We start from the raw sequence: 72,089 nt of genomic DNA on the forward strand, positions 1-72,089 counted from the left end.
TTTCCTATGGGAAACAGTGCTCTGTCATGAAAGTCATAAAAACCTGATTATTTTTACAATTAATCACTTTCATTAATTAATTTTGTGCTAATTATGGCAGAGAAGTGGTGACAATTTCTAACGAAAAAACAAAGAAAAAACAAAAGTTGAAAAACAAAGAAGTACATAAGAAATTCTGAAAACAATAAAATACATAAGAATTGAAATGAGTTTTGGAAGTTTTTGTGATATACAATTGTTGAATATGCTAAAACAGATTTACAGATCAAATATTAGACTCTCAATGCTTTTAATTAGGCTAAAATATGACCTTGAGCTTAATATGCATAATTAACGAATTACAATTAGAAATTGATTGTTTCAAAAAATCTTATAACTCAGTCTTGTAGATTGTGACGTGGGTATCACGCATGCAAAATATCATCGCGATCACACCACCGATGGCCGAGATCTCAGGGGGGGCGGAATCCATCCCCGCGGTCTGAGCATAGCCAAAAAAGCCCAGCCTTTTTAGGGTTAAGACAATTGAGTCAAGATGCCACTTCATCCACATGTACACACTAATTTAAAGTAAAATGAACACACTACTTTGGAACATTTTTGCATTCAGTAGATTTAGCTATGTCTGTCAAAACTCAGGCAAGATTTCTGGTCGTAAGGTACCTTTGTTAATAAGGTAACTATCATGCATTCAATTTGAAATATGTTAGTAAACCAGTTTATCAAAGGCATACAGGTATCAATACATTCCTAACCACACTTTGCTAACAAATTTTATACCCCTTTCATGCTCAGCATTTTTTCACAAATTTTACCAAGATGCACTACAGTGAGCCTGGGACATTATGTCACATCAAAGTCTCGCAGGGAAAATCCTGGGTAATATGCAGGTAAACGTTTTGTAAATTTGACCCCCCGTACCATTCCTGGTATTAAAACTCCCAGGGGTTTCTAGGGGCTCCTGGGTAAAGCTGCAGTGTGAAAGGCATTGTGGTTACAGTCAAGGGTGAAGTCCTGATTTAATGTCAGTTTATCATTTTATTTTTATTCAAGAACTGGCATGGTGTCCATGAATATTGCAGAAGAGCTGACAAGAGGGATTCAACTTAGAATTCATTCTGCAGTTTGAAAGAAATTCTTTCCCTAGCGCTTACTATACCACTCTTGTAATTTAGCCACCCTTCTAGGAACCCATTCTGTACCATATGTAATGTAAGTTATTACTTTTTGTGTATCATGGTTTGAATGGACATGCCCCTCGGCATATTTCTCTCTTTCAGTATTACACTCCCTAAAGAACAAACTTCCTTCACACATTCATACTTTCTTCTCAGCTATTTCATAAAGTATATGATTAATCACTGATTTAATTCCTTCTTTCTTTCTTTCTCTCTTTTATGTGGTGTGAGAGGTTTTCCATGCCCTTTGAGCACCTAGACTGAGGGGTAAAGGGCATTGTAAATACCTTATTATTATTATTATTATTATCATTATTATCATTATTATTATCATAATTATTATAATTATTATCATCATCATCACCATCATCATCATCATCATCATCATCATCATCATCATTATACTACCTGGTCATCCCATGAGTGCCAGGCATGAAAGGGGTGTAAGTCACTCATACTCAGTGAAGTCATCTTTCACTGCCTTCTTGGCCATACGACACACGACAAAACTCCAAACAATTTGTTAACGAGCAAAACATTACTTCTGAATAGCATGAATGCACATGTAACAAGAGACCCAAATGAATTCAAAATGTATCAAAACATTGCATTAAAATAATATTGACATGAAAATAAAACAACATGCAAAACATGATTCTATGGAATGTATTTACATCATAATTTGATGATCTTGAAGAAGCCTTTCAGTTTTTCATGGTTCTCCACAATGAGAGTTTGTAAACATAATAGATGTGTAATACTGCATGTGTGACATTGCCAACTTTTTCAAAACAAATTTTTGTTGCTTTCTTTCATGATACAATGTTATAAAGAAACTAACACTTTAGATACGAAGCATATAATTACTCTCAACAAGTTCCTCTGAAGGCTGTAGCCGTGCTGGGTAGGAAAAAAAAACAGAAAAATAAAACATGAAACAATAATAATAATAAAGACAAAAAAAAAAACCACCTAGCACTAGACCGATGAAAATCTGCTTGGGGCATGGCAGGCGGTAATCCACACCTCACTAACCACCTGACACATGCTCTCCTGTAGTCTTGATTCCAGACTGTTACTTCCGACGGGTGATTTTGAGGAAGATGCCGTCCCTGGGTCTCATGATGAGCTCCCCCAGAGGGTTGGTCTCCTCCATCGTCTGGATGGAGTGGACTGAGAACCTCCGCAGCAGGTTGGCCAGAATCACCTTGTCCTCCATCTGGGCAAACCTCTGACCTAATAAGTTCAGAGAAAAATGACAACAAAAATAAGGGATTGATATACTTGTTGCAGCCAATTTAAGGGACTTCGTATGAGCGCCTTTCATATAAAAACATGACAGCACATAAAAGTTTGCGATATCCTCAAATAAATGTTGGGTTGCTGATGGCAGAGTAGAGAAGAAGAGAATTTCAGGAAAACTTCTGGAAAATCCATGAGGATGAGGATCCATGTGGATTCAATGATGGAACACTTTCCTTGACTGGAATACTTGCCCATAGTACAATAAGCACTGGAGTGGAATTAATGCAGATGTGGACTGGAGTACCGTGTCCTATAAGTTCTTGCTTAACCCGTTGAGGGGGGCTGATTTTGCTACACCACGCATTTCCCATAGACACCTGCATTTCCCATAGACACCTGCATGAGTATACTCGAGACTCGTCTTCAACTGGTTAAGGATCTCACATGTCCATCAATCAGAGCGTACACTACTTATCATTCAGCCAGTTGTCAAATGTCTTCACAAATAGTTTCACTATGCACTCAGCTGCAATGATTCCAGTGGTAGTATGTGTGATACAAAGTGGAGAGATAATACAAATAAAACAACTTAAAACTGCAATTAGATATGTTCATACTGAAAGCATGTGTAAAGCAAAGAAATGCTACACAACAATATGTAACTTGGGATAACTTCATTTCCGACCCTTTACATACTAAATAAGGCACTGCATATTTCTATGTTCAATTTATTTGCAGACCTTCATTTAAAAAGCATTTCAAAAATGCAACTAGGCAAACAGAAAAAAAAACCCAAAGGTACAGCAAATGAACTTACCGATGCAATTCCTTGGACCAGCAGAGAAGGGCACGTAGGCATAGGGGTGCCGCTTGGCGCAATTCTCTGGCAGGAACCGATCTGGATCAAACTTATCCGGCTCAGGGAACTGTTCAGGATCACGGTGCAGTGCGTAGATGCCCACCACCACAATGGTGCCCTTGGGTACTTTCTTCCCATCTTCAACAGATTTAATATTGGAAACAATTCATGGCATGATCAAGTAGAAACGAAGAGCCACCTCAAAAGTACTCATGGGTACTTTCTCCCCTGCTTCAAGACATCATTTACTGTAAAACGAGGAATATTTGCTTACATTTTAATTTATGTTCAATTTGTTTTGAAAACATTTTAATTTTGCGAATTTCACGAGAGCTAAGATTCGCGAAATTAAAATGCACGCAAAATTTCTTGTCTACCCGATATGCATTGAATGCCAGTGGCAATTCGTGAAAATTTCATGTCACAAAGGAGGCCATCGGCTTCAATTCGCAAAAATTTCATGCTGTGAATATATCATGTTTTACAGAAGTGAAAATACTTCATGATATGACGCAGTGAAAACAAGGAGCAGAAGGAATGCACGAACTTGGTTCAAGCCCTGATATTAAATCACAAAGTATCAATTCCAGCAAAATTCTGTGTATTATTTTCTTTCCAGAGATGATGCCCTCAGTTTGCCAATTGTATAAAATTCATCAAAAATAAGTTATATCAGTACCAAATAAATACACAACTGCTTAAAAGACATAGAAAATTTATCAACTAACATTTGCAGCCAGTTTACATCCCCACTGATAAATAACATTAAATTGGTCAGTGTCTTAAAACATATAATAGAGCAAACTGATATGTGTAAAGTAAAACAACTTAGAATTGCTGACTAGGGTAAAAAAAAAAACAAGAGTTACCTTTTCATGATACACAGTTTTATCACAATATTGTTACATGTACTTATTGTTGGTAAGTGGGGCCAACCAAGTTTTCCTCATCTTCTTCATTTTTATTCACTTCATTATATACAAAAATGTTTACACTGCTGTGTTGTTTTGAATGAAGCAAAGTGAAATTAAACTGAATTGAATTGTGCTAGATATTCACATGGAAGAAGAAATGGCATGAATATGAGTGTTTTGATCTATTTGTAACAAGTTTCTGATAAACTACCCAAAGCTCTCAATGCTGCCATCTCCTTTGCTGCACCTTAGAAATTTGCATTGGATACACACGATGGAACCCCAAACTTCAATTGCAATTTTCATTTCAAACAAAAATCTGAAACCCAAAAAGTATCTTAAGGGACAGTTCAGACAATACACATGATTTCATATATTGTAGTACATCTAATCGGTAGTGCCATATAGAGTTGTGGAATTTATTGTGGTCCTTAAGCAGATAAGCCAATACTCTGAAAAACAAAATACATGGAACAAGAACAATGACATACAATTTTGTTGTGGCTTACAATAACACTTGCATAATAAGTTCACTTGTGTAGAATTTATGCACACTTTCTTCTTTTCTTCTGCTTCCTTGAGCACTCAATCATGCATTATGTTGTCTGTTGAGAATGAGAAGGGCGTTAAGTTGTCTCGAACACTATGGGTTTTGTGACAACTTAACGCCCTTATCATTCTCAACCGACGATGAAGCTGCAATGTCATCATCCTTGTTCACTGTGAATTGTTATGAATTTTGAAAACATTCTTTTTTCCTCACCCCAATCATTATAAATTCTGAAACACTGTACCCAGAGAAACCAATTCATAGCTGTTCATATGCAATCAAGTCTAAAATCATGCCCTGGTATCCTTTAAAACTTCTATAGTATCAATTATTCTACAAAGGTAGCAACAATAATCATAACAATTCTTTGAGCTCATTCAGTTCCTGCATGGTAGTTGTGATCGCGGCAAGTTTCTTTTTGGGTGAGAGCCATGTGCAGCATACAAGGATTAAGGCAAATATTAGTTTTAGTTTCAGCTTGTTTGTTTTAATTCTCCTCTTGAACAAATTAGATCATTATGACTAACAATACCAACACTCTCATCAAAATATGAATGAGAGAACTTAAAGGGTACTTGAAGAAAATAGTTATAATGACATTTACACACAAACACACATTATATTGTATCTTTAAACAAGAGAAAACTAGATATATCGCTACGGCTACTGATATGCCTCCGCCATAATGCATGGTTCTCCTAATAGGTCTATAGTACAATGTCTTGACAATGTGTGATGACAGTTTCACACAATTGGCAAAATATCAAAATGACAGGTTTGACACAAATAAGCTGAATGTTCACTTTCCTAGAACTAGGTTCAATTGGATGAATGATTAAAATGTCAGAGTGCAGGTATTTGGGGAACTGATGATTTTTACTTGACTTTTGACCCTTTTATAAGTTTATGCATTGAGTAATTTTCAAGGTATTGAGAAAAAGTATAATTTCAGTATTGAATGCGAAAATAGCATTATCTAAACCTGGCCTTTGACCTTTGACCTCACAGTTCCAAAGAGAATCACTGTTAGGTTGAACATGCATAAATATGTAAGTTTCATGATGATACCTTGAGTTACTTTCGAGATATGGAGGAAAAAGTGCAATTTAGCACTTTCACTTGACCTTTACCTTTTGACCTTTGACCTTTTGGCAAGAAACTTCCCCAAAAATATATATTGGGTAATACATGCCATACATCAAGTTAAAAAAAAAAAAAACTTCAGGCATATTGCATTTTAAGGAAAGTAGTGATATTTTGAGGAGCTGATCTTGACCTTTGACCCCCCTGACCTTTGACCCATGACCCCCAACTTCCCTAGATAATCACTGCCCATCGGTACAAGCATATATACTAAGTTCCATGAAGATACCTTGAACCATTTGCGAGATATGGAGAAAAACATGAAATTTCATTTTTTTTCCACAAAATAACCTGTGACCTTTGACCTTTGACCCTGTGACCCTAAAATCCACACAAAGTATTATCCCCCAAGGATATACCCTCATACCAAGTTTGATGTAAAACCACCACACGGTTCTTGAGATATCGACAAAAACAAAACGGGACGTACGGACGTACGGACCCGAAAACATAATGCCTCCGGCCACTTCGTTGCGGAGGCATAAAAAGAAAAAGAAATTGGGACATAGGCTCAATACAATTACTTTCTAGCAAATGCTCCCTGCTTTACCTGCAGGAACACTTGCATTAACATTGCCAGAAATTGGATGCAATCCAACTGGACCTACATAGCAGCAGGAAATGGAGGTAGATCACAGGAAATAACATCTCATAGAACCCCCAAAGGCTTCCTGCTGACATCAAATATGAAGCATTTTGACTGACAAGCCACAGCAACCAAAATGAAAGAAAACAACACAATGGTACACAAATCCTCGTCTCTTTAAATAATAACGTCTATCCCCACACCCATACAGTGTGTAAATTGAGTGGAGAAATTACAGGTTGGTTATTATGTGTAAGTCTGGAAAGAAATGAGGATAAATAGGAGCAGCAGAGGAGCGTATCAGGGCAATAACCCCAAGAGGGCAATTACCCCCCCCCCCCCCCCCCCCCCCCCCCCCCCGGCCAAATACTGGTTAGTTATACGATTAGAGTAAAGATTAGGATTAAGGAAAGGTTTGGGGTTAGAGTTTGGGTTAGACAGGGCTCGACACTAACTTTTTTGTTTGGTGGCCCGATGGGGCCACCAAAATCCTCAATTTCAAATTTTTGGTGGCCAGAGAGAAAAATTTGGTGGCCCTGAAAAAAAAACAATAAAAAAACATTAAAAGTCCTGTTTTTTTTAATGAGTCAAATATCTAAGTTTTATCCAGTCATAGTAAGAATTGGAAGTTGGACATACATCTACTCATGAATAAACCTCAACAAACTCGCAACACTCACTCTCAGGCACTCATTCAGTCCTTTTCATCCATCCTTTAAACAAACATAACTGCTAATTTCCGGCACAAAAAGTTACGAATTAATTGATGTACTTTTCAAAAAAATTTGGTGGCCCGAGGCGGGCCATCAAATTTGCCCTTTTTTTAAATTTGGTGGCCCGACTTTCAATTTTGGTGGCCCCGGACCACCGGGCCACCGTTAGTGTCGAGCCCTGGGTTAGGGTTAGGATCATGTTCAGGATTAGGATTAGGGTCAGGAGAGGGTCTGGGGTAATTGGCCTAGACCCGTAGAAGATGTTTCTATCTTTATTATCTTACCAAGGATGCAGTCTTCTCGTAGGTCTCTGGCAATCATAGGTACAGAGGGGCATATTCGCAGGGTCTCTTTCAGAACGCAGGACAGGTACTGCAGCTTCTGCAGATCATCCGCTGTGATGGGTCGATCACTGTCACCTACGGCGTGGCCAAACGACAAATATGCTTGCATCAGTTGCATAGTGTGTTCACCTCCCTAAAACTGCCTCTGAACTCATACCACCACTCTTTTTTTTCTGTCTCTCATTTAGGGGAGACCCAGGAGACTTGAGCCACAAGGAGAGTTGATCCACCCCCTAAATCTCATACTTGCACTTTAGATAAAAAGTTTAAACTCCCTCTGCTGGTAGTGTATAATATAACTTTCTTTCCAGTTAAGTCAGCAAGATCCATGGTACCTCATGGGAGATTTTGTGAAAGGAAAACCAAATATCGCACTGAAAAGTGGATTTGAGAGTTAGAGGTAAGACCCTTCTTATTATTCATATACTAGCAGTTACTTTGGTCGCAATATGGGCAATGCGTAGCCTCTGCATTGTTGATTATTTCTGATGTTTTTGGTTAAATATGATGCAACTGCTCTAGTGGTAGTTAAGTCACATGCAAAAATGGCCGACCTTTTGGAGAGTTGAGCCACTCATCATGAGGAGACATGATCCATGGCTCAACTCTCCTTTTACCATTATCTTATTTATACAAATTTTTACTTTTCTTTCAGACAATGCCACAAATAATTATACAAAAGGACATCAGACCGTGGGAGTGATCCAGGATTGCTCCAGCGAGGAGCAAAAGCAGTCGAAGAGTTGAACAGTGTTCGAGCTGCCGCTCGAGCATTTGGTGTAGATCGAATGACACTCAAGAGATACATGGATAAACAGAAAAATGACCGCTTTTGTATAGGTTCTTTATACATTGTAGAACCCTATACAAAAAGGGTCTATAAAGAATCTTAAATACGGGACAAGAAGAGGTTCTAATCAGCACATTTTTTCTAAGAGTGAAGGACACCATCATTTGTTGTGTCATTATTGTTAAAGTTGTGTGGTTGACACTGCCATCATGGTATTCTGCATTTCGTTGAATCTAACAAATCATTTGTCGAGGTCATTTTGTTATTTTGTATTGTTTTGCCAGGTAGATGGAAGAGTCAATGGTTGGCATTATGTTGTTCATGGGACTACATTTTTTGAGCAGATATTGTTAACAATATGATATCATCGTCTGAAATTTGAAAGGATGTGACTGGAAAAGATGTGACTGTATTGAGGCAATTCTGGAAAGTTTTGTGGCCCCTTGTTGTCTTTAGACGTTGAATGAAACCCCATGGAAATTGAAATTCACAACAAAGGGGATGATACATAAATATCAATAGCATAGCCTGAATCTGACGTGAGCTAAATGAAACAAAATGTCATGTTAATTTCCACGCACTACAATCTTTATCTCCTGTTCAAGGTTGCATATCTGTTTGAGCGAGCTCTGAAAAGCATTGTAAGATCTAAGTAAGGGTTATATCAGTTGTGTTTTAATGTTGTTTTAAAGTTTATTAAGCTGCCAATGGTTTTTCGCTTACTCAGTTATTGTCTTCATGAGTAATGATTTCTCAAAGAAGTTATTGTGTTTTAAAGGATGACACGACATATGCTCCACCGACAATTATTGCTCTGACATTAATATCTCTCCGAAGAGAGAGTGAGCCTCGTGGGTATGATTGAGTTTTTGGGTCAGAGCAGGGTAAGGATTTGGATTAGGGTTAGGGTTAGGGTAGGGGTAAGGGTTTGTGTAAGCTTCAACATGAGCAATTCGTGCCGGAGCATTTGTCGCCGGAGCATATGTCATGGAAGTGTTTTAAAGTTATTGATTGTCGGCCCCAGGTAGCCAACTCTAAGTCAGAACATTTCGATGACATCATCAATTTGTCTACAACTTGGAAAGCCTATCTTGAAGTTCTTTCTATCTGAAAAAAAAAATCAATAGTTCTCTGTTAGAGTCATTGTATTTCAATTTACAAAATAGTGATATTCGATAAGAACAGCACATTAAATGTGTTTATGCGGGCCCATTCTAACGAGATATACGACTTTCCCACTCCCTAGTACAGTGTGGCACAACTCTCCCATGGGTGGCTCAACTCTCATTGCGGGTATGCTCAACTCTCCTCGTCCTACAGGAGACTTGTGCCATTTGACATCTTTTTTTGAACGGGCTCTTATTCTGAAATGCAATCACCTTCCGTGTAATTAACAAAACTGGATTATAACATATGACCTTAACTTCCAATCATAAGAAAGTCTTCAGCCCAAAATACAATTAGGGGGAAATATGACAAATTATGTAAAAAGTGGCTCAACTCTCCTGGGTCTCCCCTATTAGTAAATTTCGACAATGGCTTTGAACACTGTTGACACATAATTACTCGCTGAACAATTCAGCATCTGACAAATGCGCTTACTTTTTTTTCAGTATAATAATAACAATGATGATGATGATGATGATGATGATGATGATGATAATGATAATAATAACAATAATAATAATAATAATGACTTCACACATGCTAAGCCTGTCAATACCAAGTCCTGATAACTCTGTGAAAACCCAGAAGTAATGTTCAATGATTGACCACTGTACTTGTAGATTTCCTTTATTTGGCAAATGCCATCACTTTGCAAGAGAGAGTCTGACCAATCTCTCATTCAAGGAGTAAAGAGGCACATGTAAATCGTTTGACTGATCTGAAAGTTCACAATTCCCAAGCTATCCTCAGTTATATTACATATGTCTAAGGCTTCAGTAACATGCCAAGACTGTACCTGTACATAACAAGTCAGCTTGGATGCTTACCCATCCCATTAGCATATGGCACTGTGACATTACACTTACATTTAAGGTTGGGGGGGGGGGGGCACTCGGGGAGCTGGTTACTGTTGAGGAATGTAAATCCTGCTGTCACTTATTTTGTTTGCTTTTTCTTTCACACAGACATGGAAGTAAACAGAAGTTGAACTCGACAAAAGTGCACTGAAGTGAAACAAATGCAGGTGGCTGAGATTACTTCACAAAGCATCTAGCCAAACTCCACAAGATATACATGTGAGTGAATCATGATTACACACATGGGTGAGGTGGCAGCATGCCCTTCGTCTCTACTTTGCTGAATCCTGTCTAATCACAAGCAACAATGAACTGCATGTTTCCCTCACCAAACACTTCATCAAGCTCTTCATGGAGGCGGGCCTGTACTTCAGGGTGCTGACCAATCAGCAGCATGGCCCAAGACGCAGCTGCAGCAGTGGTGTCATGACCCTACCATAAAGTCCAATGTAAAAAGATACACACAAAGATAAATATGTTTGTTGTATCTGCATCTGAAGGAGTGGAAAACACCACAGAAAACAGTTCCAATGATCATGCAGATATAATAATAGCCATGCACTTTTCACTGCTTACTGAACCCTCCTCAAACCCCTCTCAAACTCAAACTCAAACTCCAGAATCTATATGTACCAGGGGTAGGTTTGTTATATTCGCATCTGAAGGAATGGAAAACACCATATAATGCAGTATGCTCATGCGGATATAACATAATATGTGTGACGTGCAACTGATTGACAAATTGCCCTACATCGACATATTCAAATTTCATGAATTTGAATATATGTAAGATGGCCATGCGCTTTTCACTGCTTACTGAAGCATCCTCAAATCTCCCCCCCCCCCACCCCCACGCCCAAAAAAGGAAGTAAGACCTGCTTTGGCGAAACAGTCTGAAGCAGACATCTATGCTTTTCACTGCTCACATATATGCGAACTAGGCAAGAAACACAGGATGTATTAAAATAAGAGTTGCACAGTTTTAGCCTTTCATAGGCACACAGCATGCTGTGAAATATTGAGCAGGAAGAAAGAATTCTACTTTTCCCCCATTTCAAAAAAGGCATGATAAGGAAGAGAGGAGTATCAAACTTGGCAGCACCTGAGAGTCCTCTACTGAGTACAGGAAATAAATGAAACCCAACACTGGCACTACAGATAGGTAGAATAAAATGTTTTCCAAACAATGGCCCAATAAATCAACAATTTCTTAGTATGAAAATAGATAAAAAGCTCTACTCATCTTTGACTCCACAGAGCTTACCAATCTCACAAATATAAATCAACCTATATTTTGACTTAGAGAAAAACAGTGAGGGAAAAGAAGAAAAAAGGCACTGCTAGCATTAACTTCTCTTTGACTTAGTTTTCTTCCTTTGTTTGTTTCAACACGAATTGCGGCTCTGAACTGCATAGGTTGCTCTATCAGCACACTTGATTCTGACTTGACCTTTGACCTCACCTCAAACATGAAGGTATCCACCTCCTCCCTGATGTCATCCAGGGTGAAGCTGGGGTCCTCCCGGTGCATCTGGACCAAGAGGTCCAGGAAGGCGATCCTCTTCCTCTTACCCACCACAGAATCATCCTCCTTGCCTTCAAGGATCCTGGGCGGCTCAGTAAGTCTCTCTCTTATGATCTGAATGAGGAGGGAGGGGACGGTGGAGGGAGGGGTGGGAGGGGTTAGAGAATGGGAGGGAAGCAGGATTTTTCAGCTTGCTCTCATATACATAAAGCAGTCCAATTACTTAATGGAGAAACTCTCAGCTTAATCAGATCAGACTGACTGTATCCTCACAATTCCAGGTTGAATTGTTCAGGGAAATGGATATCAGGTTTGAGTTATCAGTTTGAGGCTTGGGTAAAGTTTGGGGACATTCCACGATAATATTCTTGGGACAGCTTTGCTTTCTGTTCCTTTTTATACTTAAGGAAGAATAGAACAAAAAATTAAATACATGAAGGGTCTTGACACAAAAACCCTTTGAAAATCCCACAGCTGTTGAGAAGGATGCTCTGCAAAACCAATCAAAGCAGCAAATGGCAGAACAAGATTTGGCGTCTTGGTTTAGAACAACACCTAAAAAGTTATTGATAGCAAAGTAAAACATTAAAAAAAAACAGACTGGCAGACAGAGTTTTGAGAAGATAAGGAAGCAAAGAGACATACAGCTGTATCAAGGAAACAGAGGGAGGGAGAGAGAGAGAGAGTAGATCTGTTCACCAGGCCATATAACAGTCAGCAAAACAAACAAAAGAGAGAATGGCAATAGATGGACAGGAAGGCAAAACATGGACAGCCAAACAGATTTAAAATGAGTACTGTCAAATGGGCCTTATTTTGGCAGTTGGACATACTGCCACACAAACAAATTCATAAAATACAGACAAAGATATTTTTGTTTTTCTTCTTCTGGTCTCCACTGGGAAATGAATAATCTTGTGGTACACAAAGAAATTCAAATCACATTTATTTCTAAATCTTATTTTTGAAAACAAAGAGACATTTGTTTCCACTATTGCTCTTCACATCCCCCTTGATATACTACATTATATATATGATTGTATGGCATGAATGAAATTGTAAATTATGGCGTTTTAACGGATAATACATAGAAACATTTAATGTAATCTTGTGCAGCATGATGTTGCAATAGGGCACAATCAAATTTTGAGGAAAATAAGAAAAGAAAAAAAAAGATAAAGAGACTTTTCAAGTTATCTCACCTTGTTTGTCATGTCATGGAGAACCTTGAGGTGATGGGCATGTTGCTTGCCACGCTCTATGTTGTCATACAGAAGGTCTGGCCAGTACCAAGGTTTCCTCATCCTCTCCAGGAGCAGATCACTCATGCTGTGTTTGGCCAGGTAGGATGGGAGAAATTATGGACAATAGTGTTAGGATCTACAAACTCTTGGCACATTCTAAGTACAGACATACACAAGCACACATTACAAAGCGTAACAAGGTAACCCTTGATACACTGGCTGCAACTCTGTGTACCAGCTATACAGTGCACTCCCGTTATAACGAAATGCTCGGGACCGGCAGTTTTCTTTCGTTATAACGAAATTTCATTATAACCGAACAAATACAATATATAACAAAAACAAGGAAACCACGCATACATTGTATATCATATTCTGTTTGTTGAATACTCATCTTACACTGTGCAGCTATGTGAAATGGGATGGTACACTATACCTTTTAAATTTCGATTGGATATTACAATAAAGAGAGCAAAAAATTGACGGAAACTGTGCATGACACACGGAGCGAACACGCCGTGATGTGAAGCATTCGCCTATGCTTGTTCCGCTACGTATTTTCGAAAGCGATCCGCATTTCGTTATAGCGGAGCACATTTCTTTTGTTTTTCTTTGTCCGTGGGGCTCGGAAAAGAGTTTGTTATAACGAAATGGTGATAATTTTGGGACCAGAAGTTTTACTTCCTTACAACGAAATTTCGTTATAACCATGTTCGTTGTAACAGGAGTGCACTGTACTACTCTCTCAGAAAGTGTCTACAGCTGGAATTGTTTAATGTTGTCCTTTTTTTATTCCCTTGAATATTTTGTTTCTCATGAACTTTTTTTTAAACTTTTCTTTTCTTTCTACTCCTGCTCTTTATTCACTTGATTTTACTCTTGACCCCACCTATATAAAGACTAAATGCATTTTCAAATATACTGATTAACATTAGACAAGATTTTTTTTTTCATATATCATTTAGTACATCCTACTTTATCTCCCAGATGTTCAACCAATTTTTCATATCAATACTTCACCAAAAATTAAGCACACTTTTTACTCCTCTAATAACTACAATTGATTTGAAAATCCATAAAAAGAACAATACTCATTGGAGGTTTTAAACACAATTATTAATGTAATCCAAAACAATGGGTTTTTTTAAAATAATATCTGACATCTATATGGACATTTTGCGCAAAAATGTTGAATGAATGAAAAGGTCTTGTTGCTCTCCTGAAAATTCATAAATTTTTAGATAAATATATGAAGTCGTCACCCAAGGGATGATACGTGCCATCGAAACAAGCAAAAAGAAAAAAAAAATTGTCAAAAAAAAATAAAGCTACACCAATGCACTAACTTTGATGATGTCACATGAAATACTCGGTTGAATGCATACCATACAGTGAATATTTCGACAAAAATATAACAAACTAGAGAGGGGCCGTCAAAGGCGGCAGACCCACGCCTAAGTACAAAGTCGGGGTAAACATAATGTGCATTCGGTCATCTACCAGAATTCGGCCACTTAATTGCCAGTGTGCTTTATCACCAGCCAGTGAGTTCTACCAAAGATCGTACACTGAAGTGTACGATCTTTGGTTCTACAGTCACATCACACGCAAATCACATCATTACACATACGGTATTAACACTCATTCACGTACAGGAAAGTCCTTAAGTCTCCTCCAAAAATCCATCGAAAATCCCAAATTCCACCATCAAAAGTGCAGAATCGGAACTTTTCCAAGCGCGCGCGAATTAAGTCAAGTTTTAAGAGTATTGTCTACGCGACGGGTCGCGGAAAAAGCGCTAAAAATCGAGAAATACGCCGTTTTCTTGCGGGATATTTTGATTATAGCAAGCCGAGAGTGTGATGATATCAAAGGTCGTATGAGTGTACGATCTTTGATGGTATCCACAAAAGCAAAAAAGAAAAACAAAATTTACGTACCCCCTAGGCAATTACCCCTATGATTAGTGTCTACGGGAATTATTCAATGCAAGGGTTGAATGCAAATGTCTACTGCACCAGTATTCGGCCACCAACGAGCGCCGCAACGTCCCCGGTGCAATTTTGCACCAACAGTGTAGAGCGCGATGCATTTTCAGCGGCCTTGCACACGCATTGACATTGAGCACGCATATCGTGCAGTGTGACTGCGACCGAGCAAAATGCTCCTCCAACGAAAAAAACAATCAATGTTAATTTGAAAAATCATCAAAATACGGGCCAGTTTGTGATGACGGAGAACGAACTTTCATAAATCTAGAAGGACATAGTCCCTCAAATAGGCCTAAACGTAAATTTCGGAATTCTTACGAACATTTGAGCAGCAAAGTCGGATCGTTGGGGAGTTTATGTTTTCGTATGGTAGTGGAAAATCGCAAAGTGAGAAACGGGAAATTTTCGGAATGGTCACTATACCATGGGGTCAAAACTTCAAGGTCACACAGAATTTGCAAGGGTCAACCGATTATCACCAAAATCTAATCGATTCTTTTCTGTCATTATCCAAACATTCCCTGAACATTTCGTGCAAATCCGTTTACCCGTTCTCTTGTTATCTTGTACACAAACAAACAAACAAACAAACAAACAAACAAACAAACATACAAACAAACAAACAAACAAACAAACAAAAAACAAAAAACAAACAAACAAACAAACAAACAAACAAACAAACATACGGAACCCTTTACATAACCCCCTGCCGATTTTCATCGGCGTGGGTAATAATGAACGAGGGCCCTGGGCTCAATCAAAACCTAGTCATAATTCTCAACCCATGATGCAATTAATTGTGTGCAGAGTTCATAGTGTATAGAGTTCATCTCCACACTGATATTCTTAACAAAGACACACAAAGGTTACACACCTCCTTTTTTTATTTTCTGCTGGACTATGTGTGCCATGCCAAACATTTCTGCAAGCAAACATCTTAATCAAGTTAGATCTTTACTACCTTCCATGCTCCCCCCCCCCCCCACACTAACAACATTTGTAAGTATTGCAACTGAGACAAGAATCAAACTTGACACTTACTTGATCACAGCATGAACATATTCATTGTCACTGTTTCCCTGAGCGTTGATGTGCTTGCCCATTGCTGTGTCTGTTGAAGTAATCAAGATCGGAAGGTTAATTTTTGTCTATGTTTGTTTTTTAATACTCTGCAAGATGGTGAGCCGGAAGGAAAAAAAAACAAACTTATCCCCTACACAAACTTGCACTGAACAAACCTGATGAATTATAACTAACAGAGCAGCAAGACTAAGAACAATCGAAAGAAAAAAAAGAAGCCCAGATTTTTCTTGCAACAGCAGCTGAGTACTATATCTCACAATTTTGCATGGTTTGAACAAATAATTTAGTATACATGTATGGTACATAGAAATTAACTGTCAAAATAAGTGGATATTCTGCATGATATAATTCATTTTGCTGTTAACAACCTACTCTTCAGTCCCTGTACAACCTACCACCATCATTCCCATACCATATGGTATAATGATTTAAATCATATCATACAATACAGGGATGATATGAGCAATGCAGAAAAAAAAAGCACTTTGCACAAACAATTTCACAAACAAACATAAGTGAACACAATGGAATGTGCAAGATTCAGTGATGTCAAACAGAGAGGGCATATGGATGAGGAGCTATTAAAAGAGTATGTCACCGACAGACAGCGACATGAAGCATTTGAGAGCATTACACAAATGCTGTTTGGCAAAAATCATAGAATAATATCAATAGTGAGAAACTCACTTTTCTTCTAATCATCTTTCTGAGCAAATTAGTTGAAATTTTTCTTTTTATAGCAGCTACATATTCATCACATGGGCTAGAAATGTCAATATGGCTCTTGGCGCAAAGCCTGATGAGAACATTTTTACAAGGCCAATTCATATTTCATATCTCTTCAACATTTCACAATATCAAAGAGTGAAAAACTCTACTCCAGAGAGATATGTCTCAATGATAACCTTCACACATCTAGCTAAATGGCAGATAGTTTGTCGGTATCAGAGAGACTGTAACCCCATCATGTTCCCTTATCCAAACAAACTCCCATTGAGGCAAAACAACAACTTGATAGCCCTTGAGCAATAAGATACACTCTCGGATACAAGTGGAAACGCGATAAAACAAGCACAAGAGAGTTTGTTGAGATACCCTGATGAACAGATATGACAGTAGTGAGGATTGTCTACTGCCAAGGCGTGCAAAGCTTTGGCTCCGCGCCTTATCATTCTGTCTTAATATTTGAACTCAAAGTTTACCGCAGATAATGTCCAGGACGCAGTACGTGATCTGGGGGAAGATGTTGATGGGCTCGGGGATGTCGGCGAACTTTTCCAGCTTCTTCACCAGGACAGCGCTCTGCTCGTTGAAGACCTCCAGGAAGTTTTGGAGGATGGAGAAGTGGAAGGTTGGCGTCAGCATCTTGCGACGGTGGAACCACTTCTTGCCCCAACTTCATGAAGACATCCGTACCCAAAGGGAAAATAAATTGATAAATGAAAACAATGAACATTTGCAATATAAGCTAACCATGTACACTGTCTGTGTTCTCTGCACAGATTCTCCAGGTTTATTCAAAATAGACTAACCAAGGTCAACTTGGGGATAATTCATAAATGTGTCACATCTGTTGAATTCATAGCATCATAATTATTGTACAATATCAATCTGACATAAGAGTAAAGCAAATACTGATGAAAACAAAATGGGCATACCTGTAAATAACTGAGTTTGTATCAAATGAACTACTATGTCAAGTTGACTGGGATTAGAATACCAACTAATGCTCACATCTCAAACTAATTGCAAATAATCACATGGGAAATACAGAGAATAACATGGTGCAATCCACACAAGATTTATAAGCTCTGCTAGGTGACTTTTCAATATGAAAATATATACAATTGTATGTATACATTTTTTTGCTTGGTTTTCTCTGCAGAAACTGTACATATGGAAAGGTTGTGTCTTTTAATACACCCAGACCAAGTGTGCGCGCACCCTGTATTATAACCTACGGAGACGCACAAGCAAAACCTGACATACTGTCATTAAAGGACAAGTTCACCTTCATAAACATAAGGATTGAGAAAATGCAACAATGTTAGTAGAACACATCAGTGAAAGTTTGAGGAAAATTGGACAATCGATGCAAAAGTTATGAATTTTTAAAATTTTTGTGTTGGAACCGCTGGATGAGGAGACTACTACTAATGATGTGTTCTACTAATATTGCTACATTCTCTCAATCCTTATGTCTATGAAGGTGAACTTGTCCTTTAATGCAGAAATATCATGAAGTAAGTAATATCCATGGACTTGTGGCTAGCAGCCTTCTCGTCTTTGGACATTTTTCTATAGAATACTAAGATTAGACGATAAATGGACTTCTAATAACGTCGGACTGGCTGCTCAAAAACAGCTTTGTGAGTTTACTTCAGAATAACTGCCCCATAGGATTGTACACACTTCATCAGTATTTTGCCGTGTGATGCAGTGATACCCCCCTATTTGAAAGGCTGTATCTCTGCAACAGAATGGCACATAAAGCTGTGGCTTCTACCACATTACGTGCCAAAAAATTCTCTATCATATATGTCAAGCTCATTGTGATTGGCTTGTAGGTCTTGTCGGAATTGGCAAAAAACTGAGAAGGTCCCGTCCTCAATCCAATCAGAATCAGCGACACAGAAAAGCTCATTATCATATGAAACATGACATCACTGTTTATTCGTGGCTGCATTTGGACGAGTTATGATTCGATATACCACGAGTTTAAACGTAAATTAGATATATATTTCTCATTTCTAAGTTTCCTAACGTCAGCGGTGAACCCTTGTATTAGCTGACCACCTACTGTACCAGTCATGACTTTATATGTTGCTGAGAAGATATAGAAAACGGGAATTTTCTTCTTCGATGATGTTCGACAATCATATCTTTCTAGGCAAGCACATATACGGAGAGTGCACCATTGTGTAATGGGGGTGAACGTGCCTAGGTAACTGTGAGTGGAGCATGAAGTGCAATGCAGTGCAATACTGGTGGAACTTCCAGTGGTCAACATTGCAACATGATTATGAACCTACACTACATCAGCTTTCAGTTTTGTTTTGTTTTTCATGAAAAACATGAAATTCATGTTGTCAATGTAGGTTTAACCCATAATGCTATGTTTATGACTGCCTCTATGTTCTTTCTGCAGCATTTTACCCATATTCGACAATGGACCAGTCCGTATCACTGCTGTGTGCACAACGTGTGCGGCAGACCGTGTAGGTCATGAATAAGTCAAAGCGTGCGCCTTCGCGTTCTGTGTGTGCGGGCAGCGTGTACTCTCAGCAGTAGAATGATTTTAGTAGACTTTTGACCAAAAACCTTTCCACATGAGTACTGGTTGAGGTGGGGATTCATGTTTTGAACACTCGTAAGTGAGATAATGAGAAACCTCTTATGAAATATGAAAGAGAATGTAATTTTAAGGAGGATTCAATGTTTATTTGATGAAAATTGGTTTTCAAATGGCTGAGATATCCAAAAAAGTGATAATAATAAAAGGCGACAGGCCACACTTTTTATAAGGATCTCTTTGTTTCACCTTATTTTTGGATATCTCATTCATTTCAAAACCGATTTTCATCAAATAAACTTTTGATACCCCTTAGAATTGCATGCTTTTTGACAAATCATAGCATGGTTTCTGAATATCTCGCAAAACGTTAAAAGCTAAATCCTCACCTCAACCAGAACTGTACTGTACACGCCCTTTAAAACAAGAAACTTTAATTTCACCTACATATCTCACACAAAAATATTCTTAACATCTACGAGTACCAACCGATTGTTTTTCATGGAAAAGCGAGAATAATACCATATCCCTCAAAACACATGCCTGGAAGTGATATTCTCTCAAAGATCTGTACTTTTGCTTGATATCTTATTTTTTTAGGATGATGGGGATTTTTTTTTTCCATCACAAAGACTGGAGACACTGTAACACACTTGCTTGTGGCTTTAAAAGTGGACCTTTGTAACAGAGACAGAAATCTTCAGCCAAGGCAAGGTCAGCCACAAGAGCTCTTCAAAGGTCAACATCATAATCCAAACAAGAGGTGGAGCCCTGGCACAGATTGGTACTTTAATGATGAAATTGATATGGTGGATCGTGAAGGGATATTACCCCAAGTTTAATACATGCCGATTTATTGAATGCAGAAATATTAGAAGCTTTTTTATTTTTCTAGCATAATGAAAGAACATTTTACTTACCTCTTTTACAAGGCAAGGGGAATAATGTCACTCTTAACATGTAAAACATGTATATCAGTATAAAGTCCAACAAATGTGTACTTTTTATTCAAAAAAATGACACACTGTAGAAATGTCTTCAATTTTTTTTCCATATCCTTGTTCTACCATGACATCACAAATTTTTGCAGTATCCATTATTTAGCCATGGATCTAACCAACATGTAAAAATTCATAACTTTAGCAACAGATTGCCGGATTTTCCTCAAAACTTCATGGATGTGTACTACTACTATTTTTGCACTCTCTGAATCTATATATTGTTATGAGGTAAATTCCTCTTGGAGGGCAGTATCAAGCCCTTGCACAGTACTATGGCATAGGTACAGTCCAAAGGATGCAATCCTTCTCAACCTATCATGAATGGGAGATCATTTAATTAAATATTTACTGATGAACTTCTTTGCCATTAATTCCAGGCCATGGGTAGAGGGTGACTTGCTACTTGATTTCGTTTCTCACCCCAAGTGTAGACACTAGGCGGTTTTCGCATCCTCAGCACGGACGTTCAATTTGCGGTCCGTGCGCAAAAATCGGCACGTTACTATAGTAACAGCGGGCAGCCTGCCGTAGCGTAGAAATCTGGAACGGGTCTTGCCCAGATTTATGTCGGTCGCAACGAAGCCGGACACAGAATCAACAACCAATCAGTGCACTTGTACTCAGTGTAGACACCACGTGTACGCATTATTGAATCACACGTGCATTGCAAGCCTCGTACGGCCGTGTTCAGCGAATCAGCGAAACCACTTCATAGGGAGTGTTCTCTGAGCACGCGGCCATAGCAGGAGATCGCTCCCACATCGTTGAAACCCCCGTACGTCGCTGAATGAAAACACAATATTAGGAAACAAGCCAGGGTGGGAGAAGTGCACGCAAAAAACAGGATAATCATCAAATTTCCAAGGGAATTCAACTCACCTCGTGAGAAGCCCCAAACCAAGCCAGGGATGCAAGAAGTCATAAATGTATCCCTTCTTTATGTGTCGGCTACTGCTCAGTATCACCTGAAAATACAAGACAGTGTGCGCAAATAGTACACATCAGCATGCTGAGTACTCATTATCAAATTCTTATATGACATGCATTAAAAATGAGACTCAGAACAGACCAAAGTATCACCCCATCAAGTCATTGGGGATATTTCCTTCCACATTCACCACCTACATAATTGTCTATTATGTATTTGCTCATCTTCTTCACAATTTAGTGTCCTGTAGTGGATAAAGAGCTGTTGTTCACATAAACCCCCCCCCCCCGAAAAAAAAAAAAAAAGAGAGAGAGAAATAATAATGATAATGATACTACTAAATAGATAAAATAAATGAATTAAAATAATAATAAAAATAATACTTAATAAATAAATAAATAAAAATGATGTTAATAATAATGATAATGTTTCACAGGATAGTTGGGTTTGGTTGATAACATGTGCCATCTGACTGACAGCGATGCCTGCTTCCTATGAGGGATAGTACTGGCTGAAACTATTTTGGAGTAACTGTGGTTTCACTTTCTATAGAAGCTACAATGTACACAAACAATTTCCTGCTCAACATTACAATTTTGGTACAGAGCTCAGATAACAAACCGACACGGAATTGCCCTATATTATTTCCCAATTGCTTCCTCCCCATTGTTTAATGCAGAGAATGCGGGGGAAATAACATTCTACAAAATACTGCCTGTACAGCTTGCCTAAACTCAATAAGTGCTCATTTCAAAAAGTGCAATTTCGACTGTTTGGAATAGTTCATGGTCCTTGGACTTGATCGAATGAGAAGCATGCTGTTATTCCAAAGGGAAGGAAGAACACACACATATGGCATCTATGTGATTTTAAGGTGTCAGTCCTGAAGGACTTAAATGCTGTTCATATCTGTAAGTGTGGATGGGTAAACTATTTGTAGTCACCTTCTCTTGGGGCTATGGGAAGAGAGTGTAGGGGAACAGTTGTTATGACAAAGCAGCCATACGTGTAATTAATGATTAAGACAGTGACTTTGATGTGAATAAACAAATATGGATGGTGTAGACACAACACAACTGATGCCACACAGCAATTTTCATAGCATCTCAGGGTTTTCATCCTATTTCTTCTTGTTGCATCTTCTTTGAATTGCTCATCGATTATACCATCTCATGAAGCCTTCTAGAACTTAATTCATGAAAACTTATCAGTGAGTGCTTTAAGTCACTTGACAAGAAAAGTTTCACATGTAAAGCAGTTGAGAAAAAAGTGTGAAAATGGAAATTACCCAACTGATACCACATGTTGGAATTTACTGTAAAATTGGATATAAAAACAATTGCCTACAAACCAGATAAAGCTGCATGATATGGAGTGTAGCTACATCACCAGAGCTGGCACAGAACTTATGAAAATCACTTGATTTTGACAGTTTTAGGACATCTTCAAGAGTAGAGATCCTATATCAGACATTTTAAACTATCTTAGGTTGGAAATGGGTGAATGGGTAAAGCACAAAATCAAACAGGTGAATGGGAGGCACATAATGTTTGAACCACCTGCTGTGGTGAATGTTAAGTCAATAGTCAAAAGTTTGTCATTACAGCAGTCAACAGCATTACAGCACCACAGCTCAGGTAAAAACACTGATGACAATTCAATGAGTGTTCTTGCTTTGAATTTCCAAGCAAAAGCCAAAGAGATGGGGGTCACTATAATGTCAAGTCCTAATGGATCATTACGGGCAAGAGAACAATGTACTGTATCATACGCAACACATTTAGCGAGTCTAATTTTTTGCAAATCGGGACTTCTTGATGATTTAACAAGTGGTTAAACTGGCGATTGTAGAGCCCCGTACTGAATGGAGAAATGTATGCATGCATTTACAATGTACATGACATTCATGTCGAGATCAGAGTAACTATTTGCACGTGTCTTTAAATTCTCAAATAGCACCTGACTCGCGAAATTTGCTAAAATAAAAACCTTTCATGAAATATTCAGCGTATACAGTACAGAGTAAATGTTGAAGGATGATATGTTCATGTGGTCTATGGTTGGGAGTACTGCGGAACTGCTAGGATAAGTACAATGTAATACTACAAGTGCAGTTGCCAAAGTAAAAGGAGTATTTTTTGTTGTTGTTGATGAAATGATCATTTCGTAACAAAATGACAATGACTGATTTCGTAACGAAATAGGCCATGGGGCACTTGGTGCTCCATACAAATTCTCCATGGTTTAAACCATGGTTTCAATTGTATACCACCTTCATGAATTCGGGCCATAGTGTATGCATGTATTACCCAATAGAGATTCGCTTGAAAGTTTGTTTGTTTGTTTTTTGTTGTTGTTTTTTTTTTGGGGGGGGGGCCAAAAGGTCAAAGGTCAAGTGAAAGTGCTAAATTTTACTTCTTCCTTACACTTATAAAAGGTTCAAAAGTCAAGTAAAAATCCTCAAATCCTAAAATACCTGATAGCCATTCATCCAATTAAACCTAGTTCAAGGGAAGTGAATATCAAACATACTTGTGACAAACCTGTCATTCTGATATTTTGTCAATTACACTGTATGTGAAACTGTCATCACACATTGTCAAGACATTGTACTATAGACCTATTAGGAGAACCATGCATTATGGCGAAGGCACACCGGTTGCCATAACGACATTACTAGTTAAACTTGTGATGAGTAGTCATGTATCAGAAACTACTTCATCAATTCCTTCACTTTGGAGCATTTTACTGACAATGAAATACAAAACACTTTCATCTCCTCACAAAAAAAAGTGTTTATCACTTTGAGTATATATTACTGCCAGTGAGACAGATGGCATGTCAAAAATGGGGGGGGGGCAAAAGGAGAGGACGCTTCAATGGATTTTGTTATGGCTGGCTACGCTTGCATATGATCATAACAGGCTATCATGTGAATGTTGACATATGTACAAGTATATGAGGGGGATATGGTTGCAATGCACTTTTTGTGGTGAAGTACTTAGTGTCAAACCTGGCTCAAGCAGTTTTTATTTTAGCAAGAGAAGTAAAAATTTCCTTTTTCAACGGTCAACATTTCTGTTCCATACCTAGTGCACACCCTGCATTCCAATTTTAACAACTTTAATATTAACCAGATCCACCTGAATATACCAGTAATGATAATTCATAGCTTCCCAATTCCATTTCCTTCAACTGGCAATTTGGCCAAAAAAAAGTCCTAGAAATGATCATTTCATGCTTGACAGAAAAATATTAGAGTTTAATTAAGAGAGTAAAGAAAAAAAGAGTATCATCTTTCACCCATCAAGCCATCAGAACTTCATTTCTGCAGTTTGATACTTCACTGTTTTGTTATACTTTTGACCATTCATTGCTGGTGTTCTGACTATAATATAGAATAAATACTTTTCTATTGTAAGTACATGTATGAACCCTACATGGTCACGTACCATAATTTACTCTAATTGCAGAATGATAAAAGGTCCCTAGATTGCTAAATTTTAAAAGGATTTTTTATTTGCCAACACATTTCAGAGTATAAAAATAAACATTTCTATCTCAATTCGAAAATTTGTATTGATTTGTACAGAAACTTGTAAAAGCAGTAAATTCAAAGTTGCCAATTTGATGAAGCTCTGATAATTTCTGCAGTACAAGTGCCCTAAGACTTGATGGGTTCAGCAGTGAGATCATATCAGTTAGCGGACTGCTAGGTTCCACGCGCAGGTTCTCACCTCAACATCTCTCGCATTATAGGCAAGAATAAGAGGAATAGGCCCAAGCCAGATTCGAAGTATCCCCCTAGTTTTTTCATAGAACTCATTCACCCAATCCACGATCTGTAGGAAAAACTCTGCAATAAATGGAAGAAGAAAAAATGAAATAAAGCGGTGTAAGGAAAAAAAAAAATCACAATTAAAATCAAGTTTTGTTTACAAATTGCAGAAATGATGCAAGCAAAACATGCTACATGAAAATTCAGGAAAATAATATCATCCATTTCAGCACCATCTTTTGTTTTTCGTGAAATGGACAGACAAAAAATACTAAATATGGAAAAAGATTACAACTCTTACAATTTGATCATGTTCAAAGTCTGAGAATCCCTTGAAATACCTGGTACCGCTCAAACTTGATCAAACCGCTTGCCTTCTGAGTGTATTTGGAATCAGATACTGTATTTCAGGCAAGAACAAACCTTTCCAGGAGATGAAGGAAATGAAACAAGACATAAAGAGAGACTGCTTCAATGGGGGAAGAGAAATCATTGTATGTCTTTACTTCAATGAGTGTGGTACTCATCATTTTCTCCTTCAGTCATAGTGAAAGAGAAATATAGTTGGAATTCTTACTTTCTGGTCAATGAGCTCACTCAATACACAATGGTTGTATGAAAACTTTGTCCATGAATGGAATGCACTGCTCGATAGTGTAAAACCAGAAATTTTTGTGTGCATGAAACTTTCACAAATTTCAAGCCAAGTCAAAAAGTAAAATGCACGCCAAAGCGTTTGTCTACACAATGCATTGAATGCCAGTGGTGCTTCAGTTTCATGCCGTAAAAATGTTTTGTGCTCCAATTCGCAAAAGTTTCATGCCGCAAATGCTTCTAGTGTTACAGTTACTTTTCATGAACAACTCCATGAAAGCTTGGTTGATGACAAATATTAGAAATTGTAATCCTGCCGTTAGTCACGGAACAGCATGTTGCATTGAAATTGGGTGACTTGCATGAGAAACAGATGGAGGCATTATGGTATCATGTGGGGGTGAGCCATCATGAGCTGTCATCCAAGACACAGGGCTCCAGTGCACTCTTTAATTAGCAGCACCCAGTTTGGGTCCTAAAAGACCTCACACAAAAGATTGCTGGTGGGACTACACTCCCTTCAAGTGCTCACACTGCAGGTCTGAAGCTTGCCAGTGACCCTCACACTTTCTTCAACCTGGCATACTGCTCATTCACCATCATTTGCCCATAAGTAAAGCTTATTGTAGTTCCCCTGGGCCAAGGCTAGCAATCTGCATTGATTTCTGAATTGATGAATGAAAACTGGCTGACGAGGACACTGAGGAACAAAAACATGGCTGCTTTCTCACTTGTGTGCATTAATCTGTAGCAACTGTGCATACTTTTGAATTGTGTGTTGTTCAGTTTAGATTTAAATCAATTGCAATCAACGGTGTGTTGTTCAGCAGCATTTTACTACTGAGGAATGTGCTGACTTAAAAGAAGAAAAAGGAAAGGGAAAAACCTATCCACTATCTCAGTTGTTGCTTACACAAAAACATGCATGCACTCCTCAAAGAGTACAATATAAACCACCAGTATCACAGCCCATATCTTCCTGTCAAGTTTCTAATGAGCACTTCATAATTTCTGACATTAATATCTACAATGTATATTTTGCATCCATCGCAGACATGTCACTAGCTTTTATGTAAACTTTATACTTCATATTGTGTATCTTCTGTCTGTTATGGTTTTTATGAAGTATCGAATAAAATAGGTTCTGCTAAATGATAAATGCATTAAAACTTATGCCGGTAATTGTAGCAATGTTTTGCTTGAACCCCCCCCCCCCCCCCCCTTTTCCTTCTGTACACACAATTATCCAACAAATATACCCGCATCTATTGAGACTGATAATACAATCTAAAAAGAAATCAGCTGTATAGAAGACTTGTGAACATTAAAGCACCCAAACAGATTTGTGTGTGTAATCAACAAGTAGGTATAGTGCTTTTGTACATTGTATGGAGTTTCAAGATTAAAAACTTGTATGCCGCACAATTTTCTCAGTCTAAGGATGAAAAGGCAGACACACAAGAAAGAAAATCCGCAGCTACAACACTAGCACTATTTTGGGTAAGTTAAGAACCACATTCTCTGAGAAAATTGTGATTTGTTAATCCAAAGCTAGCAGCTTGCCCCACTAGTACCTGTGCAGCAAGCAACATCATTGATGGCAAGATTATGACACAATGTCACATACGATTTATGCAAGTGAAATTATACCAGTTGCAATTCATTATTCCAAAGGTTCATTAATCTGAAAATGGAAAAAGGTTCGTAATTCTGAAGGCTTGCTAGTAGACTAACAAATCTTCTGAACAATAAACCTTAATTGATTTTCGCATTTAAAGCAAACCTTCGGATTAATGAACCTTCGGATTAATGTACCTTCAGAATAACACCACAAATACTCAGATCAACAAACTCTATTTCACTGTTGGATTAACAAACATCTGGGTATATGGAGTTCAGTTGAGCGCTTTAAATCCTAACTTAGTGTTTACAACATGCCTCGCTATGGGATATGTGTACCTCGACAAACTCTGCTTTGAAAACGCCAATTGTAGGGTAGGGTCCGAGCCAGATGCGGATCATGCCATGCTGTCGAAAAAGCTCTGACCACTCCTGCTGCTGAAGAAAGTATTCTGTCCCCAACAGGATTTATAATCAAGAAGCGATGACCAACACATCTGTCATTAATTTTATTTCATACCATTTCAAGAAGATGTGATGTGAAAGTACACGTAGGTGCCCACTTTGGTTCAACCCTCTCCCCACCCCCCCCCCCCCTTCCAATACCAAGGGCAAGACTGGATCCAACATGAAACAAACTGAAAATGCACTCACACTTACAGCAATTGAGCCCAATTATATCTGGTTTTCAGAAGACTTTTTGTAAAGATGTTCTAATTTTGGGATGCTGGTACCCCTGGGAACCACAAATACCCTCCTAATACTACATGCTAGGCTTGGTAATATATTTTACCATTCATTTTCAAGAAGATGAAGATGTGAAATTTGGCCGAATTTTGGTGCTTCCCCCAACAGAGCCCCCAAGGGAGGAATCCCTGGATATGCCACTAGTGGACAAAATTGAAACAGCACAACTTAAAGTACTAACTCATAGCACTAACTTAGCTCTATCACTTCTGGCTCCACAGAAGAAGACTTTTAAAAATTATATTTGGGGGCTATGGGCTCCGCTGGGGGCCTGGGTTGAGGGGTATGGTGCATAGCTGAACAATGACATCCTACCACCCATTGGATACTACCTGCCAAGTTTGATGAAGATCAGTCATGAGCTGAAATTGTAAAAAGTTTCGGTGTGACACACAATGGAGGATTGACGACGCAAGACGAATCACGGTGAATGACCGAAACAACTCGAGTGAGCTATTGTACTATGAACGTGGGACAGTCAACTACGGTAAGGTTCATTGAATATATACTGTACAAGATGATTGCAGGTTTCCAAAAACAAAACAATAGACTAAAACTGAATTTACTTAGTTCATGCATAAGAGAAGAAGAGAAGGAGATCAGTACAGATTTTGTGAAAAACAGACACACACAAAAATCTTATGAACTAATAAAGTTTAGAGAGTAAGACAAATTGGCAACTCTGTGTGATGTAAGTGTTGACCAGCTTTACATTGTACATTTGTTTTGTGCACGAAAGTCACTAATTTTCTTCTTTTTTTTCATTTTCCCCTTTTCTTAAACATTTTGGTACAGATTAACTTATTCGTTGACAAAAACCAAAACGTATTAATACTCTGTTAATATTACACATACCAAGAATAGATATGTAGAACATTTTTTCTCAAGAGAAAAATGAAAATTTGCCACTTTTTGTGTAATAACACAACGCAGAGCTACTCAACAGCTATATCACACTACGTTGCCAATTTGTCTTGCTCTCTAAAATTTGAAAGAATTGTTTTTTTTTTGTGCATGCGTGTGTCTAATTTTTCCCCCAATTTTTACTGATCTTCTATTCTGATATTTCTGTTTTCATACAAGGCACCATAATATCAGATGGTGTTCTCATTCAACTGCTTATTTGCTTTTTAATACAAAATGATTAATCTATGATCTTCTTTCATTACTGCCGCCTTTAATCAGGCAAAAGTAGGCAGGCATGGAATGGGGTGCTAACATATAGTATGCAAACAGCGGTGGCAATTTATCAAAACTCACACACACCTTTCTGCATTGATATAGTAAATAATTTATAACTAATGTTATGTATGAAAGGCACCTACTTGCTATAGTGACTTTGGAACACACACTTCCAAATAATAAGCAATCAGCTGCTCCACATACATAATATGTCGACTTTGAACCCATTTCATATCAATAACTCTATGATTAGTAACATATAGTATGCAAACAGCGGTGGCAATTTATCAAAACTCACACACACCTTTCTGCATTGATATAGTTAATAATTTATAACTAATGTTATGTATGAAAGGCACCTACTTGCTATAGTGACTTTGGAACACACACTTCCAAATAATAAGCAATTAGCTGCTCCACAAACATAATTATGTCTCGACTTTGAACCCACTTTCATATCAATAACTCTATGATTAGTAACAAACTCAGGTAGGTAATACTGTATGATAAATGTTTACAATGCAGCTGCAATATAAACAATGAATTGAGAGGTTATCAAGTCATTTAACTGAAAGACTGAGAATTTTGTAACTGCTTTGGTTATAACTGTTTACTTTAAAGTAATTTTTGGTCACATCTTTATGAAAGACAGCTTAACACACATCACAGACATCTGAGGGCAAAAATTTTCCTTTTACACTAAATGTTATCATTTCACATTTTTTTGCTTGAAAGGCCCACATTATGTGTGCATTTTTGTGCCCTTTTACTCAAAGTTTAGAGCCTCTTGAGTGTCCTTCAATAAGAAGTTGCATTAGTGTGCTTATATAGTCTGTGTAAATTGTCCACTTTTATTACTTTAAAAAAAATCATGAAAATTTATGCAGCCTACATGTATGTGTAGCTGACATTTGTACTTGATTGGTTGGTGTGGTATATTGAAAACAAGAGCACATAGGTTTGAAATTGACTTGTAAGTTGAACATTAGGCCAAGGAACAACAACAACAACAACAACAAACTTATCCTTGCCCACATAATTGCTTCTCCACTGCATCAAGAGTTTTTCTTTTGTTTTGGGGTTCTTCTTAACAATAGTGAGATGAAATTTTGCACATGAACAGTCTACATATTGTACCATAAGTGAAAATGCCCCAAAAAATGATTTTAAGAATTGTTTGGCAGACAGCACTATCAGCAGTCTGACCCTCTGATTTTTTGCCCTCTCCTGTACCGACTTGTCCTACCTCTTGGATCCTGCTTGAACTGGTAAGCATTGCCGAGGATGGGAATGGCCGGAGGTCCATGGAACTTATTGATGAGGACGAACACGCGCAGGATCCTGGCCAGGAAGTAAGTCATGATGGCCGTTGCTATGACGACCACAGATGCGATGCCGACTCCCACTGCCATGGCTGGAGTCTGAGAGCAGGCGATGAGTGAGGAATTTCAGAATAAACTGAAAACAGGTGTTGGCATTGACAAAGACACAACGGCAATCTTTGATATTCAACCTCTGGTGATATAAAGAGTTGAAAAAGGTAAATGAAAACGTTTAAATATCAAAATGGGAGGTGACATTTTTGAGTTTTTTATTGTTGTTGTTTTGTTTTTTTCAACCAAGCTCCTCTTTCACTTTGAATTTCAGTGGTGACATGATATTTGCTCCTGCCCCCCCGGGACAACTGCTCACAATATTGAATCGCATGGGTAACCCTGTCCACAGACGTGTAAACTGGCAGCATGCTAGAATGAGACCTCAGTGATGGGTGTATGGATAAGCAGGGGCAGATCCAGGAACTCAGTAATGAGGGGCGCAACTAATATTTCTGGTGCCACTTCCGGGTTTCATTTCATTTTTTTCTTTTTATTTCTTTTGTTATTTTTCAAATGAAAAATAAAAGGGGGACATACGTGCACCCGTTGCACCCTCCTCTGAATCCGCCAACGCACCACTCGATAAGGGAGCATTACAAAGACACCCATTTATAGTGTTACCCCTTAAAGGAAACGCAAACCCAAAGAGTACTCAGTAATGTGGATTGAGTAAAAGCATTAACATCAGTAGAACACATCAGCGAAAGTTTGAGGAAAATCGGTCAATTGATGCAAAAGTTATTAATTTTTAAAGTTTTGGTGTTGGAACCACTGGATGAGGAGACTACTAGAGGTTATGACGTTTGAGTGGACAACAATATAAAGAAAAAATAAAAGGAATTCCACAAAAATTCACTTTTCTAACAAATTAAAGAGTACTTGACTAACCGCTTTCAGAAAGCAGGGGGAATAATTGCTACGGTACCCCTAACATTATGTCAGTATAAAGTTGATGGAATGTGTAATTTTCATGAAAAATGAATTTTTCTTGAATTCCCTATATTTTCTTTATATTGTAGTCCACTCATACGTCATAACCTCCAGTAGTCTCCATACCCAGCAGTTCCAACACCAAAACTTTAAAAATTCATAACTTTTGCATCGATTGCCCGATTTTCCTCAAACTTTCACTGATGTGTTCTACTAATGTTACTGCTTTCACTCAATCCACATTGCTCTTTGAGTTTGCGTTCCCTTTAAGCTAACTATACACTGTTACACAGCTCTGTCGCTGTTCACATGGCGCCTGGTCCCGCTACCCTTTGTCAAAAGTATGCAATACTGTACATGCTGAAATTTTCGCATACAGATATTTTCGCGAATTGCTACCGGTACATGGAGGACATTTTCGCGTGTTATTAATTTCGCAGTTGCGAGGGTTTAACTGAACTTAGTTATTCACGCCTTATTATTTTCGCGTGTTGTTATTTTTGCGGTTCAAAGGCGATTCGTGAAAATAAAACCGCCGCGAAAATTTCAGCTCGTACAGTATACCATCATAAAATGTGTTATTTAGTCATCAACTATTGGTGCATCTCACATGGAATTACAGACATTGTGCCCTAGGCCCTACTGTGTTTAACAGAATTGCCAAAAAAATATAATAACTCAGACAATATGAAAGATTGTGAAGTGATTCTTTTTAAACACTACAAACTTGATTCAGGATTTTGAACTATTGATAACTGTATTGATTCTGTACATGTGACATTCTTTGGCACAAACCTGTTTTAGACCAAGCTTTAAGTTAACTTACATTACAAAATCATGAAAATGTAAGATACAGATTTAAAGGGATAGTACAGTATTGGTGGAGATGAGAATGGGGCTTTTAGGTTTTTGCAAGAAACCAAGAAAACGCTTATGAAATAGTACAGAGCATACCATTTTATAGGGGAATTCGAAGTTTATTAGATGAAATTCAGGTTTGGAATGACTGAAACATCCAAAAACAAAGTAAAACAAAGCGATCGTAATAAAGTGTGGGTCCCACACTTTATTAGAATTGCTCTGTTTTTAATATCTCAGCCATTTCAAAACCAATTTTCATCAAATAAATATTGAATTCCTCATGGAATCACATGCTCTTTCATATTTCATATGAGGTTTCTCATTATCTCACCAAAAATGTTAGAAACCTGAAATTAGGTCTCAACCAAAACTATACGATCCCTTTAAGCTAAAATCTGTGCTCTTATTTCATGGGGGGAGACAGTTAATGCACAGAAAACTACAAGTATAGCAACACATCATAAAAGTCCCAACAATACTTCCTGAATGAAGCACTGCTCACATTTTATTTTCAGGCCAATCAGCATATCTGCTCAATCAGTATCGGCAGTATGACTGTATTGTCTGACTAAAAATATGATGAGTATAGGCCCTACTCACTGTGACTTCCTAGGAGGCTAGGTATAGACTCTAGACCTAGTATATAATGTAGAGTGCAAGTACTGTAACTCCTTGGTTTGGTATGACGCCATTGACGGTACACATACAAATTCAGCGACAATACAGTGCCAGTGGTAAACAAAGACAACAACGGCGGCATCGCCAATGTTGACATGGAGCAGACGATTATACCAGTAGGCCTAGGCCCTAGCATTTGACAGGTGTCACAATACTAGTAACCGCACTGCACCGGCGACCCAAACAGCCGAGTACAGTGTATTACATGATTATGGTTACATACAGAGCCCCGGCCCTCATTGCACACAAACGTTACATCTGAACGAGGAGTTAGCTCAGCTGAGCTAGTCTCACCTGGCTTCAATCGATTCTATTAGTTGTTTATTTTTTCTACGGCTGATTGAGGGAACCCAAGACTCGATCCGTGTGTCAAGAGGGAGGTTGAAGTCGGTTCCCGAGCTCTTCTAACAAAGTTCCTACTTCTCAACAAACCGCAGGACGGCGAATCCACAAGTGTCGATTTATATGTACAAATTGTACGTCCTCGTGCGTGCGCAGCCGTAGGATAGGAGTCTTCTCTCGTGGTTATCTCTCTCTCGCTACCCAGCACAGCGCTCGCCGCGATACCTTCGCCACAACCGTACCCCTGCCAGTACTCTGGTACGTGATAGTAAAAACTTGTACGGTACAAATACCGGTAAATTCCAAAGAGTATTAAGTTGTATAGCAGTACATACAGTAGAAATACACGGTATACTAGTACATGAACAAGTTTCACACACAATCCTGTTGGCAGTGGTGTTCACCGTGCCGTACGGCCCTGGATGGATGATAAAGCTGTGACGTGCGCGCATATCTGTCTGATTGAAGGGTGAGTGATAAGTTGGGGGGGGGGGGGGGGGGGGGGGTTGTTGCGGAAGTATTGGTCTTATCTTGGTCTTGGTCTTATTTCTTTGAGAGTGGACAACTTTTTGTAGCAACAGCCGGTCAGAAAGCGGAATTCTTGTCATTGCCATGACACTTGGTTACTTGGTATTGCAGCAAGACTTGCTAAAAACCTACAGTATAGCATTAACTTTTTATGAAATACATCCAGAGTACACACCTCTGAATTCCACTGCATCAATATCTGTATAAAATGTTTTACCAGATTATAAATCCAATACATCTGCACAAAATCAAATAAGAAAAGTACAAAAACGAAAAAAAAGTCCTAATCGAATATGGATTCCACGTTTTATTAGGATCACTTTATTTTACTTTGTTTTATATATATATATATATATATATATATATATATATACACTCAGCAAAAAAAGTAAGTTCCCCCCTAGCATTTGTGAATATATCTCAAAAAGTATTCAACCGATTTTCATAATTCAAACGGAAATGGATAAAGAATTTTATTACTCATAACATGAGTGGCAAATCATTGCCACCAGATATCATTATTGGTGTGAAAAAATGCATTTTATGTCAAAATGCATGGAAACAAAAGTTGCACTTTAGTGATTTGCAATGACTTTTACACAAATAATCAAACAATCACTCATGATTCTGAACATTGTATTTTAAGCATGGGTTATTGCATATTTCTCTATCTCTTTCTTTTCATGAGCATATAGTGCAGTATTTGATAATTGATATGTCCACCACCCGCACTGACCAGCCGCCATCTCCTCCTCAAACTGTTAACTAAAGTTTGTACTTGGCGCTGCTCAATGTTGGTCCATGCTCTCTGCAAGATGCGCTGAAATTCTTGCAGTGAAGTGTCATCTTTCAACTTCTTGCTCGCTTTCCACTTAATGATATCCCAAAGATTCTCTACTGGATTACAGTCAGGGGATCTTGCAGGCCACTCCATACGTTCGATGCCATTTCCCTCAGCAAACTGATCTACAACTTGAGGGCATGATGCAAAATGCCCACAGGCACATTAATGTGATCAACCTGAATTGGAATTACAAATCACATGGCTTCTACCAATATTTTCATATTGAGAAGGCCTATTGTTCAAAAAGTATGCATAACATCTGTTTAATAGGGAAGCACATTGTACCTGAAGAAATTCCTGAGAATTACACAGTTTAAAAAGATCATTTGATAACTTACATAGGAAATGTATACAATATGCTCTCTATGGCCTAAAGTGCAACTTTTTTTTCCCATGCATTTTGACATAAAATGCGATTTTTTTACACCAATAATGATATCTGGTGGCAATGATATGCCATTCATGTTATGAGTAATGAAATTCCCTATCCATTCCCGTTCGAATTATGAACATCCCTAAAATACTTTTTGAGATATATCCAAAAATGTTAGGGGGGAACTTACTTATTTTGCTGAGTATATTATATCACTCTTAACTGATTTTCATCAAATAAACTTTTAATTGCTATGAGACATGTCTATACGCAAATAAGTCAGAACCGAAATCCCCACCTTAACCAAAATTATACAGTGAGTGATCAGTAGGTCCTACACATCATTTCAGAAGATAATCACCAAACCAATTAAAATGTGATGGGACTTTATGAGTTTATCCTTGGACGATATACAAACATACAGTTATGTAGGAAAAGTACTTCATGTTGGAACTAAGTGGACTCGAGGTCGGGTTACACTTAAGTATCTTGTGCGTGCAAAAGTGAGAGTGAACCACACAATGTGTCAATAATAGACAGTGTTTGTTTGTTTTTGTTTTTTAATTCTCCAGCTCGGCAACAACATTGAGGAAGAGCCATTATTTCCATAACTGGACCGGTATGCAATCACCCTTGTAATCATCAGTACATCGGGGAATGGAAAACAACCAATCTATGGATGTGGTTTCTGTAATACATTCGTTAAAGTACACATTTTGACAAACTATACTGCTTTAACAAATCTGAAAAAAGTACAAGACGAAAGTACGTATAAAATGTAGGGCCCCATGCATGAATCAATGAATACATGTATAATGAGAGCCGGGGAGAGCGAAAGAGAGCAAAGAGAGAAACAGTGCATTATTGCAAGGATAACAAAGAATATAATGATAATTATTAGTGTAGATAGAAAAAATAATAACAATAAACATTGCGGTGGCAAGTTTAATGTTCTATCGAAAAGCAGCGCTTGCAAGACACGGGTCATTCAATTAACAATACATGCAAATAGTGAGCAACATTTTCATTCAAATGTAATCTACTGCAGTATATACAGCGAGAGCATTTATACTGATATGATCATGATCATAAACAGTACAAATGTATACTTTGTTTCAAGTATAGCGGAAATACAAGATATCATTACGGAACCGACAACGCAATGTCATTGAGCCGTCTGTGAATGGAGAATATTGTGTTAAAACCACCAATGGTAACATTCATAGAGCAGCAATCAAAATCGCTCGAATTTTAATGCCTTTTCATTAATTCGAATGCAAATCTGTTGGAATTGGGCGGGGAAAACATTTAATATTGATAAGAAGAAAGAAAAATAAAAGAATTATAGAAAGCACACCAGAAACACAATTATATTTTGTTATCTACATACCATCATCATCACTATCGTTTACTTAGTAGGCATAGTAACAAAACAATCAGACTAATACAATCTTGTGAGAACATCAAGATACGAATATCATACATTTTGGTCATGCAAACAAATAACAGTAGAAATGAAGAAACAAAATTCGCAAACGCGCTTACTCAGTCTTGGATAGATCAGTCTGGGATACCTTTATAGGCATTGAAGGAGTCTGCCAACTGACTTTGTTTCGCAAAATTTAAAGATGTTCTTCCCAATTCCACCCCGAACCATGCAAAAAAGGCAGATTGAAGTGACAGAGTGTAGCAGTGTGTGGTGTATAGTGATGCAACAAGGTTGGGGTTTTTTTTTCCTACCTCTTTATAAAATCTAACAATGTGCAAGTAATAAAATTAATGATTGACCTTCAAGAGAAACAAAGAAATTTTAATCCCATGCATGTATAAATTATAAACCGGTCCAGGTGATTGATTAGTGCAAGCTTGAAGACAGGATTTATTGAATGAATAACGAGAAAAAAAAAAGAAAAGCCATTTGGCCAATTCAGATCTGCAAAAGTTCGTGCATAGTTATGCGGAGACGGAGTGTAATTGTTGAAAGAAAAAATGGTCGTCATACAGACATTTTTTTAACACATTGAGGTTGCCTAGCAATACCATTATGTATAATATCAAGAAATAATGATACCACCAACTCATCATGCATCTCCCTATCTGTCGAAAGCATATAGGCCCTACTCTAGACTAAACGTTTGATTAATTTGATCTGGTCTATGTCAATATCATACACCGAAACCAGCTTAAATGAATATCATATAAAAGCTCCTTTATACTTCTTCTTACTGATTTATCTAAGGGCATAAACACTATCATTGCAGTAAGTATACGTGTTTTATACTCTCCAAACATTTACCACCGTACATTCATTCATTCACTCAGTCACACTTTCGTTCGTTCATGTATAATTAAATTCATTCATATTCATTCATTCATCCATCCATTCATTCATTCATTCATTCATTCATTCATTCATTCATTCATTCATTCATTCATTCATTCATTCATTCATTCATTCATTCATTCATTCATTCATTCATTCATTCATTCATTCATTCATTCATTCATTCATTCATTCATTCTCCCGAGTCACAACGTGAGGACCGCAGGCTGGGGCGTCGTTGAAATGATTCAATCAGTGCCGTTAATACCTTAGAGGCTCTCGATTCAATATCGTAGATTGTTCAATGGGATTCTACCCCACCTACGTCAGAGTTTTTACAGTGTCAAACTACGATTGACCACATTGATAATAATCTATATCTCGGGTTAGAGATCACAGCGATAAATTGCCCGTGATGTTCTTGTTGTTAATGTCTCACTAAACGACCATTTGCTGCGAAAATATCATGTTTTATATCTAAGTAAAAACGTCCATGGAAACTCCATGACACATGTCATTGTCACCAAATCTATAGTGTTTAAAAAATAGATGAGAGATTCCCAATCATATCAAATTGATGTAATAGCTCAAGGAATGGTCAATCATGAAACAAAAATTGTAAATCGTTTTTAGAGAAACAGAATTTGTTTTTAAAAAACTCATGTTAGACAAAGCCGTGAGACAGGAGAACCTCGAGAGGAGAATTAGTTTGAGATTTTTAATAGTTGTTGTTACTGCACTTTCTCTTCTTCTTTTCCTTTTTGAACTCACTTCTCGAAAGTTGTTGTTTGTCTTCGGGATGTTATGTCCAACGACGTGCTTGTCGTATTGTTTTGTTTAAGTAATAAAAAGTATTTGATTCTGATATTACTTTACTGTTTAGTGTGACTCTCTGACCTTTCTCACGTCCCATGCTTCTTCCCTTCCACAAACAAGCTCGAGGATCTAATTACGTTTTTAATCAGCGGCTTATTATAACACTCAGTCGAAATTCCATATAGCCATAACATAGAGACAATTCGTAAGATGGATGGGTATATGCAGCGGATTTTATCTTATTTTATCTTTTTTTTTTCTTTGCATTTTCACGAGTGTAGGTACAGTTACAGTTACCTGTACCTGAGGAGCCAACAATCTACAAGCTTTGTCTTTTTAGTGGGTCCCTCCATTTTTCGATGTTTTGCGTATTGTTATATCGTCTTTATCACTTCAGTCAGTCAATTTTCATGACAACGTATTTGTTACCCCAAGGTTCCACAAATATATTTTTCTCAATTTACTTTGTTTTGATTATGCAACCTTATTCTCTGTTATAAGAAAGTGAAATGTTTATGTTCTTTTCGAAAAATGAAATAATGTTTGAATCGAATTGAATTGAATTATTTTTTAACATTCTTTTTAGACACGTAATCATTGCAAATGTCATACTGATTTTTTGGTAACGACAGAAATATAATTGCAATAGTGTATTGCACATTATTAATGAATAACACAACAATAAGTTTTATTACATGAGGCAGACAATACTTGTAATTCAGTTGTGTGCTTCAAAGTATTGAAATACACAGCGTATCATGATGTATACCACCGCCCCAACCGCCCCCCCCCCCCCCCCCCCCCCGGGGGGAGGGGGGGGGGGTGATGTGCATCGATCGTTTCTAAACATGTCGTTTCCATTGCGTTAAGTGTGTAATGATATGAGGATGAAGTAAGCGGATAATGAATCTTAACAAAAGAAAAAATATGTGTGCAAAGAGTATTCTAGTGTTTTAGGCTCTCCTCAGCAGAGATTACTTATATAAATATAAATATATGTATATATAGAAATAATAACAATAATGATTAAATAATAATAATAATATATAAATGTATATATTATATAAATATAAATATATGTATATATAAAAATAATAACAATAATGATAATGAAATAATTATGTATATAAATGTATATGTTATGTAAATATGAATATGCATATATCAAATATATATGATAGATATGATTATGTACCGTAAAGTACTTTCAGTCTTCTCCTCTATTTTTTTTTATGATAACAACTCAAATCGGACAGCAAAGCTCTTTCTTCTCATTTATACGAATATAGGAAGAAACAGCGGATCACAGCAGTACGTGGGGGGGGGACTTTATTTTTTTTTTTAAAGAGAAAGAGAAGAATATGCTTCGGCGTATTAAGAGACGTATAAACTTTAAAGTTTTACGCTGCATGTCGGGATGCCGGGGGGGGGGGGGGGGGGGGTGAGGGGGATACGCTTGTATAGGTGTCTTCACATCATAGAAAGTGCAACATCCGATAATGCTATACTGCATGCTTCTGTCTAGACGTTTGTCTTGGAAAATCCTTCCATTGAGTGAACATAAGAACATGAAGGTAATCAACACCGAAGCGCGCATGCTACTCGAGTATAGTAAAGAGGATAAGGGTTCCGTGAGAGGCAAATAAACTCCCCGTCTCTGACTTTGGCGGCGCCCTTTATCTTCAAACTTTGAAGTGTCTTCTTCCGCCTATTCTTAAGAGGAGCCTTGTAAACAGAAGATAAACCCCTCTTTCATCTAACCTTGCATATTTCTGATCATTCTGAAGAGGACAGTGGGAGAGTGCAATCTCCCGTAAACAAATCCACCTCAAACCTTCTTTCTCTTTCCTCCTGTTTCTGTATTACAGAACCCACTCTGTGTAACACATTTTTAGTCCAATGATTGTCTGCATGCACTCTTCAAAGTTTACAGCTCTTGATGGCTTCCAGTAATTAAAGTCCTCTCTTCCCATTTCGTTTGACGAGGTTCCTATCCACGTGTAAACCATGATACCCAGACGTTAGATCATCTGATGTTCTCCTGTATAATCTGCAACAATGGGCGTGAAGCCTTCTTCATATCCTTGGTAGTTCATTCTGTCGTTCATACATTCTTTCCTCATACACAACATTATCATGCCGAGTTGCTGCATTTTCCCGACTGTTGTTACTTAGTTGCACATAGATAAGGGCACACCCACTAGAATTCGTCGCTATTATTCGTTCGATGTGTGATCTGGGACAATAAGCTATTCGTGGTATAGCCACTGTTTCATTAGAGTATGATTCAAACCCTTACAAAGCAAAGGAGACAATCAATAACAAGTAAAGTTCAACTTCCGTTTCTATATTCGATACGTAATGGATGTCTAACTATGTGGTGATGAATTTACAAAAACACAGCTATAGGATTAATACGTAAACATTGTTCACTTGGTTATCATGGCAAATGAAATAAGTACTGCGAAATCAATGCAAAATGCGGTTAAGATGCTGTACAACACATTGTCGCGAAATCCAGCCGCCAGCCTTGAAACCCGAATGGTCGGAAAAACGCAGTGCCACTTTTCTTCTTTCCCCTTTCTTCTTTAATTCTTATCAATTCGCCGTCAGCGCGAAAACACGGTGGTTTTATCCTCAGCACCAGAAAATGGAAGGTATTTCACGCTTGAGCCAAGCACGATGAAACATGACGAAGCCAAACCTAATCCCATCTCAGACATCGAGAATTTGAACAGATCGTCTTAAAACGGACATTAAATGTCACCAAGTGTAAAATAAGCCCTGCGGGATTTTTAAGAACGCGAATGAAACCCTTTCCTCTTCATAGACCGTGATAGACGAGTTACGTAAAGTGTGAGCAGAAAGCTAGTATTACGTCAGTTTAATTTCTGATGTTTGTTCATCCAACTGAATGAACTGTCGGAAATAAGCCACATCCATGCCATGACATTTCAGAATTACGATTCTGCGAATGGTTGACGGTCATGAAGATGATGATAGTACAGATTTAAAGGAAATCAAAACCCAAAGAAAAATGTGGATTGAGTGAAAGCAGCAATATTAGTGGAACACATCAGTGAAAGTTTGAGGGAAACCGGACAATCGATGCAAAAGTTATGAATTTTTAAAGTTTTGGTATTGGAACCGCTGGATGAGGAGACTACTTGAGTTTATGACGTCATGTGTTGACAACAATTATAAAGAAAATATAAAGGAAATTAAACATGCTTTCACTTTTCTAGCATAATGAAACAGCACTTCACTAACCGCTTTCAGAAAGCAGGGGAAATAATTATGTCAGTATCAAGCTGATGACTGAGCAGAACCTTCAAAAATTCATAACTTTTGCATCGATTGTCCGATTTTTCTCAAACTTTCACTGACGCGTTCTACTAGTGTTGCTACTTTCACTCAATCCACATTGCTCTTTGGATTTTGGTTTCCTTTAACCAGAGAGCAATGCCCTATATTTGAAACCCAACATATTATACATGATATACCGTATTCACCTTTCCTGATCAGAGATTGTATGCATGCCACATGAACAGCGGGCCATTGATTTCGTTGTTTTCGTTGTTTTGTTTGTTTGTTTGTTTGTTGTTGTTGGTTTTTGGTAAAAAGTATTCACAAATTAAATAAAAAAAATTAAAATGCAATTTCAATCCTGCGATGTTTAAGTAATAAATACCGATCGGCACCCACAATTCTGGTAATCATACTGTCTTTTATCAGCTCTTGCAAACAGTCATGTTAAGTTCACCACACTTATCATCGGAAATTTGACTTGTTTGTTTAATTTGTTTGGCCATTTATATCTGTTTGCTTGTTGCGTTGTTTGTTCACGTTGCTATTATAGACACTGATTTGAGGGGGGTTGTTTTGTTTTGGGGTGTTTTTTTTTTTGGTTTTTTGTTTGTTTGTTGTTGGGTTTTTGTTGTTGTTGTTGTTGTTGTTGTTGTTGTTGTTGTTGGTGGTGGTGGTGGTGGTTTGTTGTTGTTGTTTTTTTTTTTTGGGGGGGGGGGGAGGGGGGGGCTCTATACTTTCTGGAAGTCAAACGGTGTTGTGATGATCTCGGACGAGATTTCTACATACACAGGCCAGGCTATCGAAGATCTGACTAGGCAACAGTTGTGACACAGGCAGCTATTTTCAGTCTCTGACGTGTATAGCCATCTCCCCCGCCCTACACTGTGATTGGTCTGTCAAGACAGTTTGAGTACTTCACTTCTTCACGGATGAACTAAGCTATAGCTAACCCAGACTAGTCCTAACAAAAATCACCCCATAATACCTTTGCAATGTCATCAAAGGATTCGACTAAGTACCGACACACCAGGCAAACCGGAACGGATTTTACCCATTTTCTTTCTCCTCAAAGTATTTCCCTCTCGCCCCTCCTCCTCTTCCCCCGCCTTCTTCTTCTTCTTCTCGTTTATTTACCCCTTTCGCGCAACAATCGCACACACTCGAAGTGTGTTTTAGGAAAAATATCGCCTTTGTTGCCGATTTAATTCCCCTCCACTTCCTTCTGATCCGCGCAATGATTTTTATGTAGTCATTTGGGAAAATTTTCCGGCCCAGTTAGCATGTTTTACAATGCAGCGAGAGCCACGGGCACTTGGGGGTTTATTTTTTCTTGCTTTCGTTCCTCATCATGCCATGAGAAATCAATCTCTCCCTTAAAAGCGTCCACAGGATACTTTTATTGTTAATGTCTTTATCGTTGAAGAAACATACTTAGACGGTATAGGATAATATAACTATAATATAGAGATAACACAACAGAAAAAAAAAGTTGATCGAAACTGAATTTGTTTGCGGGCAGTCGGATGTAATAGATTTGATGCCCAGTCAACATTGATACGATTATGATTATGAGCACGTTGCCAACATTCGGTTGATGATATGCAAATCAGCAGCCAATCTCCTACCCAATTTTGCAACTAATGGCATTACAATCAAGCAGTTCCCTCTATTCATCAGACGGTACATGAACGGATGAACTGATGATTTGTGTGAAGAAGAAGGGAAAATCAAAGCTGGAGGACTCATACCTACTACAACGAAACGGACGTCTGAGATAACTTATTTAGTCAATAATGTAATTTGCTTCTTTCTGAGAACGAAAAAAAAAAATCATTACCGAAATTTTGTCCAAAATAGAACATTGTTTCGAATTTAAAAAAAACAACAACAGAAGAAATACACTAAAGTATGCAAACAAACAAAAAGCGAAGAAAAATCGGGCGCAGTTTATCAGAAATTCGAGGTCTTTCAAGTATACCGGTCAAACATGCCTTTCACTGATGAACGTACAACACGGTTTGAAAATGCAATTATTTTCCTGCTAGGAAAGAAGGTGTACAAAAAGCTTGATACTTCTTCGTGGCCCTCCGAGACAAGAAGATATCAATATTGTTTGTGACAAAGCAAGGAAGATTATCGTTTGGCGTGCTAAAATAATGGGTTGTCCTATACAGACAAGACGTCATAATCATGGTAGTGACCAACACGGCTAATTTGAAGCTTTCAAAGAACATAAAGAATGACAGAATCAATTGGAAAAGATTATTTCCTATTCATCGTTAAGCAGACTTGTTTAATATAATACTTATTTCATTCAAGCAATTCTTTCAGGCCTATGATACGTTCTCTTCAGTGGAAGAAAGCTAACAGAATTTTACGTTTCTGTCTTTAACTTTTTACCTTCGCGGTAGAATTATAAATGCTATATTGTGATTATTCCAACGAAAATCGAAATAATAATTACCCTTTAAAACGAAATAGCTAAAATAGTTAAAGCAGAAAGTTACAATATTTAGGAACATCAAAACGTTTGCATATCTGTATGCCATGCCACATGCCGTTGCATGATCATCTGGTAAGAGCCGTATTTAAACAATTCAAATAATCGCAAAGAGGATGTCGCTCCACAGTCCTACTCTCTGTCTAGTTTTAGCCTGCAAAAACTATGACTTCATTTTCCCTCCTAGAAATAAAAAATAGAAATTATATGGCTGAGCTGAAGATAGGCCAGATGTTCTTCAAAAGGGGAACCATAGTTATCCCCTCCTATAGTGAGCCCTGTAGAAATAATGTACATGTAAGAGCTGTTCTGTTAGTTTCGTGCAAAATGTTACGTTTTTGTACGAGACAGAATAAAGTTCAAGTTCAAGAGTTCTTTAGAGGAGATGCAGTACACTCGAGATATTTACATTGATGCAACTTGGACGAGGCGCATCGGAGCGCATGTTGCCCGACAATGTCAATACCCGAGAGTGTGCTGCATATTCACTACCATCATGAGCTCAAACCTGTGCATTATTTGTTTTATGAAATGGGTCTGTGAACTATGATATCAGCTGGCAAAACTTTGTATTGCAATCAAATGGGGCCGCTCCTCGACCGGCCGTGCAGACGTCCGTGTGAATCGAAGAAATAATTTGGGCTGCGCAGAGCAATATGATTACGCGCTTTTTTGCTGCACACTGTTTTGCACTCCTGTGCATCAGCGAAAAAAGAAAGAGAGTACACCTCACTAATTTTATGGCTTCTGATTGGCGACATTCTTCAATCCATTTTATAACTTCGAAATGCCGTATAAAACAACAAAGATGACTCCAGCTACCTGCCATGACCATCTCTAGTCACGTGACCTTTGCGCCCAACAGGAGGTTTCTTGTATCCATGGAACGCCGTATCAGATGACTAATCGTCATTCAAAATCTCGTTATAAACTGTCTAATTGTTTTTCGAGTACCCTCTTGCTTAATCTTTTCGCTGAAATGTTCTTGAGATCGTATCGATTTTCATTCAAACAACTTTCTCCTTCAGTCCAACGTCACCACCAATTAAGCTTCCAACGTCAGGTATTCCCCCCTCGCGTAATCCAGGTATGAGCATGTTTGCCCACAATAGTTGAGCTATAAAGAGGTTTCGCCAAATACACCTGCTATGCATTACGAGAAAAACATACATTCATTGGATCAGTTACCTTTTAAATATTCAAATTGTAATTATATAGTGTGAGTCATAGAAACGATCAAATACTCTACAGAGGTAAGTTACAGATCTGAGATCTTCATAGTATTCTCTGAACATTTTTGATAATTTCTCGAGTAGTATAAGAAGAGAAATATACAGCCCTCTCCCCAATGAAAAAATCTAAAACAGTTAATTACTGAGATTACGAGAATAAAGCATTGCAATCAACAATGTTCATATAACATTTCAGTCGCAAGAGTTATGATATTGTTTATATTAACATGGATATATCCATTTATAATTCATTTAGCATTTATGACGATGAGGAACATGATAAGATGACAAACATTTTTCACTGATATTTACCATATCAACTTTAATCTTGAAAGATTTAAGAAATAGTTTGAATTTGATATGAATTGTTCATTTTTATCGTTTCATCTAAATGTTCTTTAATTCCGAGCACATCAGATGTGTTACTGATTTCTTCGTTTGCTCAGGTTTTGTGGCCTCTCGATGTAACAGCGTGATTTTGATACACAAAATCTCATGTGTATGAGCAACACGATTAATGAATGATTCCCATTTGTTTTTCACGTTTTTATATATTCCGTTTTCTCGGTGTTAGGAACGTGGTTGAACAAATAAATCAAGCAATGGTCACCAGAGTGGTTGCAACTGATTACCGACGCGACGGCAATACAACTCAGCAGGTTGCAGCTTGAAGGTCTGCTGCAGAGAGAACACTCTTACATGGTACTAAGCAACTAACGAAATCGTTTTGATCGTCAACTTGTTTTAGTTGAAAAAAAAAAATCGGATTTCGACAAGGAGGGCGGGGACAATAACACTGAACAATTCCGTTTCCGCTCCCAACAATACCGGTTATGGTGTGTCTAAATAGTCGAGTCATTAGTCCCAAAAGCTTCCTGACACTCACTCTTTGTTCAAGTCGCTGGGTGGACAGTAGCCGCTGAGGTTTTTTCAATCTGGTTTGCTCTTCCTCCAAAACCAACACCCTCTATGTCCCCTCGAGAGCCTCGAACAATACCGAACAATGAAATGCCAACCTACGGTGAGTCAACTGAACGCCGAAAAGGTAAAATTGCCACAAAAGGGGGACGGTCTTTAAAAACTTTTGTGTATTGTACACTGTGACAATGTTCGTCGCGTCCTTAACCAAATTGCGGTTGACTCTTAAATACCGCCTACAAGTGGCAGCTATAGAGAAGAATTTTCAGGAAAAGAATCAATTCGTCCATTCATCGTCGACATGGGGGAACTATTTTTGAGTGTTTGGCTTCCGATTCTTTGTTTGAAATAAGAAAGATAAAGAGTGTTTGTAAACTAATCAGGAAAGTGGGTATTTTTGTCGATGAGAATGCATGACGTCGGAATAAATGAGGCAGCGATCCCGTCCTTGCGGATTGAGACAATCCCTAATAAGTCTGAGATAATATTTGGGAAAAACAGCGTAGAAGTATGAAGAAGAAGGGATGGGGTTATTTGTTTGTTTGTGTGTGTCTGTGTGTGTGTCTGTGTGTGTGTGTGAGTGTGTGCGTGTGTGTGTGTGTGTGTGTGTGTGTGTGTGTGTGTGTGTGTGATTATGATGCTCTGTGGAAAAAGAAGATGATATGAAACAATGATGACTGGACTATAGTCATACGCCCTGTAACATTTTACGTGAATCTGTTGGCTAAACATGGCCTATGACACTATCAATCAGTCTAGGCCTACTGCATCTCTCGCGGGTCCCTGCGGGTATACGTGACTTCTACAGTTTCCAGGGCAATGCTGCTTTACCGTTAGTGAGGAGAATCATTACATTCATAGAATATGCGCGAGTGAACTCCCTATAGTGAATGAATGAATTGCTTTATTGTCCATAAAGGAAATTCTCTTTTCACTGGTTGTTTACATGTAGTCCACATAGTGAACAAGACAAAAAATTACAATTACATATTACAAATTGACAAATTCATCATAATTCAAAGGTACATATTGCATAACATAATAATTCTGCTTGCCCAATGTATACATAAGGATAGCATATGAAATAGACCAAATATGGATAATATACAACTGTCTTGTAAATCAATTTTGGCCAAAATGTTCTGTATCATATAAAATCATAATAAGAAAACTTTCATGATGCATTTAAAAAAGTGATGCATATTTAAATGAGTGTGTGTATGTGTGCAAGTGTTTATCCGTGTCTTTCAGACACTTTTTCCAATAATGTTTATTGACTTCCATTCCAATAGTACCAAACACAGCAAATTAATTTGGTATTTTACTGTACTACGTAAAAAAAAATAGTTCTTTTTAATGACATTTCCGCACTTGGAAATAGAAATTGAAAACAAAAGTAACAATCGAGACACACATTTCATTTTTCATCGTAACAAATGGAATGAAAATAGTATAGCAATTCCCCCCCCCCCACACACACACACACGAAAGTGTAGATATTTTATCTTAAATAAAACCCACCCTTAATAAAACAATTCTTTCTTACTGCCCTTCCTAACAATATACATGTACCTTCGCAACTATCAAAACATCAAATCCCCTCCCCCTGAATCCACCCCCTTACCGGCAGACATCAGATTCTATTATTCCTCTCATTCCCCTCAGTTCCCCCTCCCACACACGCACACATGAGTGCGCGCGCACGCATACACATATACACACATATATTATATGATTATATATGTTTATTATGCCATATCGATATGGAGATATTTCAAGAGTAATAAATGGAGAGAAAGAGAAAGAATAGGCAGTAAACTGACGTATAGTTTCTCTCGGAAGTCTGGAGGAGTAGAAATTCCAAACCGTCAAATCCCCGAGCCGAACACTCTTGAAGAATCTCAAAACGTTATAATAATTACGGTAGCTTTCTATACCTGTTCCGACTGAAGGAAAAGCAAGGACAATGACTGGTTTTGTTCCACTTACGTGGGCAGGAGAACAAACACATGCAAGATCACGAGCGGGAACCAATACCGATCATAGCTTGAGCAAAGAACGTCTGTGTTAGCTAGAAAATTGTGCACCTGCATTTTATCCAGTGCGTAATTATCAAAACACCCCAAAATGAATGGTTTTGTTGGGCTCGATTATATGAAGCCCCAAAAGTAGGATTACTGGACAAGCCGTGCAGTATATACAGTGACAATGAAGTGCAGATGTTGACGATACTGACGGCAAAGGAACTCTCTCTCTGCGCATGATTGCCATTGAGAGATCGGTATTAATACAATTTCGCGCTCATCCTGCTACAGAATAAACCCACGGATTATTTGTGATCCAGGGAGTTGGGGAGGGCGGCGTTGCGTCGACCTTCTCTTGAAGAGTAAGTATCAACTTGACAAAGTAATCGAAAATCAACTTCATATTCACGAGTAAATTAGGTGAAAATTATTGCTCATAGCGCACTGTAACCCAAATCAATAGAATACTTTACACAATCTCAAACGGATGATGCTAACTAATGAAGGTATGAGATGCTTTCACGGCAAGAGATGAGCAAGATGGGAAAAGATCAAAAAATTCTTTTGAATAAACGCGGAATCGGGAAATGGCCTCATGTTGATAAACTGCAATTGGCCTGTGCTCAGGCACATGCCTCACTCTAAATGCTCTAATCTTACGTCGGAATCAATAAAATAGATAAAGGAAATACTATGATTATGGTGATTGGTTCTCTGAAAGAACAAGATAACGCGCCTTGAATCATAAGGCCTCTCGTTGGGATGTAGCCCTTCTTCAATCACAATGATTAATTTTGGGGACTAAAAACCCGAGAAGGATTTTCGCACGTCTGCGAGTTGCGGAGGAATGACTTTTTACTGTATGTGCAGTTTCACAAGTGATTTGGCTCACACAAGATTATGTGTATATGTGATTCACTGGTATAGTGGTATCGTTTGATCCCCATCTATACACACCCGCGACTCTTTCGAAAATATCTTCATTTGAGGGGATAAAAACGCGTAATTATGGAGGTCAGCGACTCGGCATATGGCATTGTTGAGAACGACAAACTATATTCCCCTAACGCGAAATCTACTCGTTTTTCACAGGAGGTGTTTCTTTCGATGGTCGATTATCCAGAGTGTCACCTATCCACCTATCGCAACATGCCTGAGTGCTCTGGAGAGTGTGTGTGGAGCGTCAGTGCAGAAGAAGTGTTACGCCGAAATGAGCCGCACTTTCTTTTGTTGCTCCCTTAAATTATCTGGTTCACCTCAATTTGACGCAGAATAGAATCCATCGCATTGATCACAAGAGCATCTCCTCTGATATTGTTGATGTAATTGTCGCGCAGAGAGGCACAAAAAACCGAGAATCAGATCGCTCTAAATTAAAATGCACCTGTTACTCATTCAGTGCAATTTGTATCTTCACGAGGATAAACTGAAATCGCTTTAATGGTCCTTGTGCATCCACAGCGCCATTGTCTGCCGTTGACACCTCATCATTTTCATCTATCGTGATTTCCACGATCGCTCGAGATAGCACTGCGCAATGTCTGTTATCAATTTCACGGTGATGATACCCCATTGTGCAGACACCTTACTCATCTGAAGATAGCTTTTAAGGTTGGGATGAGGCGCAAAATTACAAAGAATACCTCGTGGACATGAATTATGTTGTGCTAAACCTTTTTTTTTTGGGTCAAATTGTGCGCACAAAATTGCCCATCCCCCCTTTTTTTTGACCTAACAAGGACGAATATCACGCTTCTGTATTGGGTTGATGATTCCACTGGATAAGATAATTAACTGCTGGCTGCAGGCGTGTGAGAAGGGGGTTCGTCACCGACACGCCTCCTCAATAGCTTTCCGCAGTCGTTTGGAATGTTTTCCAGTTCTCTATGCCCACTGCGAATGTGTAAGAATTGCGCTACAGTTTAATAAGGACTGTACAGTACTGGCTGTGGAGAGCATTCAGGTTTATAACATCTTTTGGTCAGATAATGAGAAACCTCTTATGAAATATGACAGACCATGTAATTTCAAGAAGAATTAAATGTTTATTGGATGATAATTGGCCTTGAAATGGCTGAGATATCCAAAAAGAATCCTAATGAAATTTACAGGCCACGACTTTTATTAGGATCTCTCTGTTTTTCCTTGTTTTTAGATATTTCAGTCATTTCAAAATCGATTTTCATCAATAAACTTTTGATTCCCTTTAGAACTGTATGCTCTTTAACATTTCATAGAGTGGTTTCTAAATATCTCGCAAAACGTTACAAGTTGAATCCTCACCTCCACCAGTACTGTACAGTCCCTTTAACATAATCCCTGTGCTTTATGAGTGTGTCATACCTTCCCTTCGTATGGTCCTTCGGGATTTTTATTTTTTTACTATACGTATTAAAATGAATTATTCATCTAAGGATTACAGATTCTATTACATTGTATAGTTGACCAATAAGTGACTATATGATTTTAATTTTCATGAAAGAAGAAAATTGCTCAAACTTCAAAATTTCAGTTTCAGTCTCAATTGTATTGTCCTTTAGAAAATTCATTTCTTTCCAATTCCTAAAACATAGAAAACAGTAAACAGAAATAATAACTAATCACAGAACATGCATCATAAATACGATTTTGATATATGATCTAACTTTTATTTGAATATTGCACATTTCAGAACACAATCATCACCATTACAATTCAACAAATTTGTGAAATATTTTGTGAGATGATGACTTTGCGCATAGAAAATGCGAGGGTGTACCACCAGAAATTACAAGAGGTTAATTTTCAAAATGATACTTTTCCATGTCGAATTTGAAGAAAAGTGGATTCCGTCAAAATCTGTTTTTTTTTTCTTTTGCTTCATCTGCATGGTCTGTGTAAGAGGTATTTCTCATTTAAGAAGTTGTGGTTGTCAATTATCCGTTCCTTTACATCTAAAGAAAAGGGTCCATTACGAATGAATAAGAGTTAAGCTTCAAAACAAATTTTCATTTCTGAGAGCATAATTATTTCCTGGTCAATACTCTGTCGACGTTTGTAGTAAATCTTGGTTCGGGAATCAAAAATAAGAAAGCAACAACAAATAAACGAACGAATAAAAAAAGTCATGCAAAATCAAGTTGTGTAAATGGGAATGACGGAACCATAAATAGTGTTTATTCCTCTCGGACAGACTTGTACATTGACCGGTTCCTTTTACTTGCTTTCACGATTCGATTATGGAAGTAACACTGATAAACGTGCAGCTAATTTTACGGTGATGATCACCTTTTGTTACAGACAGTCACACATACTCTACTTAAATAACCTCTACTTGATGAAAAGAGACCCATAATCATAAAGGCCAATCCCTCGTAACAATTCATACATTCCGTGTTGTGACTTTGGGTCCGCATCAAGCTGAAACGAATTTTTGTCTCACTTTCTGGCAGAAAACAAGTTGAACAACATCTGAGGTCGGTGTACCTTAACAAAACAGCGATGTACCTATGAAAAACAGTGATATTCATAGTAACAATGATGATACGATCATATATGTACCTCTTATCCATCATTTTTCAGTGTTTATAGCATTTATCTCCGAGAAGGACGTGTCTGCATCATTACCCTACAGAGGTATCATTCATAAAGGATCCACCTTGCCCATCACCTCAATCCTGTTTGACATTACAAAGCATTGTCAGCTGTAGCGTATGTAGTGGTTTACATGGATACTGTTGGTGATTAGAAAAAAAAATATATATATACAAAATCATATAAGAATATACACCAGAATTACAGCGCTCACACAGCAGGTTAAAAGGGGATGGCTAGTATCTGATCAGTGGGAATCAGTGGGAATGCTGGGGGATCATTGTTCCAATCCTTGTGGGATTCATTTAAGAGTACATTATATATATCTATTGTTGTGTGAAAATTATTTGCTTCAGAGTGGTCTCATATTCAAGTAATATGCAGTTTAATGTTTCCAGGTTTATAGCATGCCTGTATACAGTGACAGGGCATTAAACTGCACATCACTTGAATATGAGACCGTTCTGAAGCAAATAATTTTCACACAACAATAGATATATAATGTTCTCCTAAATGAATCCGACAAGAATTGGAACAATCATCCCCCAGCATTCCCACTGATTCCCACTGATTAGCAGTTACTAGCCATCCCCTTTAACTTGTCGATCTCGCTTGTTGATGATTTATTTCTCTCACCTTTTCTCTTTCGGAGTTTTTAATCCATGAATGGATCATTAGCGCGTCAGCTTTCGCTTTTAGACGAAATGTATTCGAGTGTTTCCCAATATACACCATGCTTGCATCGACAAAGAGAAGGTTCAAACGAATTAGAGAAGAGATGGTTCTAACGAAATCTCTTTTGTCAATGGCGGGTGGATTTCTTTTTCTCCGACGCGTATTCCCAATCAGATTTAGTAGCTCTCAGAAAAGGTTGTTTACAGTGATAATTGGCGGGCAAAACCAACAGAATTGCTGCATCACCTCTGTGGTGACTTAAGTATGGTGACACATAATACTGTTCACTTGAATCATTATGTGATCATTGTTCGTTTCAAACATTGATTGATAGCATGTAAGACCTCGGCTTTAAGCCAGTTAGAAACCAAATGTCTCTTTCGTCAAATATATTATTATGACGTGTGTGGGGTGAACTTAAGTTGCTGGGGAATTCAAACCTCTCAACATTGCCTCTTGCAAGGAGTTTTGACGAAAATTTTCCATTGTTACTCATTAGCAGCTATAGTGTAATAGTAGATAAATACTAGAAAATTGACGTCACAAAATCTTCCTCCTCTTTCCATTTTCTGCCTTCTCTCCCGCTGTCTCTTTCTTTCTTTCTTTTTTTTTTTCTCTCTCTTTATTTCATTTTCTCTAGTCCAGGCCTGTATGTAGAAAATTTCATTGACTATGATATTGGATTTATTATTTTACTTTTAAAGTATTTAGCAATATAATTATAAGTAGAACGTCGATATCTCACTCACGATGAAACACTGTTTGTTTTAGCAATCATTCAGAAATTATCTATGCATATAAATCCCAATATTGAGAGAAAAGAAATAGTTGAACCGACATGAAGAGCAACTGGTTATAACTCATCCTAATGTGTTTGTCTGTTTTTTCTTTATTATTATTGTTATCAATATTATACGAGGAGGACCATATTTAACGAAATGAGATGTATGGCATCAAATGAATACGGGATGTAAGAGAGGGGGAGAATGATTGAGAAAGAGAGAGATACAAATCCGAAGAAGGCAAAAGATATTGAAGATAACAGTCTGACAGTATAGGGTTTAAGTTACAAGTACTTGATTTACACGCCATAGCAATACGAAAAGACCCTCCCCCCAAAAACAAAAAACAAAACAAAACAAAACAAAACAAAAACAAAAACAAAAAACAAAAACAGAAACAAAACAAAAAACAAAACAAAACAAAACAGAACTGATGTAAGTTAACTCAATTATTTTAACTATCTCAGGATGCGCCATATCAGTCAGTGTTATTACGAATTGAATCCATTTATTCATTAGTTGTCCATTATGTGCACGAGTTCGTTGAACATGTAGGTTGCGCGGCAGCACGACCATATTATCGCGATGCTATCGGTTCCCTACTTTCGGCTCCCCATATATCAACCAGACCTTAGATATGACTGGATGTCTGAAGTTTGCATGCTTGATACAAACTGCCATATATTTCGGCAACAGAAGTAACCATACATAAACGCATTACACATAGTAATAGAATTGTACTTGCAAGCAACATAAAATTATGTTTATCTATACAGGTGAGATAGTTATGCTCTTTTCCCGGAGTTCGTTGGCCTATGCATGTCTGTCTGGCAACTGAAGGTTTATATCCTGCAGGGGATTTGGAATCTTAATCATCTCTTACATCAGGTGGTCTGGGATTTCTTCGAGCGTCTTGTGTGGGATTACTGCAAAACTCTGATTTATTAATCCCCTCATTACGGTATTATGGCGATTAGGGAGAGGGCACGAAAAAGAAAAGTGATTGATGCTTTGTTGCCGGGAAAAAAGAAAAAGAGTGAAAAAGTACCCTGAATTGCTGAATGGATAGAAAAGGAGGGAAATTATGCGGAGCTGATCTCTGATTCAACGTCTCGGCTAACCACAACCTGGTTGTAATTAAGGTCAGAAGTGAAAGGTGATCATTAAGGGACCATTGTCAGTTTTGTAACTACTTTGTAGCGGTGGGACGCACTAATGGGAAGACTTGGTCCGAGACGTGCTTAACTCAGAGGGAATCCGTCTTACTCATTCTGTTCTCCATGGCCTTTTTCACTGGCGTTCTGTCTTCATATTTTCCTCTTTTCTCCTTGATATCATTGCCATCACAGTTTTTATCAATTTTATTCAGCCTAATGAAGAGACACGACGAATATGTTGGTTTTTTTGTTTGTTTGTTTGTTTATTTGTTTGTTTACTGGATCCTTTGCTCTGCTTTTTTTTTTCTTTCAACTCCATTTTCCCTATATATCCCAAGTTTGAAAATATTTTGGTGCGGGATTGATACGTAATCAAGAAGATACAATGGATCCTGTATTCGCCGAAATTGATACCTGAGTTTAATAGGTCTATAAATTTTGTGTTAATAGGGTGGCGTTCCAAGGAATCTAGAGTAATCTTGCCAAAATCAAATAATGATATCATGGGACAGAAATCAAATTCTCCATTTTCAAAGGGTTGCCATTTTTGTTACCAATTAAAAGCATAATAAATCAGCAAAACTTCGGGTTGAATTTATTGTCCATCATTGTATCGTTATAAGGATATGCTATGAAGTAAAATGCTTATCAAGGTTGAGGAAAATGAAGAGCAATATCAAAAAGACTTTTTTTAATGAATTGTTTGTGTTTATTGTTTATATAGATACTTTACAGTGTGTATCTGGCTCTTTAGAAAAAAAAAAGAACACGTCCAATTCATAAGATGTTATTAGTTTTTAAATGTATGTATGAATAAAAAGTATCATTAGATTTTTACAGTGACGTTTATCATTATGTCTCTGAAAAGCAAAATTTCATCGCACAAAATCTTGTATAGTAACGAAATTTAATGCGGAATAACAATGACCTGTCTGTATTTGAAAACAAACTCTGGAATCAATTACTTTTAGAAGCAATCTTGCTGTAGAGGCTTTCAAGTATAAATCAAATGAACATCTTATTTCATGTGAAGGGGAGACCAGGTCCAGTCGTTACACGGGAAAGTTGATACATGATCATTTTCTCAAAATCTAAACAAGAGACGACGTTTAAAGCGGTATCACATCAGGACATATATGAAACGGTCTCTGCCAGCGAAATTTGATCATGCCTGAACATTCGATGAAGAAGTTAGTTTAAAAAGAATGCTTTTTCAGCTTTCTGAGTAAAATTTTAAGATAATCTATATTCTTTAATTTTATCAAAACCATTCATCCCCATACACAGTTGGTGAAAGAAGTGTGTCTTGGGCGTACTTTGGTTGCACCGTCTGATGTTTGAGTGTTTGATTGTTTGAGCACACTTGTTTGAGTACACTTAATCGTTCAAGTTACTGAAATAAGTACCGGGCCAAGTTGTTATACACTGTAACAATTTGCCCCATCTGTTAAACATCACTGAGGTGCAATAATTTACCCCAATGAATGTTTAGTTCAGTTATGTTTGTTATAGGACTACTTACAGAAAGTCTGGTTTATAATGCCATGTTGTTTTTCGTACTTAAAGCTAATGTGCAGGCATCAAAAGCTACAATCTTTTAATCAATTAATTACATCAATTACTTGCATTTCAGCATTTAGCTATTCAACTGTTACGTTGCATGATTGACCTATATGTATCGATGTTCGCTACTTGATTTTAAAATACTTCGATGAGAAAGTTTCAGTTTTCAGTTTCAGTAAGTTTTATTTCTCCACTTGTATTCACATAACATAAAATAAGTATAAGAATATCGAACATATTATTCACATGTCATGAACATATAAACAAAATTTCGCATCACAAATATATAATCGTGTGAAATGATACATAAATATCATTTCAGATCTTTAAGTGTACAGGTGGAGGAGACCGTTATCAATAAGCAAAACGCTTGACTTGGACAACGGCCTCTGAATACAAAATGCCTTGTAACAATTTTTATTTAACTAACACAGGAAGGAACGGAACAATTATACACACGTAGAACAAATAATGTAAATCTTTCAAGTATATTTTAAATGTCATTTGACCAAAAAGGACAACACAAGGTGGAATGTATAAGGACGAAAGAAGGACAAAATAAAACAAAACAAAATCCAGGAATAAGGTACTCGAATAGATAGAGTAGAGGAAAGAGAGAAGAGAAGAAAAGCGATGAGATATACAGTGTTCAGGAGTTGGGAACTATAACAAAAGTGTAATTTCTAATTCGAGTGGTACATTGCGAGAAGAACGTTTTTATAGGATGATTTGAAACATTGTAGAGGTTAAGGCTCGGTCACAAATGCCTTTACGAACTGCTACGAACGCCATACGAACGAAACTTAGACAATTTCGTAAGATCTTCTTAAGAAGGCCGTACGAAACCAGCGTTCGTAGACCGTTCGTAAGTTCGTAGCCTGGTCGATGGTCTTGTCCAAGATTTTTTTTAAACTTCGTACGAAACCCTCTCTTCGTAAGGCGGGAGAATAGGAACGTCGTACGAACATTGTAAGAACTACGCAAGATTTTGTAGGATCGAGAGACAATTCTAGAAGCCTTAAATTCTTACGATGATTGTAAGAACGTTTTAAGTTGTTCATAGAGGGCTCTTACGTCTTTCGTAAGATGGCCGTAAGTCTAACGAAAGAATAAAGCTACGGTCACAAAGCTTTGTACGAACGATGCGAATGTTACTGTTCTTACGAATTCTGGAATTCGTAGAGATTCGTAGATCGGACACAGATTCTTATGGCCTTCTTACGATTCGCAAGAACAACCTAAGACCTTTTAGAGAAACGAAAGAATTTTCAGTTATACAATGGCCGTCGCATTCGTAAGTTTTTCGTAAGAATGCCTTGAGTCAGACTTACAGACATCTTACGATTTCTTTTTGTCGTAAATTGGTCGTACCTGCAACTCACGGCACTCTTAAGTCATTCGTAAGGAAATTTTGTGAGGTTATTAAAAAGACGCTGCCATGTCCTGTCGAAAATTATGTAACAGTTGAAAGAATTTAAGGCTTCTAGAATTGTCTCTCGATCCTAAAAAATCTTGCTTAGTTCTTACAATGTTCGTACGACGTTCATACGGCCGTCTTACGAAGAGGGGGTTTCGTACGAAGTTAAAAAAATCTTGGACAAGACTATCGACCAGGCTACGAACTTACGAACAGTCTACGAACGTTCTACGAACGCTGGTTTCGTACGGCCTTCTTAAGAAGATCTTACGAAATTGTCTAAAAATCGTTCGTACCGCGTTCGTAGCAGTTCGTAGAGCCATTTGTGACCAAGCCATTACAGAATTTTCGACAGGACGCAGCAGTGTCTTTTCAACAACCCGACAAAATATTCAAAAAATCGTAAATCTTCTTACGAATGACTTGAGAGTGCCGTAAGTTGCACGTACGACCATCTTACGACAAAAAGAAATTGTACGATGGCCATAAGTCTGACGAAAGATTAACTCAAGGCATTCTTACGAAAAACGTACGAATTCTAGGGTCATAAATCATTTCGTTTCTGAAGGTCTAAAGTTGTTCTTGCGAATTAAACAGCGTTCGTACGAAATTCGTAAGAAGGCCGTAAGAATCTGTGCCCCTTCTACGAATCTCTACGAACTCCAGAATTCGTACGAACAGTGACATTCATACGAACGCATCGTGCGTACGAACCTTTGTGACCGTAGCTTTAAAGGTCATCATTCATTGAGTTCCGTACATCTGGACCATGATGTCTTATGGAATTTTGAGCTATAATGAGTTTAGGATTTTCCAAATGACAATCTGTGGCATGACGGCTAGCTGATTGTTAGTATATTTATATACAAATATTGCTTTTTGCCATGTATGTATATCAGAAATTCTAAGAGTCTTTAAATCATAAAACAAAGATTCAGTGTGTGCTAAGTAGTGTGAAGCCGTCCGGTAATAAGTCTTACAGCACGTTTTTGTAAGAACAATTATTCCCCCACACAATATTACAAAAATAGGTGATATGGGGTAATATGAGTGCATTATAAAGAATTTGAAGGGTATGTGTGGTAAGATATTCTCTTACTTTCCAGAGGATCCCGATATTTTTTGATATTGTCGAATGAACTCGGTGTGTATGATCGGACCATGTTATATGTGAATCGATAGTTACCCCCAAAAAAAATTTACACAAGACTTTTGGTCCAGTTGCTTACCATCAATATATAACATATCATCCATTGGTGTATGGCTATTTCTAAAGAACACATAATTCGTTTTTATGCCTCCGCCACGAAGTGGTGCCGGAGGCATTATGTTTTCGGGTTGTCCGTCCGTCCGTACGTCCGTCCGCTTTCGTTTACGCGATAACTTGAGTAATATTAATTGGAATTTTATCAAACTTGATCCAAGTATGAAGTATGAGGGGCAATTATTTGATTAGATTTTGGGTGAAATCGGCTGAAGGTCAAAGGTCAAAGGTCAGGTCAAATCATGAAATTGTATCCGTTTACGCGATAACTCAAGACTGGATGGAGCAAATTTCACCAAACTTTGTAGGAGGATGATGTATGATGGGACAATTACTTGAATAGTTTTTCAGTGAAATCGGACAGAGGTCAAAGGTCAAAGATCAAGGTCAAATCCTAAAATTTATCTGTTTACGTGATAACTCAAAACTGGATGAAGCAGCTTTCACCAAACTTGGTCCAAGGATGATGTATGATGGGACAATTAGTTGAGTAGATTTTAGTGACATTTGCAAGAGGTCAAAGGTCAAAAGGTCAAGGTCAAATGCTACAAATGTTGCAATTTCCGCCATATCTATGCAATGCCCGAAGGTATTTTCTTGAAACTTGGTGTGAACATGTACTACTGCGTAAAGATTCTCCAGAGAGAGTTTCATGTCATAAGGTCGAAGGTCAAAAGGTCAAAGGTTGGGTGAAAATGTTGCAATATCACTTTTCTCGCAAATGGTTCAATGTATCTTCGTGGAACTTGGTACACACGCATGTACTGACTGGCAGGGATTATCTAGGGAATTTAGGGGTCATGGGTCAATAGTCAGGGGTCAAAAGTCAAGGTCAACTCTCAAAATTTTACTATTTCCCTCATATACTAGTATATGCAATGCTTGCATTATTAGTTTCAAAACTTAATACATGCATTACCTAATGGAGATTCTCTGGGAAATTTCCAGCCAGAAGGTCAAAGGTCAAAGGTTAAGGGTCCAAGGCCAGGTTTCAATGCCCCCCCCCCAAAAAAAAAAAAATAAAAATAATAATAATAATAATAATAAATAATGAATAAATAAATAAATAAATAAATAAAAAAATAAAAAAATAAAAAAATAAAAATAAAAAATCTGTTTTGTACTGTCATTACACTCTTTCTTTCTTCATACCTTGGAAATTAATCAATGCATAAACTTATAAAAAGGTCTGTCAGAATTCAAGTAAAAATTCTCAATTCCCCAAATATGTGTACCTGCACTCTTAGAAAATTATAGCAAACCCAGTTCAAGACATTTCTGACAAACCTGTCATTTCAGTATTTTGCCAGTTATGTGAAACTGTCATGGATCACACATTGTGAAGACATTGTACTATACGCCTATTGGGAGAATCATGCATTATGGCGGAGGCATCAGTCGCCATAGCGACATTTTTTCAATATTCAATTATAATTTGTTGCACTGTAACCACGCTGAAACCTTTGATAATTCTGAATTGACAATTGTAATGAGTGTATGTAGGTTTTTATGAGAAAAGAGGATGCTCGTGTCAAGTAACCTTGCACTGTAGTGAAGAGTGGACTTAATTCATCCCGCTTATTCATGATCAATGTTGTTAATGTGATAGCACGTCATATCCATGTATGTTCTAATGTGTTGCATAAAATGCACAAGCGTGCACTCACACCCACAGATAGTAAGAGAGACAGACAAATACACACACATAAACATACATATATATACACACACACATACACACACACATACACACACACATACACATACACATACACATACACATACACGCACATATACATATACATGCACGAACATGCACACACAGACAGGTGTGCAATATTCATTAACATATATATTCATTATCAGATCTGATTTTATCCGATTCATGTAAAATTCCGATTCATGGAAGATGAAAAAACAAATGTTTATTTGCTTAATACACCTCAAAATGCGCAATTTGTAACAACTAGACCCAGTCCCCCCCCCCCCCCATAGTGCACTTCGTGTAAACTCAATTCTAGTTTTTAACATTTTAATTCTACTACCTCAATTACATTATCAGATGCATAATTTCTGTTGACCAAGTTTCCTGATTTCTTTTGTATACCATGTGTTTTTGATAATTCTATTGGCATATACACTGTACTATTTTCTTGTTCTTTTCATGCCCATGTGAATATTTGTACTTGTGTATACAAATCATATATCATATATCCTGGCTCAGAGTTATAATCAAATATCTATCTAAAATACCTGGAGAAGTCTTGAATGAATACCGGTATTACTCATGATATTTAAAGGATACATGCACTCAAGGGAATTTTCTGAAGTATACCTTGTGTTATTTCTAATTGATAACGTCATTGGTGATTAATGATCGATAATGTTTGGTGTGCGAATGTTAGAATGGGGCTGAAGTTGACGTCGATGATTGCTTTGATACAAGTTTTTCATCACTCCGTTATGTTCATGAAATACTTTTCACTCATTTGGCCACGTTTCCATACGCACACATTCCAATAAATCGTTGCTTTGAATATGAGGCCACTGCTATGTAAACATACCGCATTTTACAAGCATGTTTTCTTACGCACTGTCAGGGATATTTTAAAAACCGCGGACCAATTTGTCCCCATAATTACGCGCACGCTGTGAGCCCCTATTAACCGACCCGTGGGGCAATAGTTCAGCGCGCGCGGTTGGTAGGCCGAAACGCGATAGCTACGCGCAGCGGGCTTGCAGCGAAACCAAACCGACGGGTTGGAATCCCGCCTCTTTTCTCTCCTTTCGGGGAACATGGCGTGGACACTGCCTTCCACTCGAGGGGGCAGAAATATCAAACAAATCTGACAGATTACTTTTCCATCGGCTCATCACAGACCTGCTGGGAGTGGTCAAAAACCATTAGGCGGCGTTTAGGGCTAAAGTTCACTCCAAGGGATGTATAAGGTTTCGCGGACTTTTTCCCCTCTCTTTCTTTTTCCCATGAATATCGACGAACGTAGCAAATTTGACGAATTTCTTTTCGATATTCAGCACGTATCTTCCACCTGATGATAAGAAGGAGGATATTAAAACCGTTTCGAACCCGAGTGTACTTTAGGGGATAAAACCACAAAAAAAAAATATTGTTTTAACTTCATCAATCGTCGACCAGCATGTGAAAGATGACATTTTGCGCAAGAAAAGTTTGCAAGAAACATCACTGTAAGACAGTACTGTCACAGCATATTACACCAAGCATGACTGTGCCATTTCTACGTGACATTATTATCAGCGTTGGCAACTTTCAAAGCACATATACATTCATTTAACTCGGCATGTGCCCTAGATCGAAAACGTGTAGAAATGAACTTATTTTTTTTTCAATGCTCATCATGCTCAACGTTCATCATATACTGTCATAGAAACAAGTAACTGTGATGTGTGATGTGTTTGCATTATTGTACAAATGTCAATGGAAGCAAAATTTATGTCCTATCATAGATCAATAAAGATGAATCTGAATCAAAAACTGAATCTGAATTTGTTGTTATATTCGGCAAACAAAAGTGGATTTACTGGCCATTAATGATATCGCTTAAAGGTCCACAGAACATAACTACATACTATCAATTCGGTAATAGATTTCCCTACATTCGGACAATGCTATACCTAACTTCAGTACCATTGTAGTTTATAGGGAAGATTTAAAAAAGAAAAGAAACCCCCACAAATCAATATGTGAATTGAAAAACAGCTATATCAAGACATAAGTCAATAAGTTCGAGGAAAATAGGACAATCCGTTCGAAAGTTATGAATTTGTGTTGCATCATCACTGGATGAGAAGATTATAACACTTTGTGACGTCATTGTATCGACAACAATATAGAGAAAATGGCATGATAAAGAAAACTCAACATATTTTATCTTTCCAGCATAATGAAATAGCACTTGACTTACACCTTTCAGAAAGCAGGGGGATATACCATTAACATATAGTGTCTGTATCAAGTCGAGGGAATGTTTAGCTTTTCATTAAAACATGAAAGTTTGTGGAATTCTCCTTATATTCATATCGATATCATATCGATTTTTCTGATGTGTTCTATAATAGCTGCATTCAAAGCTGATTCAAAGCTTAACTCTTATCTCTGAAAACAAGATTAAACTTGTTTAATTTTTTTACACACAAAATTGTATATTTTGCTGCTCTGTATGATAAAACTTTTTTTTTACAAAATCTTAGCGAATTTATCCATTTTTTCCTCTCTATTGATTAGAATGTAGTTAGCCTAGACAGGCATCATTTCCATTTGCTGAAAAAAAAAGTTATCCCGATATCATAAGACATGCTGCTCTACTCAGTGTTTCATATTTTTGAAGAACTTCACAAGCACACAAGCATATGCAAGCACATGCACAAGAACAGAATGATGTACGTGCATACACTCGTGATTCATGCTCATGTATCTGTCAGAATCTCATACCAATAAATGGCACCTTTTTTCAAACCAAAAGCATCACTCTCTCCAATTAGTTCACTTTTCCTTTCTCAAGCTCACATCTCCTCTTGACTTCATTGCCCCACGCCACTTCAGTAACTCCTGCTCCAAGTGCAATTCATAACAAAAATTTGATCTCAATGGTAATATACAAATTTATTTCTCTCGTATAAATGAATGTACAAGTATGTACACAACATCGGCTCAAACAGCCGTGTATAAATAATAACATACAATGATAAAAGAAGCACGACCTATCAACCGAGGTAAAAACTCAATAAAACAATCAAAGACTTCTCTTAACAAGATTGGCTTTCAAGTACAAACTAAAAACAACCAAACAAAATGAGCTATAACTTCACCATATCGACTCAATGCACGGTACAACTGCAGAACTGACTGCTGTCTTCACAAAACTGATACTCAGAAACATGAAACTTCAAGATTTACAGAGTCAGATATAAATAAAATAAGCATAGAGTAACCACTGATCAAGGGTCTAAATCATGATAGAACCAAAATAAAAAGAGACAAGTTACAATGAAATGAATGAACAAAGTTATCAGAGTTTCATTTTCCCGGTATCAACAATAAGTATTGCTAGTATGGTCATGATCTCTGCATTCATGTAAAAGTTTGTCTTTGAATTAAAAAGATTTCAGCTCATGATTCCGTAACTCTTTTGTAAAAAATACACTATATACTTTGAATATCAAATCTATTAATAGACTAAATGATACATAATCGTGTTTCACTATTACGTAAATCGTCAGTTAGTGATTTACTGTTGTCAAGATATACGCAAAAAAAAAATCTCATATTTTGCATGATTTGACTCGTGGTAGAAATTAACGTGCTAATTATAATCATAATCAATTAATAGAGTTTGTCAGGTTTACATGATAAGATGTCACAACACAATTGCGTTTACGTTTCATGATTTAAAGCTATAACCACGGATTTTTCCTCGCGACAATGTCGCAGTGAACCAGTTGTCCCTTTCAATCAAGGCATATAACAAGGATGAACCATGGCATTACTATCTTTGCCATGTCCCCATAAATGTACATGTAACCATGACAACAATTTCAACAGGAGGATCGATCCCATATCGGGCAAAGAGCACACTGACAATAAATCACTGATCTACTTTCCTTTACTATTTTTTTTTCTCTATTCAAGATGAAGACTCGATTCTAATAAAATCGGAATACGAAACCCTGCCATTTCACTGGATACGCTTCTGCATGTGAGGAGACTTCTCCATCAGGAATAACAACTTAACATTTTAAAAGATAATCAAACCATATCGTAAGAAATCAAAAACTCATCATCGAACACGGAGAAATAATTGCTCATCATCGGTGTCGTTTGACATGCAAATATCTCTGGCGCCGTCCTAATGCCGGACCGGCGGCCGTCAAATTAGATATGGAAATGAAAGAATTACACAGGAGCAAGGAGAAAGGGAACGTTAATTCAAAGTCCGTACAACCCACGTAATTTCCAATCAAAATGGGGGTACGCGTCCAACAATAAAGAAGCAAAATGTCATAACCAAATGAACATTGAAAGGAATGCCAGTGCACGCGCGGCATGCTCCGACGAAATGAAGGGATCTGTTCCCTTGTATAAACTTAAACAACGATGAAATTAGGAAGTACATGATTTCTGCTCTTATCAATGCTAATCCCCAAAACAAAACAAAAGAAAAGTGCACGGAAACGTCTGCGGTGCGGATTCGTAGAAACGATCGCGACTTCATGTACACAACAGCAATGTAATCATTTCGTGTAAGAATGTCATCTTGGATCTGTCTGCGGACAATATGGGAGACCAACTCATCAGCAAGTACACTAATCCCTCCCGTCTCCTAAAAGCGCTTCTTCTAAGTCTTCCAATTTGATATAACGGCTGAGGTAATTTTCTTCCGCAGCGATGACTCAAATCATGCAAGTCATTATTTTCACCTCTACAACCAGTCACAAAAGTGACTGCAGTATCAATAAAGACCCAGTTATCATGGGTATCAGTGACTTCTTTTTGTTCCCGCAAGAATTAAATTATCGTGTATTGCTGCATAAAATACTACTGTCAAGTTAGACGCAACTTCATAGACATTACTTCTTTAAGGTAAATAAGAGAACACATCGTTGTTTGTTTGCTAATGAACTCTACTCACGGCAGGATTTTATTTTATTCTTTGTACATATTCTCTTCTAGTGCTGTATCGATTTATTCATATCTTCGTTTTTGTTGCGTTTTCTACAGACCATGGGATGAAATTTATTGAAAAGGGATGTCATTGAGCATCTCGACGCGAAAACTAGGTTGCCGTATTACATCACTAGAGGACTTATGATATCTTTATCAATACGTCAAGTTGAATGCGCAGTTGTCAAAGAAATGTCGGTATCTCAGTGAAAACTTCGCTCTTTCGCAAATAATAGAAAAAATAATTGTATCAAGAAAAGGACAAGGACATTTCATTCGTGATTGAACTGCAACAACGCTTAATCGAGGAAATCAATCAAGCACTGACAGCGCTATCCACTTGAATGGAACATCGAGACATAAGCAATGCCTCTAAGAGGTAGAATATTATGGATGATTTTTTTTTCTGTCTCCTCATCGCAATGCTCTAGGGGTCTTTTCGGCGTTTCACGGTTTCAAGTATATTCCTGGGCACTAATATCCAAGGTTCTTCGACATTTTATCTCCTTCTCAATGAAATACTGAGCGTTCCGTCACGACATCATTTGATGACTTTATTTCAATTTCCAAGTTAGGAAAAGAATGATTGTTATGACTCCCATTTTCTAACCAAAATAAAAAAACATGACTGCAGCTGCAATGGGTAAACCGTGTGGTATAATTGTTCATTCCAGTTAATTATAAAAACAGTTTTTATATATGTAGGTTGTTTTGTTTTCGCATTTTTCTTTTCTGAACCGAATTTGAAATCCGAGTGATTTATCCAGTTTCAACAGTAAATAAATTGACCCAAAATTGAATGCTCAAGTGTTCATTCGACATTCGAAGACATTGATTACAAAGCTGACTTTGTAATTCTTAGAACTGTCAGGATGCATATAGCTGAATATAAGTTAGCACATTATAGCAAAAGGATATCCGGGATCAAATCATAGTAACGCAGTAAAAGATGATGGTGGCAGATGGATTTATCTCATTTTCCCTTTCTTATTCAGTGGTGACGTGTAAGATCGGGCGTGGTCGGATTATGATGCAGTAGCTGAGCTACCATCAGAGTAGCGCACGAAAAATTAAGCGTGACTTGAGGCGTGGTCAAAGGAAATTGATCTAAATTGTTTAGAACGTTACAAAGCGTTCGTGCAAGGGACCACATAACACTATGCATTGTTGCCAAGAACTTGGGACAATCCGCATCCGTTTCTGATTCCACGGGATGAACAGTAATCCCATAGGCACGAAAGGCTGGACAATACATTGGCAGGGTATGAGACTGGGAATATTGTTCTACTGACCTGAACAAGAGTGATCTTGTATTGGTATTTCCGTTGGAACGGAGCTGAACTGTAAAAGATTAGCGCTGTACCTTCCCAATCATAGCCAAGCTGTTGGCACAAATGGCCTTGAGAAAAACTCCTAGGTAAAACATTCTATTTGACGAAATTTAAATGCAATTTAACAAGACTCTGAGTGTTACAAACTGCAGTGTAGTCATGTGGTTTCCGCCTTTCTGAAACAATGGATCCCCTTTTGAATACATTGAGAATACTACGCGAAGTATTGATTGTTCGCGAAATCCGTTTTTCTCGTCTGAATGCATACATACCTATCTTTCAAAGTGTTCGTATATATAGTAGTGCCGCAGAATCGACATACGTAATTTACCCGTCTTATTTACAAACGAGAACAAGGAACTTTGAAGATAAGAATATATTGCTCAACAAAACATCTCAAATCACAGATCGCATTACTCCCATGCCACGTGATTGGTCAAAACAAGATCACGTGATATGAAAGTTTCTGCGGAAAGAAAAGATTCAGAGCAAAGCGAAATTATCTCACACACAGTTTCCTCCACTCTATACAAATTGTATGGTACACAGTTATATCGATGATAAATACTAATAATACATTTTATACACAATGAGTCGAATATCGTATGGAGTTATACAGGTCACCAAACTCGTCGTAGAGTGAAGTGTTAGTTGCTATGTAATATTATTTCATTTTAAATGGTTTACTTTGTCGAAGGTTCCGAAAAATGGCCTTCAACACCCATTTACGCTGTATATTTTGTCATGATTATGATGGCTTTACTTAGTGTACGTGATATAAAATTTACATGGAGAAACATTCACACATTGACGTCTCTACGAGGTTTTCCATGTTTTGGTGACAAGAAGGCTGAAATTAGATTGTGCTTCCTCATCATACATCATCATAAGTTATAATAATACCTCCAAATGCACTTTTATGATAATGCCACAAGTCTCTTAAATTGTCCTCTTCTTTTTCTTGAACTAAACATACTGCAAGATCAATTTGGAAGACCTGCATTTAATATTTTTCTGATCTACTTCTCTCTGGTTTTTTTTTTCCTGTTGCTGTTCAATTTCAACAAAAGTTAGAATGAACGAGTTTCCAGATACCACGTTCTCGTTCCTTTGATAAGCGGCACATTTGAATGAAATATCACGGGGGCGCGGCGACGCTGTCGCCCGGAGAGATTGCCAGAGCGGCGTTGTCCCAAAGAGTTGGTATTAGGCAGCACAACACTGAAATGGTTTTCCTTTCCAATTAGTGATGTCTGACTCTTCCGACTCTCCGACAAAGGACTGGCGCCCGTTCTCTATCATCCCACGATTGTATTCTTCATTATGGTCCGGTTATATTTCTCATCATCTCGTGCGCGTTTGTCTCGTAATGTTCAGCCTTTCTATTGATTGCGGGGCGATCATAATACAGTTAACTGGCTGGCATAGAAATCGGCTTGTTGCGTACGCGAAATCTCCGTAGTGTCCCTATACGCCGTTCCTTTCAATTTGGTGGAAGGTCTGCCTAAGGGTCCTTGCCACCTGTCTCCCCGAATGACGAGTTCGTGGATCTTCTCTCCAGATTCTGCCGAGAGATATTCGAGAAAGTCCCCGTTCTTGCTCGGAATCGGCCGGGTCTTTTCGGCGTTGACGATTAATATTCTCTCGCGGGGTCCCGACCCGTCCACGACCCTGGCGTCGGTCACGTCCTCGACGTCTGCAACCTCCTTGCTGGTGGCGCCCTTGCGTTTCTTGACAGCCTGGCAGACGTGAAGGCGTCGTTCCGTCGAGGGGCTTCGTTTGCAGGAGAGGCCGTCCTGGCATTCACAGCGCTGAAACATGTCGGTGAGCCTGTCGCGCTTCTTGGCCGCACGACTCTCCACGATGACCTGTATCCGCGTGGAGAACAGAGACGGAAAAAAAAATCTGGTTAATGTAGTCTGAAGTGTCAATACAAGTCCTTGACTTTGTTATATATGACAGTAAGTTTGATGATATTCAAAGACCGGTAAAAAGCCATTAAAATCGAATTTTTGGCTCGAACATGTAGTTGCCTAAATACTGAATCAATAGTGATTGCATATGGGGGTAAAACAAACAACTTTTATTCTTGGTGTGTGCGTTTTTTGCTTTGTTTTTTTTTTTCAAGAGAAGTTGACGTATCATATTAAGTGATTTATTGGCATTGGAACAGCCACAATATTCTTGTCGTATGTCATGTTTTGCTGATCTTTTATCATTCATCGTCTAGCCCATATTATGTCACAGGCTTCCCACAAGCCCTCTTATGTGTTTATCTTTTTAACATCTTGTTCTTTTTTTTCGGGGGGGGGGGTAGGGATTCAAAACTTACAGCGAAGTTGAATGAATCTTGATGAATCAAATCTTAGCGTGTGTTTTCTTTTAGTCCTTGCAAATATGATTAACGCTCAAGGCATTTTGAGTTTTGAGTACATTGCTGCATGAAACTCAATCATAAATCTTGTATCGCGTATTGTGTCATCGTGTCACTGACAAATTTGGCATTTGTATTTTTGCTCGGCAAAGTGTATGCTGTTAAGTTGTCTTTGCTCCTTTAATGTACCTTCATTTCAGAAATATGAAATGGATGAGATGAAATGAAATGAAATAAAGTATTAGAGGAATCAAGCTGACGGCAACGCATATCTTATCTCATAAAGAGATGGTAAAGCTAAAGTTTTCTAACTTTTTCAACGAGATAATGAGAAAACCGTTTATGATATATGAAAGCGCATGTAATTCAAAAGAGCAATTCAATGTTTACTTGAGAAAAATTGGTTGTGAAATGGCAGAGATATCAAAACAAAGTGATCCCAACAAAAGGTGGGACCCGTCTTTCATATTTGTAACATTTCATAGGTCGTTTCTTAGTATCTCGCAAAAAGTTCAAAGCTCGATCCTCATCTCCACCAATACTACACAATCCCTTCAACGCTACAACACTACTCACGCTTTCTGAAATTGTCCTTGGTGTTTTGACTGATGCTCTCTTCCTCCTCATCCACCGACTCAAAGTTCTGCACAGCTCTGTTGTACTCTTCGTCAAACCGAAACTGATGAGGGATGCATCGGCCGTCCTCACAAGTGTTGCCACGGCAACACATCTGGTCTCTGTGACAACGACGGTGCGACTTTCTGCACTGAAGACATGACTTGTGTCCCTCGCCGCCATGGCAGTAAAACTTGTTGGGACACTCGTTGTCTGTTTCGCACAAGACCTAGGAGCAAGTAAAAAAAAAAAATATGACAATAATTACTCGCAAATTGTTTTTTTTTTCTTAGTTAGAAAACAGTTCGTCTTTTCTCAACGTTCCTGTACTCCGATACGTTTGCTCATATTACAATTCACGTCTGCGATAAAAATATCACTTCTATTATGATCTATCGGTGTGTAATACGATAGATTGACAAAGATGTAACGTGTGCTAAGATGCGTTGACCTACTGCTCAGTCGTAATTGATATCTACAGTTCATTCCCCTCCCCTCCCCACCCCTCCAAGTTATAATAATTTTCAAGCGACGGGTTAAGTATCCGGAAGCCATAATTCCTCTTGCTGTCATATTTTACTACAATCTTGAACTTAAATCAAAAGACAAAAAGGAGGCGAAATGTGTGTTTGGATCGTCTCTTGTCCATAAAACAAGCACATAAAATGCCCGATTTATAGGCCGTATCCTGACTTGCGAAGGAAGACCGTAAATCTACGCGCATCCCATAAGAGCAGGCCAAGAAGACTCGTATTCCGAGGCGCATCGACACCGTAACCCGGTGATTGGAAGGAAGACTTGAATGCGAAGACATTTGAGTTTAAATCACAATGGTTTATACTAAGAACTGGCAAGACGCCGAGCAACAACTTAGCTTTGATTTCTTTGCAATAAAAAAACAAAGAAAATATCTCATTTCACTCTCAGCAGTCGTTCCTAATTCTTCCATTCATTAAAACAGTTTTCAGCTACAAACGACTAAAATAACTTTCAGGTTAACTGCTTTAGCTCTTTCCGCTGTATATGGTTCAGCCTACTCCAATCTGCTTCCAGAACGACTTTGGTCTATATCCTTTCATTTCACGAAGCAAGGTATGAATCATCGTATAAAGGGATGGTACTGGCAATAATTCAAGTCAGCATCGTCTGATGAGAAGCACGTTTATTTGATTAAGAAATTCTGATCACTTTCACTGCGTATATGAAATGACGATAAAAAGTGATATCTAATCGGAATATGTTTTTCTTTATTTCAGTGGAAGTCAGGAGCCGCATTCTCATCCATAAAGATGGCAAAGACACAAAAATCGCTTGACACGATCAGTGACTTCCTCCTTTTCAGTGGGCGAGACCAAAATTTGTGTTCCGTCAAAGTTCATTCATAAACAACTAACGATATGTTTGGATGTCTTGTTTACATCTGTGATAGGTCGGAAGTAAACAAACCACACACACGGATCAGACTACCGACTGTGTGGCGGGAATCGGCGAAGAAGGATCGACTTTCAAACATAATAGTAGAGGAATAACCCGCCATTAAAGGAGCACACGGCAAGAATACGATTGCCGTCCTGACTAGACACTATCAGACTACCACGATAACTCAAAAGCACACAAACACGAACCAGGGTCAAGATCGCGATGTGTTTATATCAATGTAAGCCAAATATGCAGGAGGTATAATAACCTTAATCCTCCACACAAATAGTAGGGTCAGCGTCAATTCAATCGCTTGCTTAATGTACGGCTTCAATAGAAAGGTGCTAAATCAGACGCATGCAGTGGTGACGACTTCTGAATGAAATAAAAATGACTTCAGAACACGGCCGATCTCGGCGTGATATGCTTTCGTTGTATACACACGGTTCCTCCTGTTCTCTCGCGGAGATACATAGATATGGTCCAACGTTTGGTTTTAGATCGTTTCATCTTTTCAAGAGGTGACATGACAAATGATGCTCATCATCATCACCATAATCATCATAAATATACACCAATCTTTGGAAGAAATATAGCGAGGACGACGCTACTGTTTGGAAAGATTGATCACGGCAATATTTCTCACGACGAAATCAATCTTTAAGCAACGACAAGAAAACGGCGCTTCGTCAAAAAGCTCCACGTGACCGGGTTAATGGTAGGAACCAAGGTGAAAGATAATGACTGTCAATTGAGCACCCGGAGGTCAAAGAGATGAGGAGATTGGTGGTGATAATTGGGGGAGAAGGGCGTCAAGGGTGGTTGAAATTGGAG

The 72,089-nt window shown here is 37.9% G+C and overlaps 1 protein-coding gene across 1 annotated transcript; it reads right to left on the bottom strand.

The window, feature by feature from the left end:
* Window positions 1-2,204: 2,204 nt before the first annotated feature.
* On the bottom strand, window positions 2,205-33,611 carry LOC139720721 (cytochrome P450 4V2-like). Its single transcript, XM_071632076.1, has 12 exons — window positions 33,471-33,611; window positions 30,578-30,752; window positions 25,148-25,266; window positions 21,362-21,447; window positions 17,392-17,585; window positions 16,148-16,217; window positions 13,074-13,200; window positions 11,809-11,985; window positions 10,676-10,778; window positions 7,473-7,607; window positions 3,241-3,420; window positions 2,205-2,414 (listed from the first exon to the last, which is right to left on the bottom strand). Exons 2-12 carry the CDS (start codon window positions 30,741-30,743, stop codon window positions 2,254-2,256), a joined length of 1,518 nt encoding a protein of 505 aa, XP_071488177.1. The 5' UTR covers window positions 30,744-30,752; window positions 33,471-33,611; the 3' UTR covers window positions 2,205-2,253.
* Window positions 33,612-72,089: the final 38,478 nt, after the last annotated feature.

Source organism: Diadema antillarum, unplaced genomic scaffold (assembly GCF_040938485.1).
Source record: "Diadema antillarum isolate AM-2024a unplaced genomic scaffold, OU_Dant_1.0 scf00000132, whole genome shotgun sequence".
Classification (NCBI taxonomy): domain Eukaryota; kingdom Metazoa; phylum Echinodermata; class Echinoidea; order Diadematoida; family Diadematidae; genus Diadema; species Diadema antillarum.

Bases quoted from the DNA above. Each gene is read 5' to 3' on its own strand.
- LOC139720721 (XM_071632076.1), bottom strand. From the start codon at position 30,743: ATGGCAGTGGGAGTCGGCATCGCATCTGTGGTCGTCATAGCAACGGCC. The intron at 21,448-25,147 runs GTGAGAACCTGC...TTGTATTTTCAG, and splicing joins ATAATGCGAGAGATGTTGAG to GTGATACTGAGCAGTAGCCG. The intron at 17,586-21,361 runs GTGAGTTGAATT...GTCTTCATGAAG, and splicing joins GGTTTGGGGCTTCTCACGAG to TTGGGGCAAGAAGTGGTTCC.